Source organism: Mustela nigripes, chromosome 1 (genome assembly GCF_022355385.1).
Source record: "Mustela nigripes isolate SB6536 chromosome 1, MUSNIG.SB6536, whole genome shotgun sequence".
In the NCBI taxonomy this organism is placed as follows: domain Eukaryota; kingdom Metazoa; phylum Chordata; class Mammalia; order Carnivora; family Mustelidae; genus Mustela; species Mustela nigripes.
In genome coordinates, this window is record NC_081557.1 from 138,867,162 (window position 1) to 138,939,250 (window position 72,089).

The following is a 72,089-nucleotide window of genomic DNA, read 5'->3' on the forward strand; positions in this document are numbered from 1 at the left end:
TTTTTATTGAATTTGAGTGGGGGGGGTGGTTCTCTGTGCCTCCTGGATTTTGATGCTTGTTCCCTTTGCCATACTAGGGAAATTCTCTATTATAATTTTCTTCCAATATACCTTCTCCTCCTCTCTCTCTTTCTTCTTTTTCTGGAATCCCAATTATTCTAATATTGTTTTGCCTTATGTATCACTTATCTCTCGAATTCTCCCCTCGTGATCCAGTAGTTGTTTGTCTCTCTTTTGCTCAGCTTTATTCTCCATCATTTGGTCTTCTATATCACTATTTCTCTCTTCTGCCTCATTTATCCTAGCAGTAAGAGTCTCCATTCTTGATTGCACCTCATTAATACCTTTTAATACCTTCAGCTTGGTTAGATTTTGTTCTTTTATTTCTCCAAAAAGGGATTTTGTTTCTCCAGACAGGATTTCTCTAATATCTTCCATGCCTTTTTCAAACCCAGCTAGTACCTTGAGAATCATCATTCTGAACTCTAAATCTGACATATTACAAATGTCTGTATTGATTAGGTCCCTTGCTGTCAGTACTGCCTCTTTTTCTTTTTCTTTCTTTCTTTCTTTCTTTTTTTTTTTTGTGGTAAGTTTTTCTGCCTTGTCATTTTATCCAGATAAGAATATATGAACGAGAGAATAAAATACTAAAAGGGTAGCAAAGACCCCAGAAAAATGTACACAAACCTAATCAGAGGAGACCCCAAACTGGGAGGAGAAGAAAGGAAGAAAGGGGTAATAAGAAATAAAATAATACATATATATGTATATCTATATATATGTATATATTAGACTGGTGAATAGAAAAGAGCCACCCAATTGATTTTGAGCATATTTTCATCTCTTAGAAGAATCCCCCAAAATTTTAAAGAAAGAAAAAATTATATAGTATTCCTGGGTGCATATTTTACAAATATGAATATATATAAAAATAAGGGTAAACCCATTGAAGAGATGGAATATAACTGTAAAGATGAAAGTTAAAAAAAAAATTCTAAAAAAGGGATTAATCAGTTGGTTGGAAAAAGAAAGAGGACAAAAAAAAAAAAAAAAAAAGCAAGGGTGTGGAGAGACTGGAGACTAGAACAAAGCCGTGTGCTAGATTTAGGGTATATTTTGACCTATTATAAGAAATTGTATCCCCAATTTTTTTTTCCAAAATTTTTTAGAAAAAAAGAAACCCTATATGTGTATAAAAAATAAGGTTAAATACAATGAAGGTTTAAATATGACTATAATAATGAAGGCTTAAAAATATATTTTTGTTAGGAAAGTATTGATAAGATAAGCTAGTTAAAAAATGTTAAACAAGAAAAGAGGAAAATTAAAAAAATTAGAATAAGAAAAAAATAAAATTAAAAAAAATTAATTCAACTTTGCCATAATAAAGGATCATGGGGAGAAAGCCATGAATTCCATGCATTGCTTTCCCCTAGCTCTGGAGTTCTGTTGGTCTCCTTTATCTGTGAGCTTGGTCTTGTTGGGATGTTCTTGCTGATCTTCTGGGGGAGGGGCCTGCTGTAGTGATTTTCAAATGTCTTTGCCTGATGCAGAATTGCACTGCCCTTGCCAGGGGCCAGGCTAAGAAACCTGCTTGAGTTCGATCTCAGGAGTTTTTGTTTCCTGTGAGCTTTCTGTAGAGCTCTAGAGGACAGGAATTAAAATGGCAGCCTCCTAATCTTCAGCCCAGAGTAGCTGAGAACTCAGGCCCCACTCCTCAGTGCACTGTCAGAGAAAAGGTGTCAATCACTCCTGTCTCCCTGGTCTCTGGACATGCTCTGGGCTCACCTGAATTGTGACCAAACATTTCCATCTGTGGTGCACAGCCCCTTTTGGAGTTTCCAAACCTAGCAGATTTCTGCCTCCAGAGGAGGAAGGTGAATCTCCCTGGATTTACCACTTGTGGGGTCCCTGCTCAAAGAGCAGTGGTCTGACCATGCCGTGGATGATGGTTTAAGATAACCCCAAGCTGAGATCTCACTCTTCAGCTGTGTCTCTGTAGTTGGCTTAGAAAGCCAGTCCTGGTTAAAAGTAATATTTGGATCCAACATCTGTGCTACCAGGATGGAGTCTGGTGTTTCCCCAAACTCAAGCACAAATTAGAAAATATTCTTATTTCTGCACCATGCCTCTCAACAGCAACTGTAAACCTCAGATAATGGGTTCTGATAGGCTTGATGCTGAGGCTGTTCTTCACACCAAACATGAAACCTGAGATGGCACAAAAGGGCTAAATCAGACCTTGCCCCCATCTCATACTGTTTAGTGCCCTGTACTCAATTTCACCAGGGAAAGAGTCAGTGTTTCCTATTGGGTTTTGAAAGCCCAAGAGCCAGGTGAAAGGCATTTCATGTCCAGAGGCTGATATTCAGTCCTGCTTGCCATATCTCTGTGCACTGCAATAGAATGATGCTCTGTGCACCCTAGTGCTTCTGTTTCTTAAGTTTTCTCACTTAATACTACTGCTATAGGAATTTTGTATAAAAAATTAGAATATGTTGCTACAAAAAAGACATAATCAAATCACAGGGAAATGTTTAGTTACCTTGGTAGGTTCACTCTCAAAATTTCTGTGCCCAGTATTCTGTCCATTCCCCTCCCTATTTCTATTTAATATATACTATATGACAACATACAAGTTGAATAATATAAGATGGGTGGTATGACTGAAAACTTGAATAATATTGTCATAAATAACATAATGAATTATTTTTCCCTTTTTCAAAAGATGTCCAGAAATAGGTAGCCATGGTATAGTATGGCAGTTCCACAGACCACCGAGATCCCAATCTCTTTCTCTTTTGGTTGTACCATCCCTGCTTATCATATGTTCTGCATCTCCCTGCATGGACTCATTAGTGTAGGCTATCCATCACATAAGCTGTCATCATCATGTCCAAGTTGAAAACGAAGAAAGGGAGGGCAAAATACCCATCAGTTGAGGTAGCTCTCTTAAAGATGTTTTCTGGAAACCTCACCAAACTGTTTTTATTCATATTGTCTTAGCCACCCCTCTTGCAAGGAATTCTAGAAAATTCAGGTTTTTTTTTCTGGAATCATAATGACCCTAATAGAGGAGTTGTATTTAAGGCCGAAGGGATGATTCTTTTGCAGCTAGGCACCATCAATAAAGTTTTGCTACAGTGCTTCATTTTAAGATAATGATATTCATTTGCTTTAAAGTATATTACTTAGGGGCCTCTAGGTGGCTCAGTTAGTTGGGTATCTGACTCTTGGTTTCAGCTCAGATCATGATCTCAGCATCATGAAATCAAGCCCTTCATGGGGCTCTGTGATGGGCATGAAGTCTGCTTGAGATTCTTTCCCCCTCCCTCTCTCTCCCTTTATGCTCTTCATTCATGCTCTCTCTCTAAAATAAAATAAAATTAAAATTAAATAAAATAAAATAGAATATTATATAAATTAAAAGGTGGCAGATAATTTAAAAACTTATTTAACTATATTGAGATAGGAAGGAATGAGAGAATTGTTATAATATAAATCAGCATATGTTATTATGTCAAGTCAAGTAACTATTGAGAAGTCAATTTTGACCATTGACAGTAGATCAATTTTAAAAAGCATAAAACTGATATGTCAAGATACAGTATAAGAAAATTATTTCTGGATATGAAATAAACCAAAAGAATTAAAAACATACATAGTTAAATGAAGGACACATAACTGACTCTGGAGAGGAAGGCTAGCCTTGAGGAAACATAAGCCAGGAGGCTATTGATTTTCTTTATAAAACCAGTTTTATAGGTACTAGGGTTAGTGTTTTATAGTGTCCTGTTTTTGTTTGCGGGTACTTTGGTTTTATTTTTAAATCCTATTAAAGTATTACTTTGTTGGGGTGCCTGGGTGGCTCAGTGGGTTAAACTGCCTTCAGCTCAGGTCATGATCCCAGGGTCCTGGGATCGAGTCCCGCATCGGGCTCTCTGCTCAGTGAGGAGCCTGTTTCCTTCTCTCTCTTTTCCTGCCTCTCTGCCTACTTGTGATCTCTGTCTGTCAAATAAACTCTTAAAAAAAAAGTATTACTTTGTTAAAATTCATTTTGTAAAGCCACAGAATTTTGTCTCAAAGTACATATACTTCTCATTCATTTGAAGTATTGTATTAGAACTAATAAGAGAAGATAAAAATCATTAAGTATCTGTTCCTGATCTTAAAAAGACTAAAATTTAGTGTGCAAATATATGTAATACAAAGTAGAAATGGAAAAGTAATCAATAAATTGCAAACAGTAATTTAGGTGGGAAAGAAATTATCTATTACTGAATATATCATAGAAGGCAGATGGATTTACTCTTCCATAATAACCATTTCACAACATTTGCTGTTTTCCTTGGTTTATATATATGGTTTTATATGCTTCCTTAGGATACAATCAGAAATTCGAAACAGTGATTTTACAAACTCAACAGGTGAATTAGAGTGGTAGTTTAGGAAGGAAGAGAAACTAACCTATCTGAAGCCAAGATATTTGGTTATCCAAATTCCACCTACAAAAATAGAAAGCAGAAGAATTAACTGGAACATCACAAAACACATGCTGGGCAGACCCCTGCACTTGGAGACAGCAAGAGTCCCACAAGACCATTGGGGTAAGCTACATGAATTATGAGAGCGCCTAAACAGGCAAGCTTGGCCACGGAAGCACTGACACATTTCAATACAATAAAATAAAGATACAAAAGAATCTTTAACACCAAAATAACCGTAAAAGTCATTTTTGTTTACTAAAAACATACATTTTTCTTTAAAATTCTGCTTACATCTGTTTAAAGATAAACTAAGGCACATTAAATATTTTAATGGCTTATTCAAGCAAAAATGGATTCCAGTCAAACAGCACCAGACTGTGAACCATTTGAAGAGATCCACTCACAGGTGTCCACTAGAGGCTTTTGTATAGAAAAGGCGGAAGCCAAGGATGGAAATTACTGATTGGCTAAAGCCTAGTTGAAGGTGATCGGTTGTTCTTATGTGTTAGTTCCCTAACCTTGAGGCATTTTGGTTTGCTTGCCCAAGTCCCAGCTTCAAATATTACAGCAGAGGGAGGAGAGAGGCTGGGAGCCACCTTCACACTTTATAGCATCAGTCCAGTTTACGGCACTGTTGTGTTAGTTCCCACTCCCAGGAAATTTAAAGATGTTGTAGCTGCTCTGTTGGTTTCTGCCACCAAGTACCCAGCTGTTTGGAGTACCTTCACCTAGATCTACTGACCAAAGTGAGTGGAACGAACTTTCTTTCTTTCTTTCTTTCCTTCCTTCTTTTCTTTTCTTTTCTTTTCTTTTCTTTTCTTTTCTTTTCTTTTCTTTTCTTTTCTTTTCTTTTCTTTTCTTTCTTTCTTTCTTTCTTTCTTTCTTTCTTTCTTTCTTTCTTTCTTTCTTTCTTTTCTTTCTCTCCTTCCTCCTCCTCCTCCTCCTCCTCCTCCTCCTCCTCCTCCTCCTCCTCCTCCTCCTCCTCTTCTTCTTCTTCTTCTTCTTCTTCTTCTTCTTCTTCTTCTTCTTTTCTTTTTTTCTCTTGTGTTTGTCCTTTGACATAGGCTAGCATAAATTATCGTCACAAACATGTAGGACTTTCCTATTGGAGTGGAGGATATGGCTTTTGAAAGCTGGCTACCTCATTGATGTTTCTTTGAAAAAATTAAGTCAACACTTACTGTGCTGTAGAAGGCCATAACCTGGAAGTGGGGCTTTAAAAATGCAAAGCATGCTAGTGCTTTTTAAGGAAATTACTGAATAAGTATGGTGTGTGGAGTCCTATATGTTCTCTGAAAGCCTGAGTGTGAAAACAGCATAGCTTCTGTTTTATTTATCATTTCTGTGCTTGGCTTCGATTTCAACTACAGTTAATGTACTTAGTAATTTACTCTGTGGTAAATGGTTTTATACCAAAGATTATGCAGAAAATAAGGGAAAAGAAAGAGGCAGTGTTCTTGAAGGAACATTTAATTTGTCTTTTCACCCTACCATACTTAGCTCTGTATGTTACAGTTGTAAAGTTAAATGGATACAGGTCGAAAAGAGGAGTTTTGCTTGATAAGGAGAAGTCTGAGCCTATACCTCTCCTGAGCAGTTAGTCAACAGGAGGTTCCCCCTGTGGGATTATAGGTAGAAGTTGGATGTGAATTTATTCTCTTTTGCTTTGGTTTGCTTGAGGTTTTTTTCTCAAATTAGAATAAGCCTTATGTTTTGATCTGGTAAATATGCACCTTGTTCATTAATTCCATCTGTGCTGTTCTCACCCTAGGCAGCAGTCTAACTCTCATAAATAGTTTTGGCTTATTCTCTATCATCTTTTATGTATTCTGGGCCACTGCTTAGACAGATAAACTATTCCCTGGCCATTGTCTTGGCTTCTAAATCCTACATAGTATTTTAGTTAATAGTTTTCTTTCTTCTCTTCTCTCCTCCTTCCTTCCTTTCTTCCTTCTAATATTATTCTTAGTCATCACCTAACACAGCTTACATCTTTTTATGTTTTGATGCAGATATAGTATAATGATGCAGAATTTTCGATAGAATGGGGGAAGAAACTGGAAGAGAGCCTTGCAAATCCCCAAAGCCATCTCTATTACAGTGTCTTTTTAGAGAATTAGCATATGTGCCAAATATCTTGTTCCTTGGAATTAGTCTGGACAGGTTCATTTGTTTGTGTGTATGAACTGAATTCCTAGTAGGCTACTTCATTAAGGCTGTGCAACTTGGACAAAATTTTCAGATTGACATTGCCCTTTAGATGAAAAAAAATGTATATATTTTTTGGGGCTTGAGATATACCTTCTGATAGACTCATAAAAAATATTTTTTTCAATGGCAAAAAAAAATTTCCTTCTGAAACACATTAAGCTTCTTCAAGAGCTTTTGGGCCAAGATAATGAAATATTATAAAATATGATGAAAACTGGTAAAAGTAAAGTGGTCTTTTAAAGTAATTGTTTTTATTATTTTTATATTTTGGTTTATTGCATTACAATATCTTACATTGAGGTCATGAAACTCAGTGACTAGTAGTCCATATTAGCTACCTGAAAGTGATATAAAACTGGAAAGGTGATAAAATGTATGAAGTCTTAAGTCATCTTGGGAAAACAAAAGTCAGATTTTAATACAGCTAGCCCTGCGTCATGCTTTATTGATGATAAATATATACATACTTACACACATCACTTTTCTTCTCATGAAACCACTGTATTTAGTAACATTAACTTCTGTTGGGGCAGATTTGTACAAGTAGTACACACATATTATATTCATTGGCCAATGATTGTTTTTAAAAGTATAAAAAAAATTTTATATTGGCAAAAGTCTATCCTAAAATGGCCTTACTCCGGAGTGCTGGGAGAAAAGAAAATTCAGAGACCTCTCTCTCACAGGTATTTAATTAGAATCTAATGCCAAGAATACCAAGGCAGTATTTACTATGATAGAAAAACATAAGACATATTATCTTTGAAATTTTCTAAAATATCTGTGTCTCGTTATGCTAATTTTTAATTGTTGTATCTACTCTTGCTACAGTGAACACATCTGAGGATAATTCTGTTTGGAAATAAGTAAAAATTAGAAATTTTTTTCCTCATATGGCACTAATTTGTTTTCCCTTTCCTTTGTCTATTTGATGTCAGACTCAATAATCGGTGTTTGCTATGTGTGTTTGTGTGTGTGTGTTTAGTTTTGGTTTGACAGGTTTATGTAATCAGGTTCTTAATGACTATGGTATGTAAAAGTGGGTGTAAATAGGTGTTCAACCTCCCAAAAATAAGTTCCAAAAGGAGAAGCAATAAAATCTTTTCTAGAATAAGACATTCATGTAAAGTATGAAGAAGGCAAAAAAGGGGGAAAATAAATTGTCCGTATGGTATAAGTCCATATGTTCCAAGTTTCATAATTTATGTTTAACATACACGTCTTTAGAGAGGGAAGCCACTGGAAGAGCACAGGACCTCAAGATAAAAGCAGATGTTATTCAGAAGTACTGTGCATAATACTTCAAAAATAACTGGATATTGCTTTGTACTAGGAGTGGCAGAATGGTTTCAAAACCTCTAAAGTAGGTAGGATGTCATACCCTTTACTTTGACCATTTGGTGCTTCTGTGATATGATAATGTAGCTTATACACAATATTTGATATTTAGTTTTGTGGGACATGACTGCTTTTGATAGGAAATGCTGGGGTATTTGTTTTTATCTATCTTGAAAATATAGACTTATCAGAGTCTTTTAAAGTATATTCACTTGGGGTGCCCGGGTGGCTCATTTTTTTTTTTTAAGATTTTATTTATTTATTTGACAGAGAGAGATCACAAGTAGGCAGAGGGGCAGGCAGAGAGAGAGGGGGAATCAGGCTTCCCGCTGAGCGGAGAGTCCAGTGCAGGGCTCCATCCCAGAACCTTGAGATCACGACCCGAGCTGAAGGCAGAGGCTTTAACCCACTGAGCCACACAGGTGCCCCCGGGGTGGCTCATTTATTTAGGCATCTGCTTTCAGGCCAGGTTATGATTCCATGGTCCTGAGATTAAGCCCTTCATTGGGCTCCCTGTTCAGTGGGGAGCCTGCTTTTCCCTCTGCCTCTGCCCCTCTCCCCTGCTTGTGCTTTCTGTCTGTCAAATAAATAAATAAAATCTTGAAAATAATTTTTTTAAGTACATTCACCTGTAGGTAATGGAATATTCTCAGATTATTAATCATGACTACACAGAAAGTTTCCAAAGGAATTCTAGTAAGCCCACAAGGCTGAAAGCCCACCCCCCTTTTTTAAGTGTGAACACTTCCTTATATCTGTGTCACAAACACCCATCATCATGGCTTAGCTATCTCTTTTAATTTTCTCTTTTATTTTTGAAAAATAAAAATGCAAAAAAAGAAAAAATATACACATTAAAGTAAGATCAAATGTCATGTCAGTCCTGTTAGTGTGTGTGTGTGTGCATATACATGCACAACACACACCTGAAAACCCTTAAGATTTTTACAGCATATTTATGCATCTTTACTTATAGTAGCTTTAAACTGGAAAACAGTCTAGGTGTCCCTTAGTAGGAGAATAAATAAATTTAGATAAATGTATATAATGGAATTCTACTTAGCAATAAAAAAAACAGATTATAGATTAAAGAGTTAAAGCATTTTATACAAATGTAGATTATATATGATTCTATTTATATGAAGTTGCAGAATTGGCAAAATTTCTCTAAGGTGAGAAAAAAGCAATACTGGCTGGTTTGAGTGTTTTTAGAGCTCTGAGGCAAAACTGACCCTTGACTTTCTTTCCTAGCTTCTGGCGGTTGCCAGTAATCCTTGGCATTCCTTGGTTTTACAGATACATCACTCTAGTATACCCGTATGTTACATGGCTTTCTCCTCTATATGTCTATCTCTTCACATGGCTTCTTATAAAGACACTAGTTATTGGATTTAGGGTCCACCCTAATCTACTTATCTTAGCTACATGTGCAAACATCCAACTTCCAAGTAAGGTAACATTCTAACATTCAGAGTGGATATACATTTTTGGAGGACACTATTCAGCCCCCTACAAGACCTCAGTGTGATTTTTGCTAGCCTTGTTTGAATCCCTGAAATCAGATTCTGGTTTTCAGACCTGGTATAGGCAACTTACCTTGTAGCCCTCAGGCTCAGGGCAGTTTTCCGTGTGCAAATAACCACTTTTGACATACTTCTCAAGTAGATTTCAGCTGATATTCATGCCACTCTTCATTAGAAATTCAGGATTTTTTTTTTAAAAGATTTTATTTATTTATTTGACAGACAGAGATCACAAGTAGGCAGAGAGGCAGGCAGAGAGAGAGGAGGAAGCAAGCTCCCCACTGAGCAGAGAGCCTGATGCAGGGCTCGATCCCAAGACCCTGGGATCATGACCCGAGCTGAAGGCAGTGGCTTTAACCCACTGAGCCACCCAGGTGCCCCAGAATGTTGGTTTTTTATTCTTATAAGTTGCAAACAATAAAACACTGTTAATGCAGTGAGTATATCTTGCAAATCATTGCTGTAGACTTAACTAGCACAGTTTGTCACTTTGGATATTGGTCTGAAAAGATCTGGACATACATCTGGACACATTTCCCCATTTGTCCTCTCAGATGGAAGGTCCAGGTTTTAAGTTTTCTACTTTCTCTTCATAAGACCCCTTTCATCTTAACATAACAAGCTTCATTGGCTAACAGTTCTCAGAGGAAGTGATAGCCTAACCATTCTATGGGAGAAACACTATGGACTAGTGGCTTAGACTGGCTGTCAATACGTAAAATGGGATATAAAGAAATTTATAGAATTCTTTCTTCTAGAGAAATCCTGGCACTTCAATTTATTATTATTTTTAGTACAGAAGCTTTCTTTTTCTTTGCTTTCCTCTATCTTAACGAACATAATTTCCATACTATCGAAAGATAAACTGAAGTACATTGAAATTTTGAAAGGTTTATTTGAATAAACATTAATTTGAATCTGGTAACACCAAGTTGAAAATGGTTGGGAACTCTCCACCAGCAGGATATAAAGGAAAGACTTTTTTTTCCCCCCATTTTCCCATCCCTCCACCCTTCCCAACCCCCTGCAACAACCCTCAGATTGTTTCCTATGATTAAGATTCTCTTACAGTTTGTCTCCCCCTCTCTGGTTTCATTTTGTTTTATTTTTTCCTCTCTTCACCTATGATCCTGTTTTGTTTCTTAAATTCCACGTGAGTAGGATCATATGATGATTGTCTTTCTCTGACTTGACTTATTTCACTTAGTATAATACCCTCTAATTCTATCCAAGTCATTGCAAATGGCAAGATTTCAATTTTTCGTGGATGTGTAATATTCCATTGTATATGTATACCACATCTTCATCATTCATCTGCCTATGGACATCTGCTCTTTTCAATAGTTTGGCTATTGTGGACATCACTGCTATAAATATCAGGGTGCACGTGCCCCTTCAGATCACTGCATTTGTACTTTTGGGGTAAATACCCAGTAGTGCATTTGCTGGGTTGTAAGGTAGCTCTATTCTCAACTTTTTGGGAACCTCTATACTGTTTTCCAGAGTGGTTGCACCAGCTTGCATTCCTACCAACAGTGTAGGAGGACTCCCCTTTCTCTGCGTCCTCTCCAATATCTGTCATTTTTTGACTTGTTAAGTTTAGCCATTCTGACTAGTGTGAGGTGGTATTTCATTGCAGTTTTGATTTGTATTTCCCAGATGCGAGTGATGTTGAGCATTTTTCATGTGTCTGTTGGCCATTTGTATGTCTTCTTTGGAGAAATGTCTGTTCGTGTCTTCTTCTACCCATTTCTTGATTAGATTATCTGTTCTTTGGGTGTTGAATTTGATAAGTTCTTTATAGATTTTGGATACTAGCCCTTTATCTGCTCTGTCATTTGCAAATATCTTCTCCCATTCTGTTGGTTGTCTTTTTCTTTTGTCCTGTTTTCTTTGCTGTGTAAAAGCTTTTGATCTTGATGAAGTCCCAATAGTTCATTTTTGCCTTTGTTTACCTTGCCTTTGGAGATGGGTCTAGCAAAAAGTTGCTGTGGCCAAGGTTGAAGAGGTTTATGCCTATGTTCTTCTCAAGGATTTTGATGGATTCCTTTCTCACATTGAGGTCTTTCATCCATTTTGAGTCTATTTTTGTGTATGGTGTAAGGAAATGGTCCAGTTTCATTCTTCTGCATGTGGCTGTCCAATTTTTCCAACACCATTTGCTGAAGAAACTGCTTTTCCATAGGATATTCTTTCTTGCTTTGTTGAAAATTAATTGACCGTAGAGTTGAGTATCCATTTCTGGGTTTTTTGTTCTGTTCCATTGTTCTATGTATTTGTTTTTGTGCCAGTACCATACAGACTTGATGATTATAGCTTTGTAATAGAGGCTGAAGTCCAGAATTGTGATGCCACCAGTTTCGGTTTTCTTTTTCAATGTTCTGGAGGAAAGGTTTTTGTAAAGCAGACATTGAAACAAAGGTAGGGAATTATTTGATTGGCTGTAGCTTAAGTGATTGTCCTATTTGGGAAAGCCTGGTTGGCTGTTTGTGATTGCTTGTTGTTAAGTTTTGATTTCTTAACCTTGAGGCACTTATGAGAATTGACCCTGGCTTAGGTTTTGCTTTGCTTATGTAGGCTCCCAGGGTATTAAAGCCACCTCAATCTAATGACTTCCTTGTTTAATTAGTTTAACAGCACCTTCCCACAATCCAGGGGCAAATGGATAACTGAGGCTAGCCAGTTCACGCCATGAAAATGCAGAAAGAAAAGTGATTAATAAAAGCAAAATGCCATACTTATCACAAATACATTTTTCACTTTTAAATAAATACTTATCAATAGCCAATAACATTCTAGGCCATATGTGTACAATATTTCACATACACTAATTATTTTAATAACATACAACAGATTGATGTATCTTATCATCCTATCATATAATGTTTTCCAGTACTCTCTAGTTGTCACAGCATTTTTCTTGCATTTTTCTCATTTGCAATTCATAACTTCAAGAATTATAGTGCTTATTTTTAGCTACAAGCATTGAGGCTCAGAGAGGCATAAAGTCATAGAATTATTACAAGGAGAAATCAGAAGAATCTCAGCTTTTATGAAATCTAATTTATTGCTCTTTATCTCTATCCCTAGAGAAAGATTATGTAATTCTGCTTTTAAAAATAGTATTATCAGGTGCCTTGTTAGTGCAGTAGGTAGTGCATCAGTCTCATAAAAATAGTATTATCTTAGGCATCTCATAGAATTTCTTAGCCTGAGGTTTGTAATGTGTATCTTAAACAGAAAGTAGAGGAAGAAGATTGTCTTTCTGCTCTATAGGGTTATTAAAAGAATTAAGTAACCATTATTTAAAAGATTTTTAAAAAATAAAATGAAATAAAGTTATTTTGTGTTAGGTTCACAGGTGCATAACATGGTATTTTTTATAGTGTTAGCTGAGTAATATTCATTTCTTCCTTATTTCATAAAAATAAAATCCTCTTTTTCAGTTGTTTAGAAATAAATGCAGAGAGACTAGTAAAATTAGAATGTCAGCAGTTTGTAACCTCTGACAAAATAGTAAACCTAGGCAATAATTTTCAGTGGCTGCTAATACCTTTATGTTGAAGACTGCCAGAAAAATTTATTGGAAGAAAGAGGCTGACAACACATGAATTCTTTCCAAAAACTGAACCTTAATTTTATCTGTGTAAAAGTAAAGAAATACAAACCATGGGAAACAGGTACCTCAGGATTTTTTCCATTTGCATAATCTAAAATATGGGAAATTCTCCAAAACAAATTATCCCGCTTATTTAACAAAGTGGTTTTTGTTTCCCAAAGTTTTTTAAAGAGAGGTAGAGCCTATAGATTAAAATTAATAAGCATGTTAATCACATGGAAAAAATGGGCCTTGTCTTGATTATGAATTGAACAAATCAATTATAAAAATATAAAATCAGGGAAATTTGAATAGTGACCAAATGTTTGAGAATGTTAGTGATTAGTGGTAAGTTTTATTTTAGTTGTGATAATGTGTTATGTTTATGTTTAAAGAAAAGTATTTTTATATTTTATAGATATGTACTCTATGTACAGATATGTACAGATTAGGAGGTATGATGTATCTTTGTGCTTTAAATCAATATGTGGGGATGGAATGGTTGGGTATATGTAGAATAAAATTGTTTAGAATTAATTGTTTAAGTGTAGTAATGGATGATACCAGTTTACTTCTTTCCTTCTTGTAGATTTAAAATTTTCCTTATTGAAAATTAAAACTCAAAAAAGAAAAACTAAAAATAAATCTGAATTAAGTCCACTTTTATTTTTTTATTATTTTTAAAAAGTTATTTATTTGAGAGAGAGAGAGAGCTCACATGAGCAAGAGGAGGGGCAAAGGGAGAGGGAAAGAGAGAATCCCAAGCAGACTTCCTGCTAACAGAGGAGCCCAACAAGCGGGGCTGGATCTCATGACCTGAGCTGAAATCAAGAGTTGGATGCTTAACCAATTGAGCCACTCAGGTGCCCCCAAGTCTACTTTTAAATAATCCATGGGTTGAATATTTCTATCTAAATGAAAAGAAAAATATTAATGTAAAAACATACAGGATTTTGTTATATTAAGGCAATGTGATAGCTGTGTATTTACAATAGCTAAGTGAAAGACTAAAATTTAATGAACTAAAATTCCAATAAAAGAATAAACACAGGGGCGCCAGGGTGGCTCAGTGGGCTAAGCCTCTGCCTTTGCCTCAGGTCATGATCCCAGGGTCCTGGGATCGAGCCCTGCATCAGGCTCTCTGCTAGCAGGGAGCCTGCTTCCTCCTCTCTCTCTGTCTGCCTCTCTGCCTACTTGTGATCTCTCTCTTTGTGTCAAATAAGTAAATAAAATCTTTTTAAAAAAAGAATAAGCACAAATGATGTGGAAAATAGAATAAATACACAAAATAAGGAAATGGAAAACAATGGCACAGTGGATATCAAGAGTATGTAGATACAAGTTCTCAGTAGATGGTTACAGTTTCTTGGTAAATTAGGAACAAAAGGGCATTTCTTTAATTTTATAAAATGAATCTACCAAAAACCCACAGCAAAATATTAATCTTAATGTGAAAACATTGTAAGTTGTCCCTTTAAAATCAGGAACTACTGGCACCTGGGTGGCTCAGTCAGTTAAGCATCTGCCTTAGGCTCAGGTCATGATCCCAGGGTCCTGGGATCCAGCCCCTCATCGGGCTCCTTGCTCAATAGGGAGTCTGCTTCTCCCTCTCCCCTTACCCCTGCTCATGCTGTCTCTCTCTATCTCTCTCAAATAAATAAATAAAATCTTAAAAAAAATAAAATCAGGAACTAGGTGAGCATATTTATTACTCTTTCAAGACAATATTGAATATTGAATATTGAGGGGCATAGCTATGTCAATAATGTAGAAAAATAAATCAAAATAATAAGTATTTGAAGAAAGAAGCTATTCTTTCCTTATTCACAGATAATATGCTTAGATACAAAGAAAACCCAAAATTGTGTACAGAAGAAATATTTAAACTAATAATAGATTGTAGAAAGATGTGGAAGAAATGTGTCTACTGAAATTTATTTGTTTCTAACTGGGGTTTACAAGTTTGTGTAGTGATTCAGAGGTCAGAGTGAAGTTTTCTAGCTTTTTTCAGTTTGTATGAGGTCAGACACTGAAGCTGAACTTCACTGACACTGAATGCAGCTCTCAGCATCTTATCTTTAAAAGAGGAGTTGTCAACATTGACTGCATGTTAGAATCACTTGGGAGTTCTCAAGATTTCTGGTGCCTAGGTTTCACCTCCCAAAATTCTGGTTTAATTGTTCTGTTCTATACTCCGAGCATCAGGATTTTAAAAGCTCTCAATTGATTCTGTCATGCAGTTTAATTGAGATCTGCTTTGAGAAAAAAGTTGGAAGTAAACAATTTCATTACCTCTCCTCTAACCTCAGGGCTTCTGCCCAAGATTCTTGGCTTGTAGCACTTATCTTCATATTGTGCTTCAAAGATTTCAGGTGCAATTGCTTAATTTATCAGAGTGGTACTAGGACTTCAACTTAGTTTGAAGCCTATCTGAACTAAAGTGTTGAAGTTTATTTGTTCCTTAGTGCAGCATTTACCCAAACCCCTGATGACTAGGGTTATTTATGAAAGATACATATTTCTAGACCATTTTCTAGACTCTGAAGGATGGAGGGGTTTGGAAGATGCATTTCAAATGAGAGCTCCAAATTCTTCTTATAATCAAGTAAGTTAAGAAACATACTGCATAAATGAAACCATTAACACTATTAAATTTTAGATTATACCTTACCATCTTATTTATCTATTTCATTGATAAAACAAGTAAAGCTTTATTTTCTATCAGGAAACATACTTAATTTTATTTACTTCAAAATGTACATGAGCGGGGCGCCTGGGTGGCTCAGTGGCTTAAGCCTCTGTTTTCGGCTCAGGTCCTGGTCTCAGGATCCTAGGGTAGAGCCTTGCATCGGGATCTCTGCTTGGTGGGGAACCTGCTTCCCCCTCTCTTTCTGCCTGCCTCTTTGCCTATTTGTGATCTCTCTCTCTCTCTGTATCAAATAAATAAATAAATAAATAAATAAATAAATAAATATGTATATATCCAAAATGTACATGAGGACATAGGGGCATCATTAACCTTGTGAAGTCCTCCAAAGAGAATAGTCTTGAACCCATGGTAGATTTTGCTTCCCTAGGACAAAGAAACATATGACATCACCATCACAACTTTGGATAAACAATGGCTTTAAATCATAAGTTTTGTAAAGATTATTATATTCAAGCAAAATGCTCCAAATGTTTATTTAAATGGCCTGTAAACAATATTCTAGTATGAATTATAACATTAGCACCAGGAAGTATCAGACAATAGTGACCTACTTTAAACATTTTATTTTAAGAAAGCCTAAAGTTGGATGGCTTTAACTACAGGAGAAAAGAAAACCAGCTAATTGCTGTTGGAGCAGGTGATCATTCTGATTCCTGATGGGATTTAGTTACATTACACTGTTTTCAATATGCACAGTTGATAGGGAGTTATTAGAGTAACATTATGAAATTCACTAGTATATATGCAGATATGTGTATTTCATTTCAAAGCATTGGATTTGAATGAGGATGCTTAATTTTAATTGGATTTTGTGATACCTTATATGCTAGAGAAATGTCTACATGAATGTTTCAGCTAACATGTAAATCTCATATTGTGTGAAAACACCTGACAATTTTAAAATCACAGATATACCTGAACTAAAAATATATAAGTTTCAGTTATAAGAAATTATAGGAGTTTGGGTGTACACAGGTCTTGAATAGTCAATATCTCTGTTCTCTGAAATAAGTTACGTATCACAAAAAAGTTGCTTTGAATGGGGTGAAAATATCACTCAAGATGTTGTAGACTAATACTGCTTTTCTAGAGCTAAATATCTATTAGGTAAGGTGAGAACCATTCATTCTGACAAAATGGTTCTTTAGGATATAGTCTGAGATATGTCTAATTCTTCCATGCATGAAACTTTTTAATGGTCTTAGGAAGAATTAAATACATTGGGCAAGAGGGAATTTAAGTGGGAAGACGTGTTTTTTTTTTTTTTTTCTCCCTTTAAGTGAAATATGTTGTGAAGCTACTGGAAATGTTTGCATAGCTCTGTTAATGAAATCGTCTCCTTCAAGGAAACAGCTACAAATTAATCAGAGCCAAAGGTGTATTTTGCCAGCCTATTAAATAGGTGTTTTTAATATTGGAGGAGGAATCGGTGCACTGCAACAAACAAACAAAAAACATGAAACTGAGAGAAATAGAGGACCTTACAGATTTTTATCTTTGATGGCAGTGCTTTTAAGTTTCTGATTTTTTTATTTCTTAGTATAATTGACTAACTGAATTTGTAGGGTAAAAAGAAATATAAATATGCATGTCTCGATAAGTTGGGAAATTTCTCCAACTATCTTTCCTATAAAATTTGTGATTTTAGTATGGATATATACATAAATGTATGTGTATACATATGACTATGTGATATATATGAATATATATGTTTCTAAAAGGCTGAAGCTGAAGCCATATATATATATATTTTTTTTTCAAGTCATATATATATATATATATGACTTGAAAAATTGAGAGCAAGAAACTTCTCAATGACTATTTGCCCCTAAATTTACATTGATTCACTTTATGTAGAGTGTTGCATTCATTTATGTTATGAACTTATGAACTTGCTGAGCTAATTAAAAGAAATATATGTATATTGATCTTGGAATCCACATGTGTCATTGATGCCTTTAGGGAAAATACATGGCAGTACCATTAGAAAAATCAAGTAAGTTTCAAAGACTGTTTTATTAGTAAACTTATCTTTAAATTAAGTGGTTTGAAGGTACATTTACTTTTTAGAATAAGAGGAGATAATTTATTGTACTACAGGAGTATGTAATGCCCTTTTGGCTTCAGTTTGTATCTTACCCTACAATTTTAGACACATAGGAAACAATGTTAATTTGTGAAATGAGAGTGGAGGAGGAAAGACTGACTGTAAAATATTAAGCTTCTTGTAATAGTTACTGGTTGTTTGTCATGAGAAGGATATAACAATGTGGGCGAAACACAAAGTAGGCAGTCAATAAATATTAGTTGTATTGGTTTAATTCACAATCCAAGATTTAGCTAATTCTGATTTCCACATACATGTTTGTCAAAACAAGAACCCTGTAAAACTGCAGCTAGATGTATTCAAACCTTGTGCTACAAGGGACACCTGGGTGGCTCAGTGGGTTAAAGCCTCTGCCTTGGGCTCAGGTCATGATCTCAGGGTCCTGGGATTGAGCCCCGCATCGGGCTCTCTGCTCAGCGGAGAGCCTGTTTCCACTGCTCTCTCTGTCTGCCTCTCTGCCTACTTGTGATCTCTGTCAAATAAATAAATAAAATATTAAAAAAAAATCCTCTTGCTACAAGTAAACAGGAAAAAGAAAAGAAGAATAAATACACCTACTATTGGTAGCAGGGTTACCATTTACGGACAAAAAATGGCATTTATTCCTGGAAATAAGAAATTAATCGATAGGGCATGCCCAGGTCGCTCAGTTGGTTAATGTCTGCCTTCAGCTAAGGTCATGGTCTCAGGGTCCTGGGATGAGTCCTGTATCTAGCTCCGTGCTCAGGGGGGAGTCTGCTTTTCCCTCTCCCTCTACCTTATCCCCTGCTCATGCACTCATTCTCTTTCAAATAAATAAATTAAATTAAATAAATGAATTAATAGAAAAAGTGACAGATATGAGAATACCGTTGTGTTGTGTAAAGAATAGACATCTGTGTCAGACTGAACCGTTGGGGACTGTTCCAATGTAGAAAAAATGTGAGGGAGAAATGTAAAAAAAAAAATGGGAAATAATTACAGTATACTTGATATGATAACAGATGCTAAATAGAGTGATTAAGATAAAATGTACTCATTTATTAAGAGAGAAGACAAAGCACAGTCAACAATGTATTCATTTCAAGGAATAGATACTTATTTTAAAGGAACTGACTTTAGAATAGAATACTGACTTTAAAGAAACAAATTCAGAATATAAGTTTCTCTGATATATCGTTTGAAGCTATTTTAGTGAGATCAGTATGTATTCTTAAAGTAGTCTTGACACTATGGGCTGATGAGTTTAGTTGGATGACAAATAACTGCATTTCAGAATACATCTGCTTTGCTTATCAGGTATTATGTTACTGATGTAGTGGTCAAAGGTTACTGATCCTTCTACTAAAGTTCAAGAAAGAGACAAGAGAACAGAATAGCTTGAAATACTTGACACAAGAAGGCTAGCATCTGAGTATCTTGATATTACAAGGTAAACAATGATCCTCAGAGCATTTGTTTCTGTAATCTTTGTATCAGGAATAATCTTAGGTATAGGAATTTAAAGACAATGTTTTCTTTGTATACATCCAGAAGAATAGATATTCACAGATAGCCTGAGCTAATGCATAGAAACTTCTTAATGTTTGGTAAGTCATCTGATTTCAGTCATCAAATTCTGTCGCTTTACTTTTATTTCCAACAAAGAGACTGTTTCTTCTATCAGGAGGATTTATTGATGTGCTCTTTGCAATTACTTTTATTCCTAAATTTCAGAAACTCTTTTTATTATATTCTAACCATTATCAACTGGTATTTTTTCAAAAGAATATTTAATTTTTTTTATCCAATAAGCTGTCATTTTATATTAAAGGCATTAAAAGATCATTAAATAATGGAGAATGAAAGAGCAGTATAAACCTAGAGATCCTGTCACAATAGTATCTTTAAATGAAAAAATGAACTGAAGCTCAAGAAATAATACTTTCCTCGATTAAAAAAAAAGGGTTTTATCGTATAGTTAATGTTAAAATGGACAACTAGGAGCATACTGATCTACTGATTTGAAATTAGGCTGAAGATAAAAAGGTCCACTTCTATTTCATTTTCATCTTCTAAAAATAAGAGAATTTATCTCCAAATCTGGAAATATATTACAAAGAATTCAAAGAGCAAACTGCTTTCTAAAAGGTGAAGAGCCATTAGGGAAGAGCACAGTAGCTTTAAATATTAATTTACTTTTGAGGCTTGTTCAATTTATATTACAAAGTACTGGAATAATTTACAGATATTGCTCAGTCACTGTTGAACATCCTTGAGAAATTACGAAAAAGAAAAGAAGTTCTAAAATATAGAGGATTCCATTATATTAATTTTTAAATAACATTATGAATTGGGTTTTCTAAAGTTATAGAGAAGTGAACTTGCTGTAAACTCTTTCCTTTTCTTTTATTATAAGATTCTTCTAGTTTGAATTATGCAGTGTGTTCTGTTTATGTATTATCTTCAGAATATTTTTCCTATATTCCAGGCATACAACAATATTTTTGTTTCTTAAAACGAAATACACATCCACTCACATTGTCATGCTCGTTCTGTAAGGTACTTAGTTGTTGCTGTTGTTGTTTTAAGATTGTATTTATTTGACAGAGAGAGAGAGAAAGAGAGAGAGAGAACAGAAGCGAGGGAACAGCAGGCACAGAGAAAGGGAGACATAGGCTTTCCACTGAGCAGGGAGCCAGACACTGGGCTCGGATCCCAGAACCCTGGGGTCATGAGCTGAGGCCAAGGCAGATGCTTAACCAACTGAGCCACTTAGGTGCCCCTGTAAGGTACTTATTTAGAAATAACTTGCATATAAGATACAAATAAATTGTCTAATGATCAAATTTTTGTCAATTTTTAATTATTATGTTTTTAATAAACATATAATGTATTTTTATCCCCAGGGGTACAGGTCCGGAATCGCCAGGTTTACACACTTCACAGCACTCCCCATAGCACATACCCTCCCCAATGTCCATAACCCCATCTCCCTCTCCCAACCCCCCTCCCCCCAGCAACCCTCAGTTTGTTTTGTGAGATTAAGAGTCACTTATGGTTTGTCTCCCTCCTGATCCCATCTTGTTTCATTGATTCTTCTCCTAAGCCCCTAAACCACCATGTTGCATCTCTACTTCCTCATATCAGGGAGATCATGTGATAGTTGTCTTTTTCTGATTGACTTATTTCACTAAGCATGATACCCTCTAGTTCCATCCATGTTGTCATAAATGGCAAGATTTCATTTCTTTTGCTGGCTGCACAGTATTCCATTGTGTATATATACCACTCTTCTTTATCCATTCATTTGTTGATGGACATCTAGATTCTTTCCATAGTTTGGCTATTATAGACATTGCTGCTATAAACATTCGGGTGCACGTGCCCCTTCGGATCACTATGTTTGTATCTTTAGGGTAAATACCCAGTAATGTAATTGCTGGGTCATAAGGTAGTTCTATTTTCAACTTTTTGAGGAACCCCGATGCTGTTTTCCAGAGTGGCTGCACCAGCTTGCATTCCCACCAACAGTGTAGGAGGGTTCCCCTTTCTCCGCATCCTAACCAGCATCTGTCATTTCCTGACTTGTTGATTTTAGCCATTCTGAACGGTGTGAGGTGATATCTCATTGTGGTTTTGATTTGTATTTCCCTGATGCCAAATGATGTGGAGTACTTTTTCATGTGTCTGTTGGCCATCTGGATGTCTTCTATGCAGAAATGTCTGTTCATGTCTTCTGCCCATTTCTTGATTGGAATACTTGTTCATTGGGTGTTGAGTTTGCTAAGTTCTTTATATATTTTGGACACTAGCCCTTTATCTGATATATCATTTGCAAATATCTTCTCCCATTCTGTCAATTGTCTTTTGGTTTTGTTAACTGTTTCCTTTGCTGTGCAAAAGCTTTTGATTTTGATGAAATCCCAATAGTTCATTTTTGGCCTTGCTTCCCTTGCCTTTGGCGGTGTTCTTAGGAAGAAGTTGCTGTGGCTGAGGTCGAAGAGGTTGCTGCCCGTGTTCTCCTCAAGGATTTTGATGGATTCCTTTCTCACATTCATTTTGAGTCTATTTTTATGTGTAGTATAAGGAAATGGTCCAATTTCATTTTTCTGCATGTGGCCGTCCAATTTTCCCAGCACCATTTATTGAAGAGGCTGTCTTTTTCCCATTTGACATTCTTTCCTGCTTTTTCAAAGATTAGTTGACCATAGAGTTGAGGGTCCATTTCTGGGCTCTCTATTCTGTTCCATTGATCTATGTGTCTGTTTTTGTGCCAGTTTCATGCTGTCTTGATTATGACAGCTTTATAATAGAGCTTGAAGTCCAGAATTGTGATGCCACCAACGTTGGCTTTCTTTTTCAATATTCCTTTGGCTATTCAAGGTCTTTTCCGTTTTCATATAAATTTTAGTATTATTTGTTCCATTTCTTTGAAAAAAATGGATGGGATTTTGATAGGGATTGCATTAAATGTGTAGATTGCTTTAGGTAGCATAGATATTTTCACAATATTTGTTCTTCCAATCCAGGAGCATGGAACATTTTTCCATTTCTTTGTGTCTTCCTCAATTTCTTTCATGAATACTTTATAGTTTTCTGAATATAAATTCTTAGCCTTTTTGGTTAGGTTTATTCCTAGGTATCTTATCGTTTTGGGTGCAATTGTAAATGGGTGACTCCTTAATTTCTCTTTCTTCTGTCTTGCTGTTGGTGTAGAGAAATGCACCTGATTTCTGTGAATTGATTTTATATCCTGACACTTTACTGAATTCCTGTACAAGTTCTAGCAGTTTTGGAGTGGAGTCTTTTGAGTTTTCCACATACAGTATCATATCTTCTGCGAAGAGTGATAGTTTGACTTCTTCGTTGCCAATGTGGATGCCTTTAATTTCTTTTTGTTGCTGATTGCTGAGGCTAGGACTTCTAGTACTATGTTGCATAGCAGTGGTGATAATGGACATCCCTGCTGTGTTCCTGACCTTAGCAGAAAAGCTTTCAGTTTTTCTCCATTGGGAGTGATATTTGCAGTGGATTTTTCATAGATGGCTTTGATAATATTGAGGTATGTGCCCTCTATCCCTACAGTTTGAAGGATGCTGTACTTTGTCAAATGCTTTTTTCAGCATCTATTGAGAGTATCATATGGTTCTTGTTCTTTCTTTTATTAATGTGTTGTATCACATTGATTGATTTGCAGGAGTGTTAAAGTCCACTACTATTATTGTATTATTGTTGATGTGTTTCTTTGATTTTGTTATTAATCAGTTTATATAGTTCGCTGCCCCCACGTTAGTGGCATAGATATTTAAAATTGTTAGATCCTCTTGTTGGACAGACCTTTTGAGTATGATATAGTGTCCTTCCTCATCTTTTATTATACTTTTTGGCTTAAAATCTAATGATCTGATATAAAGATTGCCACCCCAGCTTTCTTCTGATGTCCATTAGCATGGTAAATTGTTTTCCACCCCCTCACTTTAAATCTGGAGGTGTCTTCGGGTCTAAAATGAGTTTCTTGTAGGCAACATATTGATGGGTTTTGTTTTTTTATCCATTCTGATACCCTGTGTCTTTTGATTGGGGGCATTTAGCCCATTAACATTCAGGGTAACTATTGAGAGATATGAATTTAGTGCCATTGTATTGCCTGTAAGGTGACTGTTACTGTATATTGTCTCTGTTCCTTTCTGATCTACCACTTGTAGGCTCTCTCTTTGCTTAGAGGACCCCTTTCAAGATTTCCTGTAGAGCTGGATTGGTGTTTGCAAATTCTTTCAGTTTTTGTTTGTCCTGGAAGATTTTAATCTCTCCTTCTATTTTCAATGATAGCCTAGCTGGATATAGTATTCTTGGCTGCATGTTTTTCTTGTTTAGTGCTCTGAATATATCATGCCAGCTCTTTCTGGCCTGCCAGGTCTCTGTGGATAAGTCAGCTGCCAATCTAATATTTTTACCATTGTATGTTACAGACTTCTTTTCCTGGGCTGCTTTCAGGATTTTCTCTTTGTCACTGAGACTTGTAAATTTTACTATTAGGTGACGGGGTGTGGGCCTATTCTTATTGATTTTGAGGGGCATTCCCTGAACCTCCTGAATTTTGATGCTCATTCCCTTTGCCATATTGGGGAAATTCTCCCCAATAATTCTCCCCAGTATACCTTCTGCTCCCCTCTCTCTTTCTTCTTCTGGAATCCCAATTATTCTAATGTTGTTTCGTCTTATGGTGTCACTTATCTCTCGAATTCTCCCCTCGTGGTCCAGTAGCTGTTTGTCCCTCTTTTGCTCAGCTTCTTTATTCTCTGTCATTTGGTCTTCTATATCACTAATTCTTTCTTCTGCCTCATTTATCCTAGCAGTGAGAGCCTCCATTTTTGATTGCACCTCATTAATACCTTTTTTTGATTTCAACTTGGTTAGATTTTAGTTCTTTTATTTCTCCAGAAAGGGCTTTTATATCTCTCGAGAGGGTTTCTCTAATATCTTCCATGCCTTTTCTGAGCCCGGCTAGAACCTTGAGAATTGTCATTCTGAACTCTAGATCTGACATATTACCAATGTCTGTATTGATTAGGTCCCTAGCCCTCGGTACTGCCTCTTGTTCTTTTTTTGTTTGAATTTTTCCGTCTTGTCATTTTGTCCAGATAAGAGTATATGAAGGAGCAAGGAAAATACTAAAAGGGTGGCAACAACCCCATGAAAATATGCTTTATCCAAATTAGAAGAGATCCCAAATCGTGAGGGGGGAGAAAGGGGATAAAAAGAGGTTCAAAAGGAAGAAAAAAGAAAAAAAAAGAAAAGAAAAGAATTTAAAAAAAGAAAACAAATAAGAAAAATATAAAAAAGAAAAAATATATATATTAAACTAGTTAAAAAACGTTAAAAAAGAAAAAGGTAAAAGTTAAAAAAAATTTAACCAGAAGGTGAGAAAAAAAAAACAAAAATTAAAAAGAAAAAAATTAAATTAACTGCAAGACTAAAAAAAATTACAGGGAAAAAGCCAAGAGTTCCGTGCTTGCTTTCTCCTCCTCTGCAATTCCTCTGCTCTCCTTGGTATTGAAACCACAGTCCTTGGTAGGTGAACTTGGTCTCGGCTGGATTTCTTGTTGATCTTCTGGGGGAGGGGCCTATTGTAGTGATTCTCAAGTGTCTTTGCCCCAGGCGGAATTGCACCGCCCTTATCAGGGGCCGGGGTGAGTAATCCGTTCGGGTTTGCTTTCAGGAGCTTTTGTTCCCTGAGCGCTTTCCGTAGAGTTCTGGAGGACGTGGAATACAAATGGCGGCCTCCTGTTCTCCGGCCTGGAGGAGCCGAGAGCCCAGGGCCCCACTCCTCAGTGCGCCCTCAGAGAACAGCGCCCAGTTACTCCCGTCTGCCTGACCTCCGGCCGCACTCCGAGCTCACCGAGCCTGTGACCGGTTCAAGGTAACACCGAGCTGTGAGCTTACTGTCGGCTCTGTCTCTGTAGCCGGCTTTCCCGTTCCAATACCCGCAAGCTCTGTGACCCTCAGACACCCCCGATCCTTCTGTGACCCTGCGGGACCTGAGGCCACGCTGACCCCGCGTGGGCTTCACCCCGGTTTAGCCTCTGGAGCGATGTCCCTCAGCGGAACAGACTTTTAAAAGTCCTGATTTTGTGCGCCGTTGCTCCGCCGCTTGCCGGGAGGCGGCCCCTCCCCCCGGGGTCTATCTTCCCGTCGCTTTGGATTCACTTCTCCGCTGGTCCTACCTTTCAGAAAGTGGTTGTTTTTCTGTTTCCAGAATTGCTGTTCTTCTTGTCTTCGATCTGCCGATGGATTTTCAGGTGTTTGCAATCTTTAGATAAGCTATCTAGCTGATCTCCGGCTAGCTGAAGTAGTCTCAGCCAGCTACTTCTCTGCCATCTTGACTCCTCCCCTATTCTGACATTTCTAATCAAAACTTTCTGGAGGAGATACCTCAGTTCGTTAAGTGTCTGGCTTCAGGTCAGGTCATGATCTTAGAGTCCTGGGATTGAGCCTGACATAGTGCTCCCTGCTCAATGCAGGGCAGGGTTGAGGTGGGGGGTATTTCTCCTTCTCTGCTCCTCCCTCTGTCCCTCCCCTTGCTCAAGTGAGCTAAGGAGCACAAACACTCTCTCTCTCTCTCTCTTACTCTCAAATAAAATCTTAAAAACAAACAAACAAACAAACAAACAAAAACCTTCTGGACATTCTAGTCAGGGCTATTAGAAAAGAGAAATAAATAACAAGTACACATGTGCAGGGCTGAGAGCTGGCTGCCCCGAATTGTGCCACTCTGGCATACAGATTAGTTTAAATAAAGGTTACCTAGGAGTCAGCCTATACAAGAAGGATGCTCAGACTTTCCTCCTGCCCCCCAGAAAGCAGCAAATAAAGTTCTCCCTAAACCAGGAAGTAAAGAGACACCCTTATCACCAGAGATGGGAAATTTAGAACCAGGAAGGTTGTACAAACAGTTCTTGTTACTTTTTACTAATTTACTCTCATAGCCCAAATTCTGTTTAGAATTTCTAACTGAATGTCTCAAAATTAAGTTTTCTTTGTCCTGTCAATTCCTCAATAGATTTACTGTCTGTCTAAAAGGTATAAAAACTGCCTGCCTTGGTCATTTTTATAGGTATCAACTTCAGAACAGGGCCTCCATTCACATATGATAAAACTTTGGATTTTTTTTTTCTCCTGTTAATGTCTCATGTCTTTTTAATTCTTAGTCCACCTGGAAGACCTTAAGAATGGAGAAGAATTTTCCCTTCACATATTAGAAAGGAAGAAGTAAAATGATCTCTATTTGTAGAAGAATATAATGTTATACATAGAAAATCATATTCACAAAAATTATTAGAGCTAATAAATGGGTTCAGCAAAGTTACAGGATGAAAAAAATCAATACACAAATATCAATTAAAATTCTATGCATTGCCAAGGAACAATCTGAAAATAAAATTAATAAGATTCCATTTTCAGTAATACCAAAACAAAAGAATGTCAAAAATGACATAAGTAGAGCCATTTTAAAAACAGAGCTGGAACAGCCATATTAAAGGAAGTGCCTTGCAAGTCTTATTTTCTAAATTTTGAATTGAGCCAAACCACCAGTATTCCAAAGTGTTGGCAAGAATAAAAAAGATCCTCTATAAAAAGATTTATAAAAGAAAACTTTTGCCTAATGGTCACTTCACCTAATTAATGAATAAGGTATAACTCCAGCCCTGATTGTCATCCCCGATAAATTCTTCTTAAAAACTTACCTAATCTTTTTTTTTCCATAAAAAACTTTAGTTCACACCTACAATTAGGACACTATTTGGATATCTATCTAAACCTGTGTATCCTCAATTATAATTTTTTTATGCCAAATAAATGTTTTGCTGTTTTTAGGTTAACAGGAATTACGAATACATTTGAGCATAGAAATGAAAGATACAAATGGAACATTCTTCAATAGAGACAATGTGGCAGGTATAAAATTTCACATTGATTGGTTAGGCAAAGCCTTCTTAGATATTAACACAAAACCTACCAGTAACCAAAGGAAAAATAAACAAATTGAGCTTATCAAAATTAAAAACTTGTATGTCAAAGGACACTGTAAAGATACTGAAAAAACAACCCACAGAATGGCAGAAAATCCTCTCAAATCACGTATCTGATAAAGGATTGCATCCAGAGTAAAATAAAGGACCCTGATAACAAGAGCAAGAAAAGACAATTAAAAAGTTGATAAATGATCCAAAGAACATTTATCCAAAGAAGATATAAAAATCACAGTAAGAACATGAAAATAAACCAGGCATCATTAATTAAGAGGGAAATACAACTCAAAAACCACAGTGAGGGACACCTGGTGGCTCAGTGGTTTAGGCCTCTCTGCCTTTGGCTCAGGTCAGGATCTCAGATCCCCGTATCTGGCTCTCTGCTCAGCAGGGAGCCTGCTTCCCCCTCTCTCTCTGCCTCCTTCTCTGCCTGCTTGTGATCTCTTTCTCTCTCTCTCTCTTCTCTGTTGAATAAATAATTAAAATTAAAAAAAAAAAACAGAGAGATAGCGCTTCTCACTATCCACTAGGATACCTATTAGGATGCCTATAACAAAAATGACAGATAATTTTAAGTTCTAGCAAAGATGGGAAACTCCATGCAACTTATCCATCCACTGGAGGAATTTAATATGGCTCAGTCACTCTGGAGCACAGTTTGACAATTCCCTAAATGTTAAACATACAAGATCCATAAAGCCAAGCACTTTTGGGGTGCCTGGATACTTAGGTCAGTTAAGTGTCTGACTCCAGATCTCAGCTGAGGTGTTGATCTCAGGGCCCTTAGTTCAAGCCCTAGTAGGCATGAAGCCTACAATAAATAAATAAATAAATCCCAGATATATATATCCAAAAGAATGGAAATACACTTTCACAAAAAGATTGTACACAAATCTTCTTAACAGTATTTCAAAATAGTCAAAAAGTGGACACACGGCAAATGTCCACAAACTGCTGGATAAACAAAGTGATATATCCACAGACTGGGTTATTATTTGGCATTAAAAATGAAGTGTTGATACATGCTACAACAGGGATCATCTTTATAAAAATTACTAAAAGGAAAGAATCCAGTCACATAAAATATATGCATGATCCTATTTATATGAAAGCCCCAAAATAAGCATATTTGTAGAGACAGAAATTATTTTAATGGTAGCATAGTCCTAGGACATGCAGGATTGTGTGGGGTAGGAAAATGAAGAGTGGCTGCTAATGTAATATACAGTTTCCTTATGGGGAGATGGAAATGTAAAATTGTGATAATAATTGCACAACTCTGAATATACTGAAGACCAATTAATTGTGCACTTGTATGTGAAATAAATCTTATTAGATCTGTTAAAAAATCAATCTGACTTGACACATTATCAAAAATAAAAGAAGAAAAATAAAATGCCCAAATCCAGGGATCCAAGAAAGATTAGGTAAAATTCAGTTAGCACTCATTTAGGAAAAACCAAAAAACAAAAACAAAACAAAACAAAACAAAAAACAACTTAGTGAACTAAAAACGGAAATGACTACAAAAAGGAAGGGCACCTGGTCAGTTAAGTGTCTGTCTTTAGTTCAGGTCATGAGCCCAGAGTCCTAGGATTGAGCCCTGAGCTGGAATCCCTGCTCAGCAGGGAGCCTGCTTCTCCCTCTCCCTCCACTGTGCCTCCTGCTTGTGCACTCATATTCTCAATATCTCTCTCTCTGTCAAATAAATCAATAAATAAAACCTTTAAAAAAAGCCTAAAGTAAACATCACACCTAATTGTGAAATAAAAAATTTTCCTTTGATTTTGAGAATGAGATAAGGGTATCCTCTTAATCAATAAGATAAAACATTGTACTGGAGTTTTTAATATTTCAATGAAGTGAGAAATAGAAATAGCATAAAACTGAAAAAGGAGTAATAAAATTGTTATTGTTTGCATATGATATTGTATTGTTAGAAAACCTAAGGAATCCTTGTGAAAACTATTATAATCCCTAAGTAAAATTAAGCAAAATCACTGGATTACAAAGTTAGTATAGAAGGTAAATACGTTAAAAAAAAAAAATTCCTAAGCTCCAGCAGCAAATGAATACAACATGAAATTCATAAAACTACCATTTCAGTAGCACCAAGAACATCTAATACACAAAAATAAAACTAATACAAATACCCAAGACTTTTACACTGAAAACTGCAAAGCACTGTTGAAAAATTTTAAATAATCTGTAGAGGGATTGTACAATATTCATGAAATAAAAGATTCAATGTTATAGACAACTCTTCCCAAATTTTGCTATGGATTAAATGCGAAATATATAAAGAACTCATATGAATCAATAGAAAAAAACAAAAAATCCATTACAAATATGAGCAATAGATTTGCACAGGATTTTTATAATAATGTATATCCAAATGGACAAGGAATAATGAAATACTGTTCACTTTCATTAGATTTCAGAGAAAAAAAACATAAAACTACAGTGAAATATTATACGTAAGGCCCCCTCAAAGAAAAAAAAAAACTAAACTTAAAAAAAATGTAATATACCTAAATTCTATAAATAGACGAGAGCTATTTAAACTCTTATATAACACTAGTGAGAATACAACTATTTTGTAACTTGTTTGGCAATATCTATTAGAGTAACAGATATACTTTATTACCCAGTAATTCCATTTCTAGGTTTAGAGCCAACCGAAATGCTTATACAATTCAGCAGATACATAGTGATAAATTAGAATTTTTATAGCAGAAGTACACATAATAGTGCCAAAATTTAAACTTCTAAAATGTCCAACAAGTGAGAATGGATATGTAAAGCGTGGTACATTCACATATTGGAATGTGATATAGCAAGAAAAAATTTAAAACTATGAATTTCTGCATCAATATGGATGAATCTCATAACTGAAATGTTGAAATAACAAATAACAGGCACCAAAAATACCATAATGCATATATATAAAGTTCAAAAAAATACCTGAAACTACTCTATGATTTTAGAAGTTGCCATAGTGGTGACTCTTTGGGGAGAAAAGAAGCTGAAGAGAATGCTTCTGCAGAGATGAGAACTTTGTCTATTGTTCCAGTTGTGCTTACCCTGACTAAGAGGAATTTTAAAAATTGATCATTAGGAGGAGGAATCAAGATGGCGGAGAAGTAGCAGGCTGAAACTGCATCAGGTAGCAGGAGACCAGCTAGATAGATTATCAAACCATTGCAAACACATACAAATCCAATGGGAGATTGAAGACAAGAACAGCAATTCTAGAAACAGAAAATCGACCACTTTCTGAAAGGTAGGACCAGTGGAGAAGTGAATCCAAAGCAACAGGAAGATAGACAGAAGGGGGAGGGGCTGGCTCCCAGCAAGTGGTGGAACAATGGAGCACAAAATCAGGACTTTTAAAAGTTGGCTCCACTTGTCAAATAAATAAATAAAGTCTTTAAAAAAAAAAAAAGAAGTCTTCTCCACTGAGGGACATCGCTCCAGAGGCTAAACTGGGGTGAAGCCCATGCGGGGTCAGCATGGCCCCAGATCCTGTGGGGTCACAGAAGGATGGGGGCATCTGAGTGTTGCAGAGCTTGCAGGTATTAGAACAGGGAAGCCAGCTACAGAGACAAAGCCGAGGAGTGAGCAATCAGCTTGGGGTTACCTTGAACCAGTCACAGGCTGGGTGAGCTTGGAGCACGGCCAGAGGCAAGGGAGACAGGAGTGATTGGGCTCTTTGCTCTAAGGGCACACTGAGGAGTGGGGCCCCAAGCTCTCAGCACCTCTGGACCGGAGACTGGGAGGCCACCATTATCATTCCCGTCCTCCGGACTCTACAGAAAGCATTCAGGGGACAAATGCTCCTGAAAGACAACCTGAGCGGATTACTTAGCCTGAGGCCTGGGAAGGGCGGTGCAATTCTGCCTGGAGCAAAAACACTTGAGAATTACTACAACAGGCCCCTCCCCCAAAAGATCAACAAGAAATCCAGCCAAGGCCAAGTTCACCTACCAAGGAGAGCCTCAGAATTCCAGAGGAGGAGAAAGCAAAGCACGGAACCCATGGCTTTCTCCCCAGGATTCTTTAGTCTTGCAGTTAATTTATTTTTTTTATTTTATTTTTTTTCTGCTAATTTTTTTTAACATTTACCTTTTCTTTTTTAACGTGTTTTAACTAGTTTATCTAATATATATATTTTTTCTTTTTTATATTTTTTCTTTATTTGTTTTCTTTTATTTTGTTATTTTTAATTTTTTTCTGAACTTATTTTTATCCCCTTTGTCCCCACCACGATTTGGGGTCTCTTCTGATTTGGTTAAAGCACATTTTCCTGGGGTCTTTGCCAACCTTTTAGTATTTTATTTGCTCCTACATATACTGTTATCTGGATAAAATGACAAGGCGGAAAAACTCACCACAAAAAAAAAAAAAAAAAAAAAAAAAAAAAAAAAACCAACAGGCAGTACCGAAGTCTAGGGACCTAATCAATACAGACATTGGTAATATGTCAGATCTAGAGTTCAGAATGACGATTCTCAAGGTTCTAGCTGGGCTCGAAAAAGGCATGGAAGATATTAGAGAAACGCTCTCTGGAGAGATAAAAGCCCTTTCTGGAGAAATAAAAGAACTAAAATCTAACCAAGTTGAAATAAAAAAAAGCTATTAATGAGGTACAATTTAAATGGAGGCTCTTACTGCTAGGATAAATGAGGCAGAAGAATTAGCGATATAGAAGACCAAATGACAGAGAATAAAGAAGCTGGGCAAAAGAGGGACAAACAGCTACTGGACCATGAGGGGATAATTCAAGAGATAAGTGACACCATAAGACGAAACAACATTAGAATAAGTGGGATTCCAGAAGAAGAAGAAAGAGAGAGGGGAGCAGAAGGTATATTGGAGAGAATTATTGGAGAGAATTTCGCCGATATGGCAAAAGGAACAAGCATCAAAACCCAAGAGGTGCAAAGAACCCCCCTCAAAATCAACAAGAATAGGTCCACACCCCGTCACTTAATGGTAAAATTTACAAGACTTAGTGACAAAGAGAAAATCCTGAAAGCAGCCTGGGAAAAGAATTCTGTAACATATAATGGTAAAAATATTAGATTGGCAGTGGACTTATCCACAGAGACCTGGCAGGCCAGAAAGAGCTGGCATGATATATTCAGAGCACTAAATGAGAAAAACATGCAGCCCAGAATACTATATCCAGCTAGGCTATCATTGAAAATAGAAGGAGAGATTAAAATCTTCCAGGACAAACAAAAACTGAAAGAATTTGCAAACACCAATCCAGCTCTACAGGAAATCTTGAAAGGGGTCCTCTAAGCAAAGAGAGAGCCTACAAGTGGTAGATCAGAAAGGAACAGAGACAATATACAGTAACAGTCACCTTACAGGCAATACAATGGCACTAAATTCATATCTCTCAATAGTTACCCTGAATGTTAATGGGCTAAATGCCCCCAATCAAAAGACACAGGGTATCAGAATGGATAAAAAAACAAAACCCATCTATATGTTGCCTCCAAGAAACTCCTTTTAAGCCTGAAGACACCTCCAGATTTAAAGTGAGGGGGTGGAAAACAATTTACCATGCTAATGGACATCAGAAGAAAGCAGGAATGGCAATCCTTATATCACATCAATTAGATTTTAAGCCAAAGACTATAATAAGAGTTGAGGAAGGACACTATATCATACTCAAAGGGTCTGTCCAACAAGAAGATTTAAACAATTTTAAATATCTATGCCCCAAACGTGGGAGCAGCCAACTATATAAACCAATTAATAACAAAATCAAAGAAACACATAAACAATAATACAATAATAGTAGGGGATTTTAACATTCGCCTCACTGAAATGGACAGATCACCCAAGCTAAAGAACAGCAAGGAAATAAAGGCCTTAAACAACACACTGGACCAGATGGACATCACAGATATATTCAGAACATTTCATCCCAAAGCAACAGAATACACATTCTTCTCTAGTGCACATGGAACATTCTCCAGAATAGATCACATCCTCGGTCCTAAATCAGGCCTCAACCGGAATCAAAAGATTGGGATCATTCCCTGCATATTTTCAGACCACAATGCTCTAAAGCTAGAACTCAACCACAAAAGGAAGTTTGGAAAGAACCCAAATACATGGAGACTAAACAGCATCCTTCTAAAGAATGAATGGGTCAACCGGGAAATTAAAGAAGAATTAAAAAAAAATCATGGGAACAAATGATAATGAAAATACAACGGTTCAAAATCTGTGGGACACAACAAAGGCAGTCCTGAAAGGAAAATATATAGTGGTACAAGCCTTTCTCAAGAAACAAGAAAGGTCTCAGGTACACAACCTAACCCTACACCTAAAGGAGCTGGAGAAAGAACAAGAAAGAAACCTTAAGCCCAGCAGGAGAAGAGAAATCATAACGATCAGAGCAGAAATCAATGAAATAGAAACCAAAAAAACAATAGAACAAATGAACGAAACTAGGAGCTGGTTCTTTGAAGGAATTAATAAAATTGATAAACCCCTGGCCCAACTTATCAAAAAGAAAAGAGAAAGGACCCAAATAAATAAAATCATGAATGAAAGAGGAGAGATCACAACTAACACCAAAGAAATACAAACTATTATAAGAACATACTATGAGCAACTCTACGCCAATAAATTTGACAATCTGGAAGAAATGGATGCATTCCTAGAAACATATAAACTACCACAACTGAACCAGGAAGAAATAGAAAGCCTGAATAGACCCATAACCAGTAAGGAGATTGAAACAGTCATTAAAAATCTCCAAACAAACAAAAGCCCAGGGCCAGACAGCTTCCCAGGGGAATTCTACCAAACATTTAAAGAAGAACTAATTCCTATTCTCCTGAAACTGTTCCAAAAAATAGAAATGGAAGGACAACTTCCAAACTCATTTTATGAGGCCAGCATCACCTTGATCCCCAAACCAGACAAGGCTCCCATCAAAAAAAAGAGCTATAGACCAATATCCTTGATGAACACAGATGTGAAAATACTCAACAAAATACTAGCCAATAGTATTCAACAGTACATTAAAAGGATTATTCACCACGACCAAGTGGGATTTATTCCAGGGCTGCAAGGTTGGTTCAACATCGACAAATCAGTCAATGTGATACAACACATCAATGAAAGAAAGAACAAGAACCATAGCCATATGATACTCTCAATAGATTCTGAAAAAGCATTTGACAATGTACAGCATCCCTTCCTGATCAAAACTCCTCAAAGTGTAGGGATAGAGAGCAAATACCTCAATATCATCAAAGCCATCTATGAAAAACCCACCGCAAATATCATTCTCAATGGAGAAAAACTGAAAGCTTTTCCGCTAAGGTCAGGAACACGGCAGGGATGTCCATTATCACCACTGCTATTCAACATAGTACTAGAGGTCCTAGCCTCAGCAATCAGACAACAAAAGGAAATTAAAGGCATCCAAATCGGCAAAGAAGAAGTCAAATTATCACTCTTCGCAGATGATATGATACTATATGTGGAAAACCCAAAAGACTCCACTCCAAAACTGCTAGAACTTATACAGGAATTCAGTAAAGTGTCAGGATATAAAATCAATGCACAGAAATCAGTTGCATTTCTCTACACCAACAGCAAGACAGAAGAAAGAGATATTAAGGAGTCAATCCCATTTACAATTGCATCCAAAACCATAAGATACCTAGGAATAAACCTAACCAAAGAGACACAGAATCTATACTCAGAAAACTATAAAGTACTCATGAAAGAAATTGAGGAAAACAGAAAGAAGTGAAAAATATTCCATGCTCCTGGATTGGAAGAATAAATATTGTGAAAATGTCTATGCTACCTAAAGCAATCTACACATTTAATGCAATTCCTATCAAAGTACCATCCATCTTTTTCAAAGAAATGGAACAAATAATTCTAAAATTTATATGGAACCAGAAAAAACCTCGAATAGCCAAAGGGATATTGAAAAAGAAAGCCAACGTTGGTGGCATCACAATTCCGGACTTCAAGCTCTATTACAAAGCTGTCATCATCAAGACAGCATGGTACTGGCACAAAAAGAGACACATAGAAAATGGAGCAGAATAGAGAGCCCAGAAATAGACCTCAACTCTATAGTCAACTAATCTTTGACAAAGCAGGAAAGAATGTCCAATGGAAAAAAGACAGCCTCTTCAATAAATGGTGCTGGGAAAATTGGACAGCCCCTTGCAGAAAAATAAAATTGGACCATTTCCTTACACCACACACAAAAATAGACTCAAAATGGATGAAGGACCTCAATGTGAGAAAGGAATCCATCAAAATCCTTGAGGAGAACACAGGCAGCAACCTCTTCGACCTCAGCCACAGCAACATCTTCCTAGGAACAATGCCAAATGCAAGGGAAGCAAGGGCAAAAATGAACTATTGGGATTTCATCAAGATCAAAAGCTTTTGCACAGCAAAGGAAACAGTTAACAAAATCAAAAGACAACTGACAGAATGGGAGAAGATATTTGCAAGCGACATATCAGATAAAGGACTAGTGTCCAGAATCTATAAAGAACTTAGCAAACTCAACACCCAGAGAACAAATAATCCAATCAAGAAATGGGCAGAGGACATGAACAGACATTTCTGCAAAGAAGACATCCAGATGGCCAACAGACACATGAAAAAGTGCTCCATATCACTCGGCATCAGGGAAATACAAATCAAAACCACAATGAGATATCATCTCAAGCCAGTCAGAATGGCTAAAATCAACAAGTCACGAAATGACAGATGCTGGCGTGGATGCGGAGAAAGGGGAACCCTCCTACACTGTTGGTGGGAATGCAAGCTGCTGCAGCCACTCTGGAAAACAGCATGGAGGTTCCTCAAAATGTTGAAAATAGAACTGCCCTATGACCCAGCAATTGCACTATTGGGTATTTACCCTAAAGATACAAATGTAGTGATCCAAAGGGGCACGTGTACCCGAATGTTTATAGCAGCAATGTCCACAATAGCCAAACTATGGAAAGAACCTAGATGTCCATCAACAGATGAATGGATCAAGAAGATGTGGTATATATACACAATGGAATACTATGCAGCCATCAAAAGAAATGAAATCTTGCCATTTGCGACAACATGGATGGAACTAGAGCGTATCATGCTTAGCGAAATAAGTCAAGCAGAGAAAGACAACTATCATATGATCTCCCTGATATGAGGACGTGGTGATGCAACATGGGGGCTTAAGTGGGTACGAGAAGAATCAATGAAACCAGATGGGATCAGGAGGGAGACAAACCATAAGTGACTCTTAATCTCACAAAACAAACTGAGGGTTGCTGGTGGGAGGGGGTTTGGGAGAAGTGGGTGTGATTATGGACATTGGGTAGGGTATGTGCTTTGGTGAGTGCTGCGAAATGTGTAAACCTGGTGATTCACAGACCTGTACCCCTGGGGATAAAAATATATGTTTATAAAAAATAAAAAAAATTATATAAAAAAAAAAGAAATGTCAGAATAGACATTCTTGTCCTGTTCATGTTTTAGGGGAAAATCATTCATTCTTTTCACCATTAAGTAAGGTATTAGCTGTGGGTTTTCTATACATGTCCTTTATCAGGTTGAGGAAGCTATCATGTCTTTGTAGTTTGTTATTTATTTTTATTATGAATTGTGGTAAGATTTTGTCAAATGTTTTTCTACATCTATTGAGATGATCATGTGTCTTTTTTCCTTTAGTCTATTAGTAATGGTGTATTATTTTATTACTATATGTTAAAGTATTGTTGCATTCCTGGAACAAATCCCACTTGATAATGGCATATAATCCTTGTATGCTCCTGGGTTTAATTTGCTAGTAATTTTGAGGGTTTGTGCATTGGTCTGTAGTTTCTTGTGACATCTCTTTCTGCATTTGGTGCCAGAATAATATTGACCTTATTCTAGTTAGGAAATACTTCTTTTCCTTTTATTATGAATGATTGAGAAAATTGATGTTAATTCTTCTTTTATAAGGTGATTGCATTTAGGATCTCCCAGAAGATAATGCTGCATACGCTGGATTTCTTTCAATGGGAGAGTCCATATGTAACTTTATATTTGGTACATTTGTGGGAGAAGAGGAGTCTGGTAGCCTTCTATGTTACCACCTTTGCAGCTAATTCTGTTTAGATGTTGATACTGTAATTCTTATGATATTGTGGGTTGGATTTTGTTGTGTTCTCTTAAACAATGCTGGATGTTGTTCTAAAGGCAATTACATTATTTCTTACAGTCGATATAATTTTTAAAGCCTTTTAAAACAAACATTTTAGTTTTGGTTTAGATTAATATTTATTCTAAATATAACTTAGTCCTAATAAGAGATGACCTTTTTATGACTTACAGTGGATGTTGCAGCTATTTAAGAAAGACTCTTCATTCAGCTCTGTAGAAATTGAAAGATTCAAGCCTGTTTTCGTTCTAATAATTATGTGTTTTATAGCATCCTCTGTTCTTTCTCAGCATCATAGATTTTTATGGTATGCATAATGCAACTAAGTATTTAGGAAATTTTCATGGGCCTTCTCTTCAGATTTCCTCTAGGTTCAGATTTCTGCCATAAAAATTTCACCCTCCTGAATCTTTTTAAACTCCAAGCTCTGTCTCCTTAACTCAGTGTGAACCCTCATGTTGTGCTTGGAATCCCATCTGTGCTTTCTAGTTCAGACTAGAGAACCAAAGTAATTATAATGCTCATCTTACTTGTTTATTTTCCCTGAAGGAGTTCAGCATTAATCTTCATGTTGTCCAGTGTCAGAAAACAGTTGTTTCATATATTTTGTCCTGCTTCCAATTATTTATGTCAGGAGTAAGTCTGGTTACATTTGCTTCTTCATGTCTATAAGCCAATGTTTTATCAACTACACTTTATTCTAGGAATAAATAAATGATTCACTACCATCTAGGAAGAGAAGTGAACAGTAATAATATTAAAAAATTATTGGTTCGAAGAAATAGTCTAGATTGAGGTTGAAGGGATGACTCAGTATGAACTTTGAAAGCAAAAGAGAGAAATATATGAATCCAAGTTTATATAAGAAAATCTTTGAACATGGGAATTCTAAATAGGGTTTATACCAGTTATCTTTTAACATAAAAAAGAAGGATTTTAGAGGTGAGGTATGTATAAAGAATTAGGGACATGACAGTTGTAATGGAAAGTATTACAGAAATGAACTACTCTGAAACCTGAGAGAATTTGAAGTATATATCTATGGTTAGGTTGAAAAAATGTTTTGTGAGAGTTTTATTTTTTATAACTTTTGGAAGATAAAGAACTTTATCCAATTAATTTTGCAATTATGTGAGGGTGAAGATAGAAGCCATCTACTTAAAGTCATCAAAACTCCTCAGATTGTTCCATTAACTATAGCAAAGAAAACTGCACTGGTTTGGTAAGTTCCTCATCTCACGGAATTTCAAAAAATTAAAATATACTTTGTTTTCCAAGATACCAGACTGAAAGCAACTTATGCTTATCATCTATTTACTAGCTCATTAAATTAAATAATAGGAGAGCAAAACTAATATAAATACTGTCTAGAAATTCCAAGAATACATGTTTCAACCTATATAATAAGTACATATTTTCTAGTAATTTGTTAATTTATCAAATATTTGTTTCAGGTGTTCTAAGAATTATTACAGACATTCAGAATGTGGAAATGCATAAGAGAAGTCAAGGGCTTATCCTTAGTAAGTTTATATTCTAGTGGTAAATGTCATAGAAAAGTAATAAATTACTAAAATAGTCTCGCATTGCAGTAAGACCTACAAAAACAACAGGTCAATGTGCTAGAACATTACTAAGATACAGGGAATAGCTCCTATAGCCAGTTTTCTTAGAGAAGACTTCTCTGAGGGGTTGATATTTGAACTGTAACTGAAGGAGATAGCCAAGATCTGAAGAAAGAATATCCAAGTAAAGAGAAGAACAACTGGTAAAGCCCAGAGATGGAACCAAGTTGATGTAATTTTGAATTCAGAGGTTAGAAATAAGGCCATCTTAGCTGGTGTATAAGTGCTAAAAGAGAGAGTGATTAGAGATGAGGGTACAGGGACAGGCAGAAAGGTAGGTATGTGCAAATAATATAAACAGAAAATGAATGATTTGACAATAAACACTGAAAGAAATGTCTGATTGATGATATCTCTCAAAGAACTGTGTTGAGAGTTTTGAAGCTGATTCATGACTTTCTAGAAAGAATGCCATGGTCATTTAGCAATATCCATACACATTTGGTGTGTGTTATTGATCATGTATAAAGATCACATATATAAACAAACTCCTATATAAACATCTTTCATATATGTATGTGTATACACACTATATGCATCAATATATAAATCAGTAACATATAATGCATATATACGTGATGTGTAGATATGTGCTATTGATTGTATATAAGGATCACATATATAAACATCTTTTATATATATGTGTATATAAATACTGTATGTGTATATACACACATATATATATATATGCTATATACTTGTATATATAATCGTTTTTTATCTACTTGTCCATCCCAGGTATATAATAAATTTTATAGATCTACTTTGCACTTGTATTGGTCACAGTGAAGTATAAATTTTTCAGTCTCTAATGAATTGCATCATATATAATGGGTGATGGCATTGCGGTGTGTCTAGCATATAGACTTTGAAATCATACAAACCTAAGTTTGAAACTGGAATCTATTAATTAAAAGCTGTGTAATGGAGGCACCTGGGTGGCTCAGTGGGTTAAGCCTCTGCCTTCAGCTCAGGTCATGATTTCAGGGTCCTGGGATCAAGCCCCGTGTCGGGCTCTCTGCTCAGCAGGGAGCCTGCTTCCCCCTCTCTCTGTCTCTGCCTGCCTCTCTACCTACTTGTGATCTTTGTCTGTCAAATAAATCAATACAAAAAATCTTTAAAAAAAATAAAATAAAAGCTGTGAAATGGAACTAGTATACTCTGTTTTGAGTGTTAATACTGTCATCTGTAAAAAGGCAGTCATACCTCATTTGCAAATTTACTTTAAGAATGTTAAATAATCTTCATAAATATGTAGTATTGGTTCAAAAATGGTCACTAGTGTTATTTTAAAGCTCTGTAGGATAACTCAATGTGTGTGTGTGTGTGTGTGTGTGTGTGTGTGTGTATGTGTATGCATGTAAAATTAATGTTCTAATTTAAGTTTGTGCTGTATAATGATAACTTTGGAAACAGTAAATAATCTTTATTCTCTAAAGTAATCTACATTACTGATTGGCTTTAGATGTATTACATATAATGTCCCTGATGATTTTTATATTAGGTGGTAAAGAGCAAAATACATACAATTTATGTTATACTCAAGAGGCAAAGACATTTTTTAAAGCTAGTCTTTAAATGATTGATTATGGTTTTTTGTTTTTATGTTTTCTGTTTTATCTTTTATTTTGAGAGGACATAATAAATGATGCATCAGACTTAAAAAGAAACTTTACACTTTATTTTTAAAAGATATACATTTTTTTCAGTCTGTTTATGTTATGATTTTAATGAAATGCCAAGCACCTTTTTGCAAGAGGTCTGTAGTAGTTATAGACTTTTTTTAAGGTTTCAAGAAGTACTGTAAATGGCATAAACGCTTGATCACCATTTTAAAAATAAATAAATTGGGAAAGTATCACAACTGTCCAAATAGGTTCTTTAAAATAAATCACTTACTAATTCTTATATTTAAATTATTTGATTTTTTGCAGATGAAAATTGCAGTTTTCCATCCCTAGTTATTCTAAAAAGTAAGTTGTTCAATCTTCTTTCTTCTAAAGTCAAGTTGGCAAAGTTCATTAAGTGTAGGTGTTCTCAGATATGCCATGTGGGTGTATTAAGATTGGATACAATTTCAAACTTTTTCATGGTTTTAAGAAAGTTTGATTTATCTTTGCCTGCTAAATTATGTATTATTTTATAATATGAATTTCACTTGGTTTAAATTAGGCACAGTGCCCTTAACTGCTCTTGAATTAAGCCTGTAAAGAAGCATAAACCCAAGAGTTATACATTTCTAAGAACCCAAAAGAAGTTGAAGTATATTTAACCTAGTTAGTATCTTTTGATAAGAGAAACTATCAAGTCTCTTCTAAAATTCTTAATATAAATGAAACCTGACTTAAATAATTGTAAATGCTCACCTATTCCAAAAGAAATGAACCCAAATGAGTTGGAAATGTTGAAGGGTTATTTTACCAAATAATTGAGAGTTGTCCTATAAACTCTTCCTCCCAGAAGAAAATGCATTTTGCAACATTAGCACATTCCTCTCCCCTTCCAACTTAAATGCCTCTTTTTTCATGATGATCTTGACAGAAATAATACCATTAATCAATTAAGTATCAACAAAGGAAACAATCTTGAAGAAAAAAAGGGCAAGTAATTGTACTCCCCCCCCCTTTTTTTTAAGATTTTATTTGTTTATTTGACAGGCAGAGATTACAAGTAGGCTGAGAGGCAGGCAGAGAGAGAGAGAAGGAGGAAGCAGGCTCCCTGCTGAGCAGAGAGCCCAATGCAGGGCTCGATCCCAGGACCCTGGGATCATGACCTGAGCTGAAGGCAGAGGCTTTAACCCACTGAGCCACTCAGGTGCCCCATACTTTTCCCTTCTTTATAGGAAAGAAGTACTCGAAATGTCTATGGACAGAACTATTTCTTTTTTAAGGAATTTATTAAACTTTGATGACTGATTCTACTCTTCAAATGCATGGAAATGAGGAAAAAAATGATATCATCATGTGTGTAAACCTCCCATGTACTGCAGTGGAAACCTAGAGTAGTGACTTTCTATCACTCAGTTTGAAGTGGGCACAAATGTATTTTCATTCTTAGGTCCATTTTCTAAACACTGTTTTCCTAAACAAGAAAACACAAATCTGTCATTGTTTTTGTGAGGGGCTTCAAAGGGAAATAAAATTAGGGAAAATAAATCTCTGCTTTTCATTCAATCTTGAGGGATATGGAGAATGAAGAAGTTTGGCCTCCAATGAAAGAAAAAAAGAAAGGGGTGGGCTTATTCTGGGAAATGCTGTGAGTTGGCTTAGGAGTTGGTTCTGATAATATGCTTTGGACATATTTTGTCAACACATTTAATACCTGGAATACTAACCAGATAACTGACTTCTATGGGAAAATTGATGGGGACCTTTAATGTTAACTTTTACAATGAGAAACAGAAAACTGAAAATAAAAGTGGATTTAAAAAGTTTCTTATGTCAAGAACTCCAAAGCAAGAAATAGAGGTTGCTATATATGGATACATATTGCGTTTTTGACACAAATTGCTCTATTGTATTGCTCCATCATTGCTACTGCCCCTCGGAACAATTTGTTAATTAAACTATAACCCCTGGGGGATTTTACTACTTACCCAGCACCTTTAGATATGGCTTTAAGAAAACATATACGGGCCATAGGTCTTTGGGGAGAAGGACGATATACGACTGTGAAGCTGGGCAGCTGGGGATGCAGAACGCTGGGTGCTTCCAGGAAGCCAAGAACCTGGGAACGCTGCGTCAGCTCAGTGTGGAACAAAATACTGCCAGCTTCCCTTTTCCGTTATCGATCCTTTCTCTTCCCAGGAGCGCCCGTTGTTCGGTAGGTGACTCCTTTGAATGTGCTTGGTTAACTATAAACTTAATCCTCCTTCTTGCTTGTCTGCAAGACATGTGACTAACGTTTGACCTTCATCGGTTCTTCTGTTGGCTGTTGTTTTTATCCAATAAAAGTGAGACTGTGGAGTTGTTCGTGGCAGCAGTCTTTTCGACTGTTGTCCCCTGCTCCCAGTCTTACAGCTGACTTGTTTGTGCCTAATTCTTTTCCCGTTCACCGACTGGAAGTGGCACATCATCTTTGCATTATCCTCTCATGTCACGCAGCCATGACATCTTTCGATTAATACCAACTTAATTTTAATAGTGTACAAAACCTGTTTCACCTCCTCTAACTCCCTGTATGTTGTTATGTTCACAAATTATGTCTATACATTTTCCTCTTAAACATAGATTTATATTACTGCTTTATACAGTTTTCTTCTAAATTAGATAGAAAAAAAAAAAAAAACCCGCAAATGGAAAATATACTTACGCTGTCTTTTATACTTAACTCATGCAGCTGCCTTTATTGGTGCTTTGTGATATGCAAAACAAGGGCAGAAGAAATATTAGATTTTCTTACTATCTTCAGCCCATTGACATGTCCTTAAAACAGGCAGAGTGACATTCTCTTAGGGACTCAACTGCGTCAATGTTACTAGTTTGTTAAGGGCAAAAGGCAATCTTTGCCCAACCTCTGGGATCCTGTAAGTCTGCTTCACATATAAAAATTCTTTTGGAAACTTCCTTTATCTTTATTCTCCAAGATACATGTGGACAACCATCCCCCAAGCATATGAACCACTGATACACCTCCAGAGGGTCTCATGACTCAGGTTTTATGAGATAGTAATAAATAATGCTTTCCCAACAATAGTTAGCTCCCTCAACATCCTGGAAACCTTGCTTGCGAATTCCTTAGAGACTTACCCTATGCCTAGCCTCCTCCCAATTGAAAACATATAATGGACCACTCCTCAAGACCCCGGTGCAGCTCTTTCTGCCCATGAGTCCTATTGTTGTGCTTTAATAAAACCACCTTTTTGTACCAAAGACATCCGGAGAATTCTTTCTTGGCTGTTAGCTTTGAATCCTAACATCTTTCCTAGATCACTTTGTATTTCTTCATGTGACTTTGAGTTTCTATTTAGTGTCTTCTTTTGGCTTGAAGATCTCACTTGCATATTTTTGTAGGGTGAGTCTACTACTGACTGTTTTTCCGAATGGCAGCTTTATTCAGTCATAAAGCAAAATTAGCCACAATTTTAAAGCAGGTTCAGGATTCAAAACTCAGTGACATTTCACCATGTGATTAAACTTGGCTTCTTAAAGGAACAGTACATAGCAGGACATAAGACAAACCACACAACAAACAAGATAACAGAGGGTGTAGGAAGTTAAGGAAGCAAATGGGAAGTCAGTCTGTGGGCATACAATTGAGTTAAGGCCTCAGTCTTGTCTGGGTCAGCTCTCAGCACTCACTGCTTCTGATGTTCAAGCAGTGAAGGATCTTGGTTCTATTCAGAGATCAATTGGGCGGAGCTTATCGTGGCAGTTGGATTTTTTTTAAGTGGTTAGACATAGAGAGGTCATGTCTGAAGAGTGACACTTTGCTGCCAAAATCTTCCCCTTTTTAATGGGAGTTAATTGGTCTTGGGCTCCTGCAGACCTCCTCTGATTCTGATTGTTATCCATTCTAGGGTGTTAGCTGGTGCTGATCCTGGTGATATCTCATAGCTGCAGTACCTTGACTACTTGTGTCATGGCTTGACACAGGCCTCTCTTTGACATGAGAGATTCCACTTTCCTCTCTACAACGCACACACACAGACACACACACACACACACACACACACACATTAATTTTCTTTTTTAATTTTAGGACTTTGAATATGTCATCCTACTGCCTTAAGCTTTCATAGTCTTGATGATAAATTGTTAATCTTATTGAAGATCCCTGTTCAAGATAAATCACTTTTCTCTTGCTGCTTTGAAGATTCTTTGTGTGTGTCCTTTAGTAGTTTGACTGTGATGTGTCTTTGTGTTTAGCTCACATGTAGTTCCTTGAGCTTCCTGAATGTGTAGATTAAAGGAGTTCATCAATTAAGGGATTTTTTTTTTTACTATTATTTCTTAAGATATTCTTTCTGTCCCTTTCTATTTATTCTCTTCTTCTGAGATTCTCATTAGGCATAACTTGGTATGTTTTATGGGATCCCATAGGTCTCTGAAATTTCATATATTTCTCTTATTTCTTTGTTACCTTCTTTTCCTCATACTTGGTAATCTCTTTTGGTTCACTGATTCTTTCTTCTTCCTACTCTAATCTCTAATTAATTTCCTGTAACTTTTTTTTTTAATTCTAGCAATTGTAATTTTAATACCAAAATTTATATTTTGTTTCTTTTTATTATTTCTACTTATATTCTCTCTCTTCTTAAAAAATATTTTATTTATTTATTTGACAGAGAGAGACACACCAAGAGAGGGAACACAAGGAGGGGGAGTGGAAGAGGGAGAAGCAGGCTTCCTGCTGAGTAGGGAGCTTGATGTGTGACTTGATTCCGGGACCCTGGGACCATGACCTGAACTGAAGGCAGATACCTAACAACTGAGACACATAGGTGTCCCTCTATTTATATTCTCTGTATGATGAGATATTTTCTCATATTTACTTCCTTCAACTTATTTTCTTCAAAGCTTTAGAGCATATTTAAAATAGTTGATTAAAAGTCTTTGTCTACTAAGTCTAGTGTCTGTTTTCTCAGGAAAAGTTCTACTGATATTTTTTCCCTGTGTATGGGCCACAATTTGGATGCCTCATGATTGCTGTCATTGTTGGAAACTACATTTTAAATGCTAGAATGAGGTAACTCTGGAAATCAGTTTCTACTGTCTCCCAAGGTTTTTTGTTGCTGCTGTTTATTATAGGTGTTGTAGTTTGTTTATGAGTTTTCTGAATGAATTCTGTATAGTTTAAATTTTTTTGTCATGTGTGGCCGCTGAATTCTGTACTCAATTAACTAGTCAGCAAATGATAAAACAGAGGTTTCCTTAAATGCCTGGAATCAATAAATCTCCCAACCTTTTCCAAGGACTCTGTATATATTTGGGGCTTTTACTTAACATTCATCTAGGTAGCTTAAAACTTTGCTTAAACTTCACATGCTACTTACACAGAGCTTCTAGCACCTAGAAGTGAAATCTTAGGGCCTTCTTAGATCTTTCCTGGACATGTGTACATCTCTGCATTTGCAGAGCTTTGTAGAATCCCATGAATATGTTGGGAGTTTTTCAGAGTTCTTGTAAACATCGTGGCCCTTAGCTTTTGCTGTTAAGCTTTTGGCATAGACTACTGTTTCTCCCAGCTACTATCCATTACCTCAGGCAGTCATGCCATTAAAACAGTTGCCAGCAAATATTTTCCTCAAATGTTAGTTTAGGAGCAGCTTTTAGTACTGGGAAAGCTCTGATCAGATTTCATAAAAACAAGCTTTTGGGGGCATCTAGGTGGCTCAGTTGGTTAAGCGTCTGCCTTCAGCTCAGGTCAGGATCCCAAAGTCCTGGGATCGAACCTTGCATCAGGCTCCCTGCTCAGTGGGAAGCCTGCTTCTCCCTCTCACACTCCCCTTGCTTGTGTTCCCCTCTTTTGCTGTCTCTCTCTGTCAAATAAATAAAAGATCTTTAGAAAAAACAACAACAAAAAATAATTCTTTTGAGCAGCTCTGCCAATAAACTATGAGACATGTAGAGTGTCTTTGTGAATTACACCAATTCTTTCTTCAGTAATGGGAATCTGTGATGTTCTATTCAGTACCAGCACTGAGTTAAGAAGAGGGCATGCATCTACAGTGAATCAAAATGCCACGGAAGTCACTTTCTTACTGATATTCTGCCATTGTTTTTGCATAAATTCTTTCCAGTTTGCTGTGAACCTTCAGCTAGTTTCCTGAGTTCTGGAAAAATAAAAATTTCTTGCAATTTTTGCAAGTCCCCCCCCCCCACGCTTTTATGGAGAAGCTAATTTTCAGAGGTTCTTACTACATAATTTTTGCTGATGTCACAGAGGCATGGCATCTTACTGCAGCCATCATGAAGAGAGAAGGGGCAGAGAAGGGCAGTGCCTAACTCTAAGGATATTTCCAACATGTTGGATATAATTCTTTTCCTTCTATATCCTTGGCCAAAGTAGCTGCAAATCAGTTGGGAAAACGTTTGCTCACAGTGGTCATATACCCTGCTAATGATCAGAGTCCCATTATTGAGCAGCCAGAAAAGAATGGTTATGGCAGAAAAAGGCAGTTACAATATTTTCTTATATTCAACATATTTCTTACTCCCCAAGGGAAACTCCAAATTCTGGTCTTATATCAACCTCATAACTCTTTTTTTTTTTTATTCTTGTGAGGACTAAGTTAGGAGTGACTTATGGTGACATCCAACCTCATAATTCAGTTCAATTACTTTATCCAGCCCATTGTTAAAGTTATTTCTGTGTGCTACACTATCCTCTCTGCCCAGCTCAGATATGGCTCATTATAGTGCAAAAATGTAAAAAACATAATAAATAAATTGAAAATGAAGATAGGGTCACCTGGGTGGCTCAGTGGGTTAAAGCCTCTGTCTTCGGCTCAGGTCATGATTCCAGGATCCTGGGATGGAGCCCCGCATTGGGCTCTCTGCTCAGTGGGGAGCCTGCTTCTCCACCTCTCTCTGCCTGCCTCTCTACCTACTTGTGATCTCTGTAAATAAATAAATAAAATCTTTAAAAAAAGAAAAATGAAGATAAAAAAATCATCAATGATTTATTTGTAGCTATAATCAGATACCACTTGGCAGGAATTGTACAAATTACCTGTTTTCTTACGGGAGTAAGTTATTCGTTTAGGCTAGCTAAAAGACCTTGTGTCTGCCTCTGTATTTCTGACCTAGAATTTTGCTAAAAACAGTAAAAAAAAAGACAGAAATAACAAAAGGAAAAATGCCATAATATAGTTCCCCCCCCCTACTATTTTCCCAATCACTATACCACTGATTTTTATGTTCTCCTACCATATATACTTCAAATGATATCTGGATTAATATTTTTATCTCTGCAAAACATTGTACCAGATTTTTATCCTTCAGTACCTGAGTTCTTGAAATCTGTCTCTATTATGACCTGGACATGAGGAATCCATAGACAACTTTTGGCTTCGAAACAAAATTGCTTCAAAACAAAACTCACAGTATGATTCATGACCTACATTTACCTCTTGACATAACACTAATAATCAGATACTGGGCTTTCGGCTTCAGCTGCCATGGGGAAAAACATGTCCATTTCTATACTTGTCACCTGAAATGGGAGTTTCCACTTCAAGGGGTTTACTTCTGCCTTTCAGAATCTCATATGGGTGTATTTGTTGGTTGGAAGTTTTGTCAGTTATCAAACTGTATCTGTTAGGTTGTTTGGGTATGTAATATTTGATTCTCCAGACTTTATCATGCGGTAAACTTTGTGTAAAGTTTATTCTCAGGCGTCAAAATGGTGTTGAATGATTTGATTTTTAATATCTGCCAAAAATCCAAGGCAGTGAAGTCATGGTACAAAAAGTATTAATATTGTATCTGTTGACAGCTATAGCTATAGTGTTTGTTGTAGGTACAGGGGAAGACAGAGAAGGTAAAGTGACAAGAATATCTTGCTATGAATAGAATTAGAAGAATGAGAAGAGAATGGAGAGTTAATCTAATTATCTAACTTGTCCAAATTATCCACTGTAAAAAGTCATTCACTTTGCTTTTATTTTTTTGTGTTCCCATTCTTCTTTCTTTTTGTACTACCTTTCTCTATTTTTTTCTTATCTGCTACTCTCTTTTCTTTATTCTTTTAGGTTATATTTCTTCTTAAATAACTATACATGTACTAGTCCCTCTTTGTTCTATATCACAGCAATTTTAAAAGTCGTATGATAAGATTTCAGATGGCTTCATTTAAGAAATCATGTGGAAAACAGGATAAACCATTTTCAGATAGTTATGGAGGAATACTAAACCAGTGGTGGTCATAAGTCTTTTAACTCTTGATCTCCTTGTTTTTAATGTTTTATCATCCCTTGGATGATAGTTACCCATGGGCATCTCTTATCATGAAATCTTATGACATCCATGCTCTTCCTTTCTCTCTTTCCTTTTATTGTTCTTTATTTTAGAGAAATTTCAAAAACAGAAAAGTGAAAACAGTTTTGTTTTTAATTTTCTGAAACATACCTGAAGAAATCATTCTTCAGTTAAGGAAATCATCATAGTCTTAAGTAAATGCTCTCTGATACCAAGTCAGCATGGCTTATTCTGAACAGTCAAACACATGTCAAGTATTTTTTAGCTTCTAGAACACTTTAAAAAATTAAAGTTCATGAAATGAAGACTAATTGCTTACTTACTTTAATAAGCATTTTAAAAAAGAGACTCTCTAGAATTCATTATTCATGTTAATTTAAAACACATTTTTGACCCTTTGTCCTAAAGGTATTGTCTTCTTAGGCAAATGTCTTAGAGACATGTCACTTGACAAACATAAAGTTAGCTCTAAAAAATCCTTTATTTTGTGAATTCATTTTCAAGTTCTTTTATTACTTTTTGTTCTCTGACACAAAAGACTGAACAATGACATGAAATAATATATTGCTCCCTGGAGAATTACTCATTATCTGTTAAACATTCATCAAGTGTTATTAAGTATTTAAAAATGCAAAAAGCATAGCTAGTTAGTGACAAAAGCTTTCATGTAATTGGTAGAATTAATATAATGAGTTGAAAAAAATCTGTCTCCATGAAGAGAACGTCTTTGGGAAAATGTGAGATACTAAAAGAAGTATAACTACTTTATTTATTCTCCCAACTATACTGTTTGGAATGGAATATTGGTTAAAATAAGTCCCAACTAGTGAATACTGATATATCAAAGTGTCATCTTCTAGACATTGACAGTCTTATTAGTACAGAAAATGTGGGTCTGGAAGACAGAGATTTGAAGTGAATATTCTTTTGCTATAAGCATAAAAATTTTTAAAAGATTTATTTATTTTTGTGAGAGAGAGAGAGAGCACATGTACAGGAGGGAGGAGCAGAGGTAGAGGGAGAGACAGTCCCAGGCAGATCCTGTGCTAAGATTAGAGGCCAACGTGTGGCTTAATCTCCTGACCCTGAGATCACAACCTGAGCTAAAACCAGGAGTTGGTCGCTTAACTGACTGAGCCATGCTTGGCATCCCCAAGCTTAAATTATAAGAATTAGCATCATTAAGTTTGTGGTCTAGGCTAGAGTGAGAAAATAAGGCAATAAAAGTAACTGATGATAGAGAAAGGAATGAAGGGGGAAAAAGACACTTTTAAAAGAAATGTTCTTAAAAGATAGAATTGGGTATTTCATTTTCTTTTTTTCAGGATGCGCTTTGAGATATCTCATGTTAGTTCTTATTTTGGTGCTGGGTATTTCACGGTAATGTGCCTTGGTTAGATTTATTTATGGATATATTTTCTTTTAGGTGCTCAAAATTTCATGAAGATATTCTATTTTCTTCTCATTTCTTCTTTATAAATCAATACTTTCAATCAAAGAAAAAAACAAAGAATTTATACTATTTTAGATAGTTTGGAACAATGATTCATTTATTCTATATAAACATACTCTAGGGGAAAGCCCAAATTTGTATAGAGAAAAAATGTTAGGTTAAGATCCTGCTTGCTTGCTTGCATTCTTTCTATTGTTTTAATCCTGCTTTATTTCTTACTAGTTATGTAACATTTGCCAAATTGCCTATCATTTGAAACTCTGATTGTTCAGTTTAAAGGAAGATCATGATATCTATATTTGAAGGTTGTTTTGATGGATGAAGGTGATAGCAGAGGGGAAAGTGCCTAGCAAAACAAATGGAGCATAATATGTTCACAAAGAAGATAGTTTCTCTTTTCACTTCATTTGTGTGGCTCTTGATTTTTCATTTCTCTTAATACTGTAGACCTGTATTTCAGAGTTGAGTAATGATCTCTTTTTAAAAAATGGAAGGAGTTTGAGAGGCAGGAACTTGAGAAGTAGTCTTATTTAATGAAAAATGCCCCTTAATTATGAATTGTTACTGTAAAATAAAAATTTATGTGTATTATTGATGATTCAGCAATAACAGACTTTCATCTGGAAATGCTTGCCATCACTCATAGCTGTAAATGTGCTGAATATATATCTATGTATGTTGTTATCTTAAATGCCAGTAGTAACTACCACTTTCAGAATTATGAACATTTTATGTATGAGTATCTAGAACTATAATACATTTTTAGTATGAGGAAGACTGCTTATGTTGTGTCTCCTTCCCTAATACCACTCTATAGATAGATTGTCCTTCTGACAGATATCCTCTTAATATCCTTAGATTTAGCTTTTGACTATTAGGACTTAGAAAACTACTTATTTGTTTAAGCTGTACCCGTGTGTACTTTATTATGCAATGCTCAACAATTTTACAAAATTTTGTAATTGAAGTATTATTTGCATTATTATTGACGTGATAACACAAAATAAAATTTAGACCCTTATCTGGCTTCTTCATCTTTCCTACTCCATAGATCTTTAGATCCTAGTTGTACCACTGGGAAAATTAGTTTGAGAAACAGTGTTTTTGACCAGTGATTTTCAGTGTGTGTACACACACACTCACTCTCTTTCTCTTTCTCTCTCTTGCTCTATTCTTGGGTTTTATTGTGCTTTACTTGAGATAAGGTTCAACACATAACTTACTAGTGTGGTTCAGTCTTAGAGTGACTTATATTGCCTGGCTTGTATAGAGGCAAGTGAAATTAATTTGTATGAACAACTTCTAACTTGAACCAAGGGGTAATGTCACTTATGCTTGGAGGAGGACTCTAAGACTTTAAGACCTTATCTAAGAATAAGTCTGATTTCCTTGCTATGAAACAATGACAATAATTAGTGAAAAAGATAGAATCACTCTGTATTTTCCCTCCCTTCTATACAGTAGTAACACTTCAAGATGCAGCAAGTTTATTTGTGTAGACTAGCTATAATACCACAATCTAGTTGTGACACTGACTCCCTAGAGTTGCTGTAGACTTTACAAATTAAGTACACAGATTGTCCTCACCTTAGACAGCAGCTGCAAGTTGTAGGGTTCCCAGATCACCTACACTTTTAACCAACTGACTCCAAATTTTATGTTTCACCACCCTCTCAGATTTTATAATTCACTGGTTTTACTTACAGAACTCAGGGAAGCACTATACTTATGATTATAGTTTTATTACAAAAGATTGCAGTGAGGACCAGCCAAAAGAAATGACTACTAGGACAAGATGAGGGAGGGTCCTTAATATAGAGCTTCTGTGTTCTCTCTGTGGAATCAGGATACATCCCCCTCCTAGCACATTGATGTATTCACCAACTAGGAAGCTCACTTGAGCCTCGGCATAGAGTTTTTATCAGAATTTTATTATACCGGCATAATTGATCGAATCATTAGCTGTGTGATCAAATTTAGTGTCCAGGTTTTCCTCTCCTCCTTGGAGCTCATGCTGGTGTCACCTACCTCAAAGTCTCAACATTCTAATCTCATGGTTGGTCTTTCTGGCATGGCTAGCACCCATCCTGAAACTGTCTAAGGGGCTTAACATGAGTCAATTCATTAGCTTAAACTAAGAATGGGCCACCATAAATAACAAATAGACTCTTATTACTGAGAAAATTCCAGTGGTTTAGAAGCTCTGACCAAGGAATCTGAGAAAAAGACGACACAAATTCTTGATTGTATAATACTAGCACTTAGCAGCAACATGGTATGGCTATGGGTAATAGAATTATATGAAGTATGAAACATGTCAAAATAAGAGGCAAATGACATTCGGGTAATTACGGGACACAGGATATGCATGGATATTTTTTTTTACTTTTTTTAAATTTATTTAACAGACAGAGATCACAAGTAGGCGGAGAGGCAGGCAGAGAGGGGGTGGGGAAGCAGGCTCCCTGCTCAGCAGAGAGCCGGATATGGGGCTCGATCCCAGGACCCTGGGACCATGACCTGAGCCAAAGGCAGAGGCTTAACCCACTGAGCCACCCAGGTGCCCCAATATGCATGGATTTTGAAGTCAGACCTGAATTTGAATTCTTGTTCTAACATGTACTATGTGGCCATTAAATTGTCATTTATTCTATATGACTCTTATTAATCTATAAAATAGAGAATACTAATATCTATTTATAAAAATATTCTAGATAATATAGTATACCCATATTAAGGTACCTATTTAAATACTCTGATGATTAATTTTATATGTCAGCTTGGCTGGGTGGTAAGGTATCCAGATATTTGGATAAATGTTATTCTGAATGTTTTTGTGAAGGTGTTTTAGACAAGATTAAAATTGAAGTTTCTGAATTTTGAGAAAAGCAGTCTGCCTTTCTCAGTGTGGGTGGGTCTTACCTTATCAGTTCAGAGCCTGAATAGAACAAAAAGGCTGGTTTCTCCTAAGCAAGAGCAAATTCTCAGGTATACTGCCTTCAGACTTCATTTTCAACATTGACTCTTCCTGGTCCTATAGCAGACAGCCTTCAAACTCAAACTGGAACATTGGCTCTCCTGGGTGTTCAGCCTGCCTGCCTGGATTTTGGACTTTTCAGCCTCCAAATCCTGTGAGTCCCAATTAGCTCTCTCTCTCCCCACACCACATTCCTATTGGTTCTGATTCTCTAGAGAACCCGAATATAAACATACATTTTAAAAGCAATTATTTCTTTATAATCACTGCTAAATCCAAGGTATCTCATGTAAAAGTCAGCTCTCATCTATAGGTCCTTAGATTTTTGTTCTCTGGATAAATGTAGAGCTGAAAAGAAGCCTAAAAAAAGAATATACCAGCATTCTGTAAGTTTCGTCATCTGGTATGACAATGATAAGCTAGGAAAATCAGATCACCTACTTAGAAGGTTTGGCAAATATTTCAGATTCTGTGAAAGATAAATCATTAAGCAATCTGGTTAGAAGAAAATATTGAATGGATTTACAGACAAGATAAATGATAAGAAAGGAAATTATAATTCTGACATAGGAGTCAAGACTTGAATCCAAGCATTTTGGCTTCGAAGGTCAAATTAAAAATATAGGATTAGACTTTCAGCTTTGGTTCTGACTTGTAAAATGGTGGGGAAACCAGATGGGAAAACCCATCCTGAAAAGATAATCTGAAATAAATTCAGGACCTTTTAGATAATAGAGGCCTACAATCCAGGAGGAAACACTTTATCAGTATCTGGTTGTAGAGCCTTGGGCAAAGGATATTCTTCTCATTGCAATCCCTCTGTCCTTCCTGTCTTACCTAACGTGAGTAAGTACTTCATGGACAGAGACACAGGGCCCCTAGTTAAGGCTGTTTTATTTATTTATTTTTTAAAAATTTAATTTTATTTTTTTTTCAGTGTTCCAAGATTCATTGTTTATGCATCACACCCAGTACTCCATGAATTAAGGTTGTTTTAATAGGAATATAATATTCCAGGCACATGGGTGGCTCAGTTGGTTGGGCATCTGCCTTTGGCTCAAGTCATGATCTGGCCCAGGGATTGAGTACCATGTCAGGGGCCTTGCTTGGCAGGGAGCCTGCTTCTCCCTTGGTCTCTGTCCTTGCTTGTGCTCTTTCTGTCTGTCTGTCTCTTTCTCTCTCCTTCAAATAAATTAAAAAAAAAATGAGAACATAATATTCCTACTACCCATATCTAACTTTCACACCAACAGAAATCCAGTAAAATAATAATGGGCTATGGCTGAAAAAGCTTCAAGATATATATTATCTCTTAGTAGGAGTACTTAAGGAAACCAAAATCACCATGGGAGAAAAAAACAAGGACATTAGCCCCTAGTACCTATAACTATAACAAACATTAAACAGAGAACAACTCCTAACCAGGCTAATATAAATCCTTACACTGACCTTATTAACCTCAGTTTCTGATACAACAAGTCCAGCTTTCAATAAAAATGTGCAAGGATTGTCAAAAGCGTAAAAAAATAATGCTGTAGTATTAAGACACAAAACAAGCATCATAACCAGATTCAAATATGAAACAGATACTAGAAAGAATAGATGGGGAATTTAAAATAATTATGATTACTATATTAAGGACTTCAATGGAAAAATTAGATACCATTAAAACAGATGGGTAGTATAGCAGAGAGATGGAAATTCTAAGGGCTGAAAAGATTTCATTTCTTTTGATGGCTGCATAGCCATTTGCGACAACATGGATGGAACTAGAGCGTATCATGCTTAGCGAAATAAGTCAAGCAGAGAAAGACAACTATCATATGATCTCCCTGATATGAGGAAGTGGTGAGGCAACATGGGGGCTTAAGTGGGTAGGAGAAGAGTAAATGAAACAAGATGGGATTGGGAGGGAGACAAACCATAAGTGACTCTTAATCTCACAAAACAAACTGAGGGTTGCTGGGGGGAGGGGGTTTGGGAGAGGGGGTGGGATTATGGACATTGGGGAGGGTATGTGCTTTGGTGAGTGCTGTGAAGTGTGTAAACCTGGTGATTCACAGACCTGTACCCCTGGGGATAAAAATATATGTTTATAAAAAATAAAAAATTAAAAAAAAAGAAAATTAGAAAAGTGTGATATCCAACAAAAGCTTAAGAAAAAAAATTAAAAATTAAAAAAAAAAAGAAATGCTGTATCAAAAACACTGAAACAAATGAGGAAGGCCTTTGATAAGCTTATACGTCTACTGGATATGGTGAGGAAAGAATCAGTGAGCTTGCAGATAAGTAAAAGAAATTTCCCTAGTTGAAATGAAAACAAAACAAAACAAAACAAAAACAAAAAAAATAGAACAAAACTGAGGAGGATATTTAAGAATAGTGGGAAAACTTTTAAGAAATATAATATAAGCAATACTAATACATCAAAGAAGGTGAAAGAGAAGACAGATGACATGATTGGAGGAGTAAAAACTGAGAACTTACTAAAATTAATGACAGACATAAAACCACAGATTATGTAAAGAGATCATGTATATTTATGTGTGTGTGTGTTTAAGCCCTTTGCCTAAACATATGATACCCCACCTGCGGAAAATCAAATAGAAAGGAAAAATCTTGAAAGAAGCTAGAGTTAAAATAAAACATTTTACCTAGATCAGAATAATAATTAACAGCAGCCATAATAATGAGAATACATGCAAACAAAAGAGAGTGTAGAACTACTTAAAATATTGGAAAAATCCATACATAAAGTTGAATTCTATGTCAAATAAAATTACCATTTATAAATGAAGAAATAAATACTTTTTTAGATAAACAAAAATTGAGGGAATTCATTACCAGCAGGCCTCCCTTACAAGAAATATTAGGGGTTCTTTAGACAGTTGGAAAATGATATAGATCAGAATCTTGAATCTGTACAAATGAAGAACATCAGAGAAGAAATAAATGGGTAAAATATTTTTTATATTAATCTCAAGGGTAACTTTTACATTAAGTAATAATGCTAAGAGTGGGTTGAATGATTATAGCATACGGATATGTAAAGTGAATGACAGTAATATTCAAAGGGACAAGAAGGAAGTATTGGCAATAATTTATTATAAGGTACTAACACTACACATCAAGGAAATAATATTATTTGAAGGTGGAATTACATTAATTAAAAATGCATATTGCAAAATTTATTAAACCCCTCAATTTTAAAGGAAGTATAATTTATATGATAAGATAAAATGGAATGATGTAAAATGTTCAGTTAAAACCAGAGATGGCAGAAAAAGAAGCCTCTGGAAATAAATAGAAAACAGTTTCAGGTATGGTTGATATTAATGTAAATATTTTAACAGTTTGAAAATGACTTATATAAATGCACCAGTTAAAATAAAGAGGTTTTCAGAGTGAATAAATAAGACCCAACTCTGTATTGTTTACAAGAATCCCAGTTTGAATATCTGAATAGGAAGAATTGTATATGTATTTTAAAAATTTGTTTTTAAATTTTAGGTAGATTCCACACCAAATATGGGGCTTGAACTCATGACCCTAAGATGAAGAGTTGTTTGCTCTACCAACTGAGCCAGCCATGCACCTTAAGACCTGTATATGTTAAAAGTAAAGAGATAAAGATAGTTGAACCATGCTAACACTAATTGAAAGAAAGGTGGAGTACCTGTGTTTTAGATGAAACAGACTTAAGAAGAAGGAAAATTCTCAGATATACATGGGACAATACATAATGATGAAGTGATCAACATTCCAAAGACACATATCAGATTGATATATGTATGTATTTAATATCAGAGCATCAAATATATGAAGCAAAAACTGATAAAACTGAAAGAAAGAATGCATAGATCATTTTTAGAGTTGGAGACTTCAACACTCTTCCTCCCAGTAATTGATAGATCAATGGGCAGAAAATCAATAAGGCTATAGTTACTCTGAATTGTGCTATTAATTAACTTGATCTAATTGTAATTTATAGATTTCTTTATTCAACAGTAGCAAAATACATTGTTCTCAAGGTTGCATGGAATATTCACCAAGATAGACCATATCTACACGAGAGTACAAAGTACCACAAAGTACACACTAACAAATTTAAACTAATATAAATTATTTAAGTATATTCTTAGACCACAATGGAATAAAGTTAGAGATAAATAATATATAGATGAAAAAAAATCCCACATACTTGGAAATTTAAAAACAGACTTCTAAATAATAGATCAATGAACAATTCTGAAGGATTTAAAAAAATGAACTAAATGAAAATACAACTTATCAAAAGTTGTAGAATGCAGGGAAAGCTGTGCTTTGAGAGGTACTGTAGCATTAAATTTACATATTAGAAGAAAAGAAAGATGTTAGACCAATAATATAAACTTCTAACTTAGAAAACTAGACAAAAAAGTAATCAGAAATCAAGCACAAGAAAATAAATGATAAAAATTAGAATAGAAATTTATAAATCAAAACCAGAAAAACAGAAACCAAAAGTTTATTGAAAAGATTAGGGGCACCTGGTTGGCTCAGTTGGTTAAGTGTCTGCCTTTGTCTCAGGTCATGGTCCCAGGGTCCTGGGATTTGAGCCCAGCATCAGGCTCCCTGCTCAATGGGGAGTCTGCTTCTCCCTCTGCCCCTTCCCCCTGGCTGTGGTTGCTCTCTCTCTCACATACTTTCTCCGTTTTTCAAAGAAATAAATAAAACCTTTAAAAAAATCATTAAATTTGACAAAACCTTAGCCAGGTTTACCATGAAAAGTGGAGAAGGCATGAATTATTAATTTCATAAGTACAAGAGGAGTTATCACTGATTTCATGGACACTAAGAGGATAACAAGTTTACAGACATTTTAATAGGCACAAATTTGATAACTTAGATGAAATGGAAATATTGCTTAGAACACACACACTATGAAACTCACACAAGAAGAAATAACCCAATATGAATTAAAGGATTTGAATCAGTAATTAATAACCTTCCAAAAAAAGAAATTCTAAGGACCAGATGATTTTAATAGTGAATTCTGTCACAGATTTAAGAAGAAATGATACCAGTTCTCCAAAATGTTTTTCAGAAAATAGAAACAGAATATTTCCTAACTCATCTCATGAAACTAGCATTGTCATAATAATAAAATCAGAAAAAAAGCTATTACAAGAAAGAGTATCAATTTTTCTTAAGAACATATATGCAAATATTTTAATAAGAATTAACAAATCTAATGCAAAATTTATGAAAATGATTATGTACCTTGACCAAGTAGGGTGTAGTCCAGCTATTCTAGGTTGGTTTAGCATTGAAAAATCAGTTAGTATAACCTATCACACAGAAAGTCTAAAGACAAACTCATGAGCATATCAATTGAAACAGACAAAACATTGACACAATTCAAAATTTATTTTTGAAACTCTTAATAAAATAGGAATAGAAAGTAATTCTTTTTAATTTTATGAAGAACATCTACAAAAAGCCTTTAGCTAGCATCATACTTGATGTTGAGAAACTGGATGCCTTCCCCTAGGATTGGAAACAAGATACGGATGTCCTCCCTCACCACTCCTAGGTGACATTGTATTGGAAGTCCTAGCTAGTGCAAAAAGAAGGGAAAGAGGGATAAAGGTATACACTTGGAAGAAAAAAAAAAAGACCTTAAATTGTCTTTGTTCGCATAAGACATGATTGTTATCCTTATCAATTTGGGTTGTTAAAATACCATAAACAGGTGGCTTATAAACAACAAACTTTCATATCTCATAGTTCTGGAGGCTGGGAAGTCCAAGATCATGGTGCCAGAAGATTCAGTGTTTGGTAAAGACTGGGTTTCTTATTTATAGATGTTACCTTTTTACTGTAACCTTACACGGCAAAGATGGCAGAGGAACTCTTTGGGGATCTCTTCTGTAAGGGAACCATTGAGGGCTCCATGCTCATGACCCAATCAGCTTCCAAAGACTCCACTTCCTAATACCATAACTTTGAGGTTAGGATTTCAGTATATGAATTTTGGGGGATATATGATCATACAGACCATAGTGTTTCCTCCTGACACCCAAAATTTATGTGCTTTCTCACATGTGAAATACATTAAGTTCATCCCAACAAGCTTGGAAGTCTTAAGTTATTCCAGAGTCTATTTAAAAGTCTAAAGTGGGGTGCGCCTGGGTGGCTCAGTGGGTTAAGCCGCTGCCGTTGGCTCAGGTCATGATTTCAGGGTCCTGGGATCGAGCCCCACATCGGGCTCTCTGCTCAGCGGGGAGCCTGCTTCCTCCTCTCTCTGCCTTTCTCTCTGCCTGCTTGTCATCTCTCTCTGTCAAATAAATAAATAAAATCTTTAAAAAAATAAAAAGTCTAAAGTTGAAAGTTTTATCTAAATTTTATCTATATCAGGTATTGGTGAGACTCAGGTAAAATTCTTTCTGAGACAAGTTATTCTCCACTTGTGAACCTTTGAAATCAAACAAGTCATATGCTTTCAAAACACAGTTTTGGGGTAAGAATAAGATAGATGCGCCGATTCCAAAAGGAAGAAACAGGAAAGAAAAAAAAATAGTAACAAGTACAAAGTAAGTCTAAAACCCAATGGGGCAAATACCTTAAATCCCAAGACTTGAGAACAATCCTCTGGCTCAGTGCCCCATCTTCCATAGCTACTAGGGCAATGGTCTTTTCTTCCTATACACTTGGAGTTGAACCACCAAGTCTCCATATGGCCCTTCACAGCTTTGGGAAGCCTCACCTCCATGGTTTTCCTGGGCCCAGTTTATACTGCAGCTATCGTGAATTTGAATCTTGTTCTTATAGCACTCCCAGGCTGGGATGGTGGTGGGCGGCTCCAATGGCCATTGCCTTGGAGGAGACCCTGCAGCCATAGCAGTTTTCTTCCTGGGTCCTGTGGTCTCCGGGGGCATCCTTTGAAATCTAGGTCAAGATAGCCATGCCCTCATGGTTTGTACACTCTTGGCTCTGACAGATGTCATCATGCAGATGCTGCCAAATGATTGTGCCATCTTAAATGGGATCACTTCTGCTGGTACTACACCTATTACTGCAGGAGCTACACTTAGGGCTACTGTGGATCTCAGTGCCAGAATGTAGACTTGAGAGGGCCAGGCAAGGTATACTGAGGTCTAGTAGGCACCTGTGGCTCCTCCTTTAATCGTTCTTTACGATTTCTGAACTTCCTTCAGGGTTATTCTTCTGTTATCTGGCTTCTGGTTAGACAGCTGACTCATCTCCCTGTTGTCTTGATGACTAGCTCCTGGTTTCTGTTGTGTTGGCTAATTCATACTAATATCATTTTTCAAATCTTGCCACATGGCTTTATATTCTGTCCAGAATAAATTATCTTATGATAGACTGAAAATAAAACATATTTTTAAATTTGCTATTTTATAATAATTTTATCTTTAAGTTATTCTCTCTTCTTGCTTTTAACATGCATTCAAGAGAAGCCAGGCAGTTCCTTCAACACTTTGCATAGATACTTCCTTAGCCAAACTTCTAATTTTATTGTTAGCAAGCCTTATTTTTTACAAAACATTAAGGCATGGCACAATTCAGCCAAGCTCTTTGCCATTTTATAACAAGGTTGGCCTTTACTTCATTGTCCGGTAGTATGTTTCTCATTTCCATCTATCTCATCATTATCGCCTTTATTGTCCATATTTCTACCAATATTCTGTTCATGACCACTTAGGTATTCTCTAATAAAATTGATGCTTTCTCTGTAATTCTCTTTTCTTTCTAGGTGATTACCAGAATTTCCTTTACTGGTTCATTCACAATAATGTAGGCTTTTTCTAGCACTCACCCTTCTAGTCTTTACTAATTACCCAGTCTCAAAGCTAATTCCACATTTTTAGGTATTTATTACAGTAGCAGCCTCCCTTCCCAGTATCAGTTCTCTGTCTCAATACTATTGAAGTGCTATAACAAAATACCATAGACTGGGTAGCCTATAAACAAGAGAAATTTCTCACAGCTGTGGAACCCAGAAGTCCCAAGAACATGGGGCCAAAAGATTAATTTTCTGGTGAGAGCCTACTTCTTCACTGAAGCCATCTTCTCACTGTAACCTCAGATGGTAGAAGGGACAGATGAACTTTCTTGGCTCTTTATTATAAGGGCACTAATTCTTTTCATGAGAACTCAACCCACATCACATAGTCATCTTCCAAAGCCTCACCACTTAATAGCGGGACTTTAAGGGTTAATATTTTAACATATAAATTTTGGGGAACATTAAATTCAAACCATAGCAGTGATAAAAAGAAATAAGTTATCAAGCCATGATTTTACTTAGTCTTAAATTTTACTAAGTCAAGTCAGTTTAGAAAAGCTACATATTATATAATATCATTAATATGACATTCTGGAAAAGGCTATAAGGACAGTATAAACTATAAGGACAGTAAAAAGATTAGTTGTTGTCAGTGGTTTGGTGAGAGTGGTTGAATTGGTAACATATAGAATTTTTAGGTTGATGAAACTATTTTGTATGGTACTATAATGGTGGATATAGGATATAATGAATTTGACCAAATCATAGAAATTTATAACACAAAGAGTAAAACTTACTGTTTGAAAAATTTTAAAACCTTTTTCAGGAGTTGAAAAGTCCCAGGATGGAATGCTATGGGTGACAAAATAATTTAATTGTATCACAAATGTATGAAAAACCTAACTAAAGTGTTGGGGAATAAGCTGCTGACCTCCACAGCTTTGGAAAGGAGTTGAGTCTATAATAAAAAAGTCAAAGGGTACTGTACATAAGCACTGTACTCTAGCTCATAAAGTTTCTTCTCACAGAGTTAAGAGTTAACAATTCTGATATTGTCGTAAATGTATATAGGAATGAAATAATTAAAAATTGGATGGTGGCATACAGGATTCTCACATCTGGGTGGGAGTTTATAGATAAGCAAAGAGAGAAATCTAAAATGGACCATGTGATAATGGATTTGAATTGGTGACATCAGTGTGAACTCATGTTTAGCATAATATAGTACAGGTGATTACATAGAGATATCTATAAAGATGTATATATACATCAGTTATATACACACATGTGTTTCTTTGCTCTGTTAACTGTGAGAACTAGAAGCAACATCCTGGCTGCATTGAGCACACCTGATTACCCTACTTTATTTTTGTTATTACTTTTAATAAAACCACTGATCTTGATAGAAATGGATTATTCTAGTATTGGGGCAGGAAACAGATGATTGAATGCCAGAAAGAAACAGTGTACTACACACACACACACACACACACACACACACACCACACAAACATTATTGCCATATGTCAAAGCGTTACACAAGCCAATAGAAATAGCTCTTGGTGACCGATGGTGGAAAATATGAACAAAAAGAGAAAATAAGATTGTATCATTTTTAAAACTCACATACTAAATATCTGTGAGTCAGTAGTGCTATAAATAAATACCCGAGTAAATGAGAAAATATAGATCTTCTATGCAGAAGAATTCCAAATTCCACCCTTAAAAAGATGGAACATAAATGAAAACTCTTTATGGATTATACATAGTGACTTCCTCCCACAAAGTATAGTATGGCAAGAGGAAATATATAGAGTAATTTAGTTTTTTCTAGCTTTATTGAGATATAATCAATCTTTAACATTGTGTAAGTTTACAGTGTATAAAATGTTGATTTGATACATTTGTATATTGTAAAATGATGATCAACACAACATTAACTAACCGCTCCATCATGTTACATAATTACCACATCTTTTTTGTGGTGAGAAATTCAAGATCTACTCTCTAAGTAACAATAGGTATATAATACAGTATTGTTAACTATAATTATTGTGTTGTACATTAGATTCCCAGAATTTAATTTATCTCATAACTGGAAGTTTGTAACCTTTGACAGTATTTCTCCATTACCCGCACCCCCTAGCCCTTGGTACCCGCCATTCTACTCTGTTTTTATGAATCCAGCATTTTAAGATTCCATATATAGGTAACATCCTGCAGTATCTATCTTTCTCTTTTTAATATATTTCACTTAGCACAATGCCCACAAATTCTGTCCATGTTGTCACAAATGGAAGAATTTCTTTCTTTTTTATGGCTATAAAATATTTTATTGTGTACAAGTACTGCATCTTTATCCATTTTATGTATTGACAGATATTTATGTTGTTTCCATATTTTGGCTATTGTGAATGATGCTGTCAATATTTCCATAATGAACATATGGGTATAGATATATTTTGGAGATCCTATTTTCATTTCCTTTGGATATATATCCAGAAGTGGGATTTCTGGATTGTATAGTAGTTCTAATTTTTTTTTTCAGATTCCCTCCTTACTGTTTTTCAAAGTGGCCTTACCAATTTACAGTCCCACCAACAGTGCACAAGGATTCCCCTTTCTTTATATCTTTGCAAACACTTTTTATTTCTTGTCATTTTGATGACCTATTTAACAAGTATTGGTTAAAATTTAGTGACTTGACACTTGAATGTATGGACAAGTCTATTCAGTTAATGAAAATAAAAATAGGGATGCAAACCTTAATATTTGTCAAAGATGAATTCATCAAACAAGTAAATGAAACAAAAAGGAACACAAGGCAGAATGATTAATTCACAGTGAATATCTAGGCTATGAATATCTATGTAGTAAATAATATAATGTGAACATTTATAAGTCTTAGCCCTATAGAGGATACATGGAGATAGAGACAGAAACATTATTGGCAAGAGCCTTTAATTCACTCAGTGCATGGAAAATCAAGAGGACAAAAAACATATACTGATAAAGTAAATAACCTTAATAATGCTATTATATGAATTATATTCAAATTAATACCCAGGACACAGTGAGAATATCTTATTCTTAAATGCCAGGAAACATTCTCAAAAATATCTCAACCAGTTCTAGATAGTTCAGCTAAGTAGTAAATAAACTGGTTATCAATTAAAATATAATAAAACTGGAAATTAATAAAAATAGTATGGAATAAAATACATTATAAAAAATTAAGACACCTTAATTAAATCTAGGGTTGAGAAAGCAAAATTGAAGTCGTGTCCAATATATCTCTGTGTTTTGGACATTGGCACAATTCAAGCCAGGGCTGAGGTGGGAGTGGGAGTGTTCTGATTGTTCTTGGACCTGGCATCATCCAGGGAAGTCCTAAAGCAGCTTCCACTGAGTATTGAACCAGTCTCAAGATTGAGGCTATAACTAGAATTATTTTTCTGGCTCTTTTTAAATAACCGTATCATTATCCTTGTTATGGTTATCACGTAAATCCAAGCCTCTGAAGTACATGCTCACATTTATTCATTCCCCTATGGCTTTGCATAATTTCTAATTGGATAAATTCTTGCCCTTCATAGTACTTCACATTCTTGTCTTCTGGAACTCATTATCTTAGTTTCACTTGAAATCAAGCTTTTCCTGAGCATACTACTGTATTTGGTAGAGATTGTTTTCTTCTCATGTTCCTCAAATCAGTGAGAGCAAAGGTAGCATAAGATAGCTCTTTGTGTTCCTTACTGCCAAGTCTAGGCCATTATCTCTTCTACAAATAGACAAACATACAAATATTTTTTGAATATTTCCACCAGAATATTTCCACCCCCTATCTCCTATCCCTTCTCATTACATATATCTACTAATTCTCCTTATTTAAAAAAAAATATTGGATAATCTGGATTACTTCTCTCCCTCTACCAGGATACCTGTAATCATACTTGGTGATTATAGACTACATATAGGTGATCTAGGTAACAGTATAAATTTTTAGTCACTCATCCTATCATTCAGTGACTTCCATGCCAACCAATTCATGTATTCCCATACCTAAATTTCAGAAAGCTGCTACTGGAGGAAAATGTAAAACCATGATGATGGGTGGGGGTGCCATTTTAAATTTATATTTACAAACATCAATGTACATTCAGCACTTTCAGGTAGTTTGGTTCTATTCCATGATTAATTTACTCTGCCACTGCCCAAATTCATCCATAATCTTTCCTCTCCTCAGAAATCTACTTCTGCCCAATACTTTGATGCCATAGTTAACTTCCCTTTCTGTGTTTCATTGTTTTTTTCTACTTACTGGATTCCATTATCATAACATGCCCTTAATATAATTCTTACTAATAAGAGCCCTCCCTCGTCCCCATATTTTTTCTAGATTCTTCCCTCTTTTAAATTTTTATTGTTTTTTTTCTTCAGAGCAAAATTCCTAACAGACTAGTTGTATCTGTAATCTCCATTATTTATGTTATTTTAGTCTTTAATTAATTTTTCAGTATTATCTTGATAATATCATTCTTAGAATACTCATATCCTGTGGTTTTATCCATAGGACAATGATTTGCATCTGCAGCCCAGATTTCTTTACTGTGTTTCATAGTCATGAGTCTAAATGCTTCATGTACTTCTTTATTTAGTTGTCTAATAAGAATCTTAAATTCAATTTGGCTCCTGTTGAAATCTGATCCCCCTTAATCTCCATTCCTGTTTCTTCAGTCCTTACTGCTTTAGGTAGTGGCAACAGTCGTATAAACTAATACCATGGTGTCTGGATCCATTTTTACTCCTCTTTACCATTCATCTCCTCATATAATGCATTAGCAAGACTCTTCCGTGCTTTGTGGATTGATCAACTTCTGTTGCTTTGTCCATGTCTCTCCTAGTTTTAATACTGAACATCCTTCATCGCAGCAAACTCCTCAGTCTTGGGCAGATCAGGGTAGTTGGTTACCCTGATTCCATCTCCAAATTATATCCTTTATCTGCCCAGTTCTGCGCTACCACACTTAACCCACAACAGCAGTTTTGTTCATCTGGATTAAGAGTTTAGGCTCTTACTTCCTCTGCTTCTCATTTGCAGCTCATTATTCATAGAGGAGGTGTTCTATTTTAAATCATAAAAGAGATGACATCCATTCCTCTGCTCTAAAATCTTACAGGGTTTTTGTTGTTGTTTTTGTTTTCATTATATCTTGTTATAATTCAGTTTTCTTTTCTTGGATGATAAGGTCCTATGCAAACTGGGCCTGTCTTGTTCACTTACTTTTGCCTGTATCTTTCACACATTGATCATTCCATTTTCAGCCATACAGCTCTGACTTTCTTTCTGTTCCACGAGCATTTAATTTGTTTACACCTAGGGTCTTCACACCTGTAATTCCCACTGACAACAATGCTCTGCCCATTGTGGATGAGTCCTACTTCTCCTTATTTTAAAAATCTTCTCTATTGCTAGAGTCTAGAATAGTACCTAATAAATAGTAGGCTCTTAATAAATTAACAAATAATCACAAAATTTGTATTGAATAAACATGTCTATCAAAAAGAATGTGATTTATAAAATATAGATGAAATGTAGTATTATGTAGTAAGGCTGCATACTACAGGCTTATATCATGAATTTGAAATACTCTGGGAGGGGGGCAATAATTTATCTTGCCTTGTTCAGGTACCAGTGTTCATCCCAGTCAATCATTTTCCATTTGCAAGTCATTTTTAAGAGAAAAATTGTCACCTATTGAGGAAGAGGTGTCCTTAAATTATAGTTCTTATGTGGTCCAGGCATGCTCTAAAATTCAATGCAAAACTATATGTACATGGATATATGTGTGTTCATTTTATCTGTAAAAAGGCTCCTCTCCTTTCTTAAATTTCAGTGAAATCTTTGATATGGAAAATGTTTGTGATTTGCTGATAGAGAAAAGTAGTGTTTGTTGTTGCTAACATGTTTTTTAAAAGTTTGCATTCTCTAGAGGTCTAAATGTCTCAACTCATAAGTTTATAAATTGGCAACATCCTCAAAACTAAATCATATTTTTGCCACCTTCTTAGGTTTTTGAAAGTTAAATTATGAGTGTTTGTTTTACAAATATGTATTCCTGAAATCACAAGTCCATTCACAGAAATCAACCATTTTAGATTTTTTTATTTCTAGTTATTTTGATCATGTGCCTTAATTCTGGTAAGAAGACAAATTGTAAAAATCTTATGTCAAATGCCAGTAGTGCATTGAGATTGCTTCATTTCTAAATATAAGTGACTTAAATTAGTTTGATATAGCTCTACTTCTACATAAACTTTTAAAAATAGATCTTCAAAATTATAACTGATCTATCCTTTTGTTTTCCATCTATAGCACTACTGGCAGAAATATTTGCCCCATTTGTTGGAAATGTATTTTTTCAAGTTTGGTAGGAAGGTCCATTATCTACTTCATGGTGACATAATTGTCGGTTGGTTAGAATCATCTTTGTAGAGCTATGATTATATTTAAATATCACTATAAATAGCTACATGTTTCAACTAGTATCATTCTTAATAGTAGCTTATTCAACTAATTATGTGGAATTTTAAAGATTTTTAAATTCTCATTAGTAAGATTTCCTGTTTCTTTATTTCTTTCACAGAGCAGATCATTTTGGCCTTAGCTTGTCTGACTTGTTTAAAATGATACTTAAAACTGATAATACTTTCTAAATTAAATTTCTTCTAATTGAACTATTTATATTATTTCACTGGAAAGGAAGTTGACCCAATAAAGAAGGTAATTTGTAATGTATAGGAGAATGTCATTAGGTCACATTTCCCCAAATCATAATTACATCTAAATTAATATTCTTGATTATTTGCAAGTAGGTTAATAGTGATTCGTTCTCAGCAAGGACCTGGGATACTCATCATCTTTTGGATAGACCACTGATTAGGTAGTCAGTGATTTGAATTTGCATGCATGTCTTCAGAGGAATTTGAGAGCTAAATCAGGAGCCTAGACCACTCCCCAAGTCAATTCCAAGTCTCCCAACAATCTATGGTGGGTGAGCTGAGTCTCATTATCAATCTTGGAATTACAAATTAGAAAATCTTTGTCCTCTGGGTAGCCTTAAGTATTGTTAATTTGCCAAGCCATGATTCTGGTACCAGATTATCAAGATAACTAAATTCCCTACAGTTTGCCAGTCAGGTGATAAAGCAGAATGTTTTATGTTGTCTTACGAATATTTGCTAGTATTATGTCTCCTTAAAGTTAGAGGAAATCATCAACTTTCTGCTGAAAATTTATCCAGATTTTATTTTATAGATAAGCAGGTTTGTAGATAAATTATTAATAATAAGCAATAAACTAAACTGATGTTAGGCTAAAGGAATTTCCATTTGATCTTTGGTGATCTCATTCATGTTTAGGAGGTTTAAATTTATGAGTAACATTTATATGTAGCTTCTGTAAAATTTGTAATGTAATGACACCTTTTAAGGTCCAGAGTCTTAATCAAACCCAATATATAACTTAGAAAATCCACTAAAACAGCATTATTTTGATGTGAAAAATACCAGTTTTTACAATAGCAAGTGATAACAAACTTCTTAAGACAGAAGAAGAATTGAAAAGTCCAAGTCTAGTCAGAGAACAATCTTGACTTCTCCCTTGAATGTCATTAAATGCCAGCCCATTGATATTCCATATATTGGGTTCAAATAAAGTGATTTTCATGAACAGATTTACCTTGACATGATATGGATCTGATCCAGGACAGCATTTCTTAAACTGTGTTATAAGCCTTTTTCTCTTTTCCTTTGACAACCTATTGTGGACCAGTATATCTGTAAACAAACAAAAAGCCCAAAAAACATAACAAAAAAAAAAACCCTAGAAAAATGATGGTATGCTTTGATGTCAAGACCATGCCAACTTGCTATTAATATTTCTAAACATGGAGTAGGATGGTGATTTGAAAAACTCTATAAAGGGCTGGATAATAAATATTTTAGGCTTTTGGGCCTTACCGTCTCTGTCACAACTAACTCTGCCTCTGCCATTGTTGCTCCAGAGTAAACACAGGCAACATGTAAATGAGTGAGTCTAGCCGCATTCCAGTAGCATTTTATTTACTGAAACAGGCAGCTGATCAATGGGCTTTAGTTTGTAGACACCTGTTACAAATGCTTACCTTCATTTTTGTATTTAAATCATTATAGATTAGGACCAGTTTGTAGACAGACAGTGCTCTATGGACTTTACATAGAATGATGTTGATATAGAAGAACCTTAAGAGCACAGCCACCCATTAGGAAAAATTTTGATGTCCCAGAATAAAATTCACAGGTTTCTAAAATTCCCCTATAATGCACCAGTACAGATAACCATAGTACTGTCTTAAATTCTTGAAATTTCAAAAACGGTTACATGCCTGAATCATCTATAGTGAAACAGCCCTTTCCATATTTATTCTGTATGGGAAATCTGTTTTAGCAAGATCTGGCCACCTCTCTCTCTCTCTCCCTCTCTCTCTCTCTTATTCCCTCTGGTAATCTGGATTTGTCCTAACCAGGATATATTTGCCTGCTGGTGTGGTTATTTGTGGCACTATGTAAAGTGGCCTAGAACCATCTACCAAATAGTACCAGAATGCTTTTATCTAGGTTACCTAATAATTTCATTCTGAGTCACATTTTATACATTGTTGTTGCTTCTAATATTGAACTGGAAAAAAAAAAAAAGCTTTTCAGTATTTCACTACGGTGTCCTGGACACCATAAAACTTTTTTACTTTCTACTACCTTGTCTTTAATAAAGTTCCTCTAAAAAGATGTTGGAAGTGTTAGCAATATATAATGTCTAGTTTTAGACAGTTGAATTTTCCCATTGTAACAGTGGAAAAAAAAAAGGAATTTCTAATCAATTTCATTTTGTCATGGAGAACTATTGACATATCTATGTGGTGAATTAATCACTATCAGAATATTCTTAACATATACAACATGCCAACAATGACAGATCTTGGAGACTCATTACCAGATTTATAATATGATTTTGGATATTATGTGAAACATTTTTAAGATGTGTGAAAAGAAAGGACAGTGAATTCGTAATAACTTGAGAAAACAGTGGCGAATGATGGTATAATTTTGAGACCCAAGATCACCTAATAATGGATTTTTTCTTATCTCTAGGAAGAATTCTAAAATAAGATCAACAGGTTGCCACTGAATTGATCCCTCCACTCATCATCTCACACTGTTTGCTAACACATACATCTGAGAAAATACATATAAATAGGTAGATATGTTTCAGTTTACATGGGTAAACAGGTACAGTAATTTGGAACCAATAAATGCTTTATTCAGTAACCTATGTAAATTACAAACTTTCATTTCAATATTGAAATTTCCTTTTAGGTAACACTAATTCAACTCTTGGATAAACTTGCCTTTATTTCACCAGTGGGGAAGAAACTGTAAGGGTAAGGACTGTCAGACGTGCAAGTCTAAAAACATGTCTTATAATACAGGCCACCTCTTGAGGTCTCAGTATGAGGAGTATACTGGTGAAGAGTTGAAAATGGAATAAAGTCTCATTCCTGGAAGAATGGTATTAGTGACCACTCAAGGATCAGGTCAGTGTCAGCATGAGGAAGAGCAACATGAAGGCTACAATGAAAGCATGTTACACAGAATTGAATTAATTTAAGATAATGCTATGAAAAAATATCAAAGTTTTACTTGTTAATGATCAAGAAAATTAATTGTGCTTTTCACTGTACTTTTCAGTTTGTTGAGACTCCTATAAAATATTGCCTTCTCCAGAAACTCATATGTACGCATCCCAGTGTGTGATACATGTGCACCAGAAACACAGCATTTTTAATAATGAATTTAAAATCTGCTTGGGAACTATGAACAATTTCTTACAAGACTCTCACAATAATATGGATGAAAGTAGTGTAATTTTTAAAGAATATCTGTGAGGAAACAGAATGGAGTTTCTTCATCCTTAGAGGTTAGTCTTCCCTAGTCCTGAGGAATTATGGAAAATATACCTCAAATGATGTAGAAGAGGATTTGGTAAGATTTGCTACTAATTAAGTTTTAAAAAGACTTCGTTGAATACATGTAACTTAACTGCTATATTTGTTATTGAATAAATGTACCAGTCATGCTATTATGTAGATTTGAAACAGATTTTTATTTATAAGTAATCTCTACACCCAAAGTGAGGCTTGAACTCATAACTGCAAGGTGAAGAGTCACAGGCTCTACTGACTGAGCCAGCCAGATACTCCAGTTTACATAGTTTTTTTGTTTTTTTGTTTTTTTTTTTTTAAGATTTATTTATTTGAAAGAAAGAGACAGAGGAAGCAGGGGGAAGGGCAGGAGGTGACAAAGTCAAGCAGACTCCCCTGTGGGGAGCCTAACATGATAATGACCTGAGCTGAAATCAGGAGTCCGACACTTAAAACACTGAGTCACTCAGGCCTCCCTACATAGATTTTTTTTTAAATTTTTTAAATTATTTATTTATTTATTTATTTATTTATTTGACAGACAGAGATTGCAAGTAGACAAGAGAGGCAGGCAGAGAGAGGAAGGGAAGCAGGCTCCCGGCTGAGCAGAGAGCCCTACGCGGGGCTCGAT